The 59,048-nt window shown below is 32.8% G+C and overlaps 2 protein-coding genes and 1 long non-coding RNA gene across 3 annotated transcripts; 1 reads left to right on the top strand and 2 right to left on the bottom strand.

The window, feature by feature from the left end:
- Positions 1–14,920: 14,920 nt before the first annotated feature.
- Positions 14,921–19,035, bottom strand: LOC127728538 (uncharacterized). Its single transcript, XM_052235985.1, has 4 exons — positions 18,849–19,035; positions 18,179–18,394; positions 15,804–15,879; positions 14,921–15,589 (listed from the first exon to the last, which is right to left on the bottom strand). Exons 1-4 carry the CDS (start codon positions 18,949–18,951, stop codon positions 15,094–15,096), a joined length of 891 nt encoding a protein of 296 aa, XP_052091945.1. The 5' UTR covers positions 18,952–19,035; the 3' UTR covers positions 14,921–15,093.
- A 441-nt stretch (positions 19,036–19,476) lies between these two features.
- Positions 19,477–30,111, bottom strand: LOC127728562 (uncharacterized). The gene is made up of 3 exons (XR_007994182.1): positions 30,019–30,111; positions 24,396–24,543; positions 19,477–19,603 (listed from the first exon to the last, which is right to left on the bottom strand). It is a non-coding gene; the product is annotated as an uncharacterized LOC127728562 (long non-coding RNA).
- A 3,933-nt stretch (positions 30,112–34,044) lies between these two features.
- On the top strand, positions 34,045–55,716 carry LOC127727743 (arylsulfatase B-like). The gene is made up of 12 exons (XM_052234858.1): positions 34,045–34,125; positions 34,973–35,084; positions 38,607–38,658; positions 39,485–39,588; positions 41,946–42,052; positions 43,846–43,904; positions 47,175–47,276; positions 47,727–47,790; positions 50,550–50,645; positions 50,893–51,031; positions 55,199–55,257; positions 55,586–55,716. Exons 1-12 carry the CDS (start codon positions 34,068–34,070, stop codon positions 55,714–55,716), a joined length of 1,083 nt encoding a protein of 360 aa, XP_052090818.1. The 5' UTR covers positions 34,045–34,067.
- Positions 55,717–59,048: the final 3,332 nt, after the last annotated feature.

Below are 59,048 nucleotides of genomic sequence, written 5' to 3'. Positions count from 1 at the left end.
TTTAAAATAGTGCATACATCTTACACAGTACATTAATATATGTTTGTATGCCTTGCATATTTTTGTTACAAATAGGCAAATACGTAATTTTAGAATTACGATGTCATAACGAGATCAGTTTATTGTGTTACAAATTGTTTTAACGGTTCTATATCACTGATAAAACCGTACAGTTGATTCCAGACGTTGCTGCGTATCGAAGCGAAGTTGGTAGATATAACGTCCAAATATTTTTCTTCAAAGACTCATGGCCGTAACAGTAAGTATGTAAACATACGTTCGTTTATCATTCAGTAAGTACAGTGCGAGTTAAAATTGAAATTTTATAATTTATATTGGTGACTTAACATGCATACAACGTGAACAATACATTTTTGTATACAAATTGTGTACTTAACTCAGCATATCTTTAATTTCTCAGCTTGTTGTTGTTTATCGCTTAAGAACGCACAACGTCCGGAATCAATTATACCCCGTGTATATTGAAGTATAAAGCACGAACGATAAGTTTGGATTTTTAAATTGTAAATATCATCAATAATAAAGCCACCAAATGAATATTGTCCGTTTTTGCATGTCCAATTAACACATAAAACCACAATGAAAATTCATTGCACATCCAAAAATCTCGCATCAGAAATGATCGCACTTGCAGTGATAATGCATCGCACTCATCGATGCATGATAAGATGTGAACCAAGTCAAAAGATTAAACCAGATAACTGATGAATGCTAAAACTATGAACCAAAATCAAATATTACATTTTGGACAGGCACATAAAGAATGAAGTGGGGTTAAACATTTTTTCTATCGCATAACCTTCCCCGTTATTAGGGTCTATTGTGCAACAGTTTTATAAACTGTAAAAGTACAGAGTTTACTATAGACGACTTGTTAATTGAATCCAATCAATCCAGGGGCGGATCCAGCCATTTTTAAAGGGGGGGGGGGGGGGGGGGGGTTCCAATCCAGGATAAAAGGGGGGGGTTCAACCATATGTCCCCATTCAAAAGCATTGATCGTCAAAAAAGGGGGTTCAAACCCCGGACCCCCCCCCCCATGGATCCGCCACTGCAATCGGTCATGTATTACGCAAGATTTTGATTTAAAAAAAAAGAAAGTAAAATTCATTTGAAATAAGATATGAACAACGCCCCAAAAAGCATTAATAATGTAGATTGATCTTATAATAATTTGTCACTGCAAACAAACGACCATCGAACCAACTTAGCCAGATTTGAAATTCAATATAATAAAATAAAGAAATTTGTAGTGAGACATTCATGGACTTCAAGTCGACAACCGTCTCAATGTATTCTATGTTGTCGTAGAACCCTGCTTTATTCATAAACTGTTCTCAGAACCACACTTGCGCAGTTCACCTTCTAATATCATTTCAAAGTATTACACATACGTTATGCTTATTGTTACTCTTAACTACGAAAAACCATAATTATGATATGGTTGTGCACGTTAAACAAACAAAAATTCACTCAGTCAAATGAAGTTGATTATGTTATAAAGTTTTTTAAAATGATGTTATTCAAACACTTAACCTCGAAAAGGGAGTGTGAAAACAAGGACAAGTTCAATTGACGCCCCCTCAACACATGCATATTCATTATAACGTTGAACGTTAATGTAGCGTTAGGAAAAAATTCTAATAAAAAAAAAATAATAATCTGACCACTGAAGATTAGCATTCGCGTTACGCAATTTAAACGTTATGACTTCATTATTATAATCTATAAATTTCGTTATTTGGATAATCCGGCAGATTTTTTATTGTTTCGGTTTAACTTATTCACACACTCACATACTGTTTATTATTGGAACTTCTGTTTATAAATGTTTTGAACTCAGAAAACTCAATATAGTATAGATATGTTAATATGTAACCAAATCAAAACATTGCCTTGCTATTTTATATAATCTATTTCACTAATTCTTTTAACACATATACTTATGGCTTTGGCATGACTATAGCTTAAGATCGTAAAATAAGGTGATTATATTTATTTATATATGATTGTCAAAATTATTTTTGTCTCTCAATTATAAAAAATATTGTAATATATTACTTTGCTTATCATGGGTCTTTTAATTGGAATAAAGATATCTTTATCTTTTGCTTTATCTCTATACTCCTTACAACGAATCTTCATATCACATAGTATTGCTATATAATTTGAAAACTTTTGTGAAACGGACTTAAAAAGTTTCAGTGGGAATTATAAAGGGCAACACTTAGGTCGACTTCGATTTAATAAACTTGGTGTACGCGAGAAAGCGGTCATGAATATGATTTACGAAACTGGGCATGCACAATGCAAAGTTAAATCGAACAGTTACTCTGCTCGGTAATAAGCGTCAAATTCGATTCGCACTAACTTTATAGAATTTATACATTGAAAGCTCCAAATAAATGAAATATGTCCGCGAAATGCCTGGCTTAGAGAGTAAATACGTACAAATGTATTTATCATATACTTAGCCATAAGAAACTAATTATGGTTACAGTAGGATAATAGCTTTACATTAACGTAAATTCCATATTATCCGAAATGGTGCTAAGTGGGCTAACATAAAAAAAAATATATTAACTCTCTCCGGTTATTATCGCATGCCTTTTCGTAACCGTTATCGCATGACAATTCGTCGTCACTCGGCAAATTCCAGAAAATATGCCGCAATGGTTAGTTTTCAACGAAACAGGCAAAAAAGTAGGGTGAAAGACAAATATTAGGAGACAGGAAATATATATTATGAAAAATGCAAAACAAATAGTACAATAAACGCATTTTGTACATAGTTTAAAACCGTTTGGTATGCTCTATCAAAGTGCTGCAAGTTTACCTTGAAGGTCTCTTATTTGTTTCGATTCAGTTTGTGAGTTCAAAAACATCAGTGTAAAATCTCCAGAAAAATAAGAAAGTTTGAGAATTTTACGGTCAAATATTACTTAAATATGATAAAATATATTCAACTGCTTATGCGTTTGTGTTGCAGTACAAATTGCGTAGTTGATATTGATAATTTTAAAACAAAACATTTCTATACAAAGACATTTTTTAAAGTTGAAGTATGTGATACTGAAAAAGATAACAACATGACATTTTTCATATCAGTTGCATTATCAGCCCTCGTGCATTTGACTCTTGGGCTGATATCTTCACCTAGGGATGATAATTCATCTGATATGAAAACCGTCATGAAATAATCTGATAATGTTTTTCTTTAAATTGGTGATTCGCTGAATAGCCGAATATAATATCATCAAAATCAATGACAGCATTTCTATCTGTGATTGAACTAATAGCTATATATATATAAATAAGAAGATGTGGTATGAGTGCCAATGAGACAGCTCTCCATCCAATTCACAATGTATAAAAAGTAAACAATTATAGGTCAAAGTACGGCCTTCAACACAGAGCCTTGGCTCACACCGAACAGCAAGCTATAAAGGGACCCAAAATGACTAGTGTAAAACAATTCAAACAGGAAAACCAACGGTCTAATCTATATAAAAAAACGAGAAACGAGAAACACTTATGAACCACACCAACAAACGACAACCACTGAACAACAGGCTCCTGACTTAGGACAGGCGCATACACATGCAGCGGGTTTAAACGTTTTAACAGTCGCCAACCTTCACCCTAACCTGAAACAGTAGTGTAAAATTACAACATGAAAAGACACACTATAAAATATCAATTGAAACGACATAACTAGATCAAAAAGACACATAAACAAAAACAAGTAAACATACACTGAACGAATAAGTTTGATCTATGACACAATATAGATACAATATTAATAAAAAAAGATGTAGGAACAATGTCAAAAAGACAACCCTAACCTGGGACAAAATGGCGTTAAATAAAATAACGCACACAGGTAAATTTAAATAAAATAATTTTGTTGTTAGGAGTACGGAAACATTTTTTACAAAATAAATAAATTTGTTGTTCACAGTACGAGTACAGAAGTGAAAATTTATCGTCATACTAAATACTTATCAAAGGTGGTACATATCAAAAATAGTGAGACGAGGTGTAACACTAAATAAGTACACATTGAATAACAGAAATGCATCACAAATTGTGTCAACAGGTCAAATTAACAAGAAAGTACGATTTGAGAGTACTCGCAGTTCCTGAAAGCTAGGTAAAAGCCAAAAACAATTAATGATAAAAAATCATGCATCAGAGACTAAAATCAATTAAAACGCATCCCAGGGATTTAGTGTTTTAACGCCATGGACAGTCAAAGAAGACATGACTAGTGCAATGCCAAAATAAAATTATCGACAGGCAGAAGGATAGTAAGAATTTAACCTTACAATAAATATGTATCATGTTATATATAGATAAAGCAATCTCTAAATATAAAATTAACGTGGATGTGTATTTATACACCCCAAAAACTATTCGAAAAGAATACAAATTTAATTATGTTTTTATTTGTTGATGACAAAATCGATGTTAATGCCAATGTAAACAATATTCAAAGATCTTATTACAACATTAATAAGATAACCTTTACTAATAAGTTTGTTTAAAGGTTCGACGAGTTTACACGGATCACATAGTGATTTCCGCGCTTTTATGCCTATTTTGGGATTTTAGTATTATACACGTATTTGAAATTTGATGAAATCCATTTTACCTTTCATCTTACTACAAATTCTTCCTCATCTTTCGTCATTACTCTATTCGCTTAAACATGCCTATGAGGTGGGTTGAAATGATGTCGTTTCAGAATAGGTCATACCATTCGATTTAAAATCTAGTAACTCGAGTAACCGGAGTTATTCAAATCAATGGTCTTTTTGATCGAGTTAAGCCATTTCAATTGATATTTTATAGTGTGTCTTTCTATGTTGTAATGTTACACTACTGTTTCAGGTTAGGGTGAAGGTTGGCGCCTATTAAAAACGTTTAAACCCGCTGCATTTATTTGCACCTGTCCTAAGTCAGGAGCATGTTGTTCAGTGGTTGTCGTTTGTTGATGTGGTTCATAAGTGTTTCTCGTTTCTCGTTTTTTTTTATAGATTAGACCGTTGGTTTTCCTGTTTGAATTGTTTTACACTAATCATTTTGGGTCCCTTTATAGCTTGCTGTTCGGTGTGAGCCAAAAGACTCAAAATACTCGAAGACAATGCGACTTTGAGAGGTGTAAAAGTGATAATGACTTAAGAGGCGAAAAAGTTATTACGACTTCCTACAGTATACCTTGTCTACCTTATTACTAGGTTACCGTACTCTTTCACAACGCTTCTCATGTTTGCATTGTTCTTCGTAAATTGTACGCCGTCACCGTTATTACTAGGAACTCCTACTCAAGGCTTCGCATGTTCGCATTATATCTTCGTAAATCATATAAATATAACTTGCAAGAATTAATATAATGCATGTGCCTACACAATCTGATCAAGTAGTTAATTAACTGGTATAGGAAGATAATCGGTTTATACATGTATTTCGCTCCTCTATAAAGTTATCGAAATAAGATATTCTCTGCATTCATAACCAGAAGCTTTTTTACTGAACATAGGAAAACAATGAAGTACAGTATTTTCTTGTCTGTAATGTGTTTATTGTCCCTTTCGGTGTCAGGTAAGCGACTTTTTAATGTATATAAGAATAGTTGTGTATGGTATGATAGCCAATGAGACAATATCCGCCATAGACCAAATAACGTGGATATAAGGAACAATAGGTCATCCATCATATGTAGTTCGGCAAATCCAAACGGTAACGCAAGTCATAAAAAAAACCCGTCATGACAATATAGGAAATTCAAAAGAGGAACAAACGGCTTGTTCTATGCTGAAATAATAAACGTAAAAAAACCAACAACAGATAGGACGGCTTGCAACAAAAGACAAACACTGAATAAAAGGCTCCTGACTTTAGACTGCTCAACCCTCTCCTTAACCTGAGACGATGGTGTAACAGTACAACATAAGAACAAAATGGAAAGGATTTAATCACCAGATCGACACAATGCATATACACAACTAACAACAAGTTTGAGCGTTCTAAAAAGCTGTGGACTGCTTCACTCTATCCTAATTTAAGGTAATATGTGTGCATGTGGTTGTTGAATTAGTATTCTGGAGGTGTGCCTAGATTGGCAGAAGTTATAAAATACAGATAATGCATTTTTGTAAACATTGTATAGGAACATTGTTTAGCAAAACAAATCGTGCATATTGCAGATTAACAAAGTAAATAAACACATATTAATAATTGATATTTCAATATTGAATTTCAGTGTGCAATATATGCATAATAAATCGAACATGAATTAATGACAGTTGATCGGAACTGAAATACACATAGTTAATTTTCCGGCATTTGAAGTCTTATCCTGAGCCGAGAAAAGTCTGTAATTCTTTATCTCATTTAAGCCAATAGCTGTTGCTGTATCTCAGCCGCATCATAGAGCAACCAATCAGAATCTATATGTGATTAGTAATTATTTCAAGATGGCGTGTATATCGACTGATACTAATAGCTCCGCACCGTGATGCGAAGCAAAATGACAAAAGACACTAAGTGCCAATACAAGAGAACTGGTGCAAAAGCTAATTGTAGTTGAAGTTTTTAGCTATTTCTAGGCATTTTCAAATTTGATCATATGTTTAAAAAGGTATTATTATAAAGTAAGGCAAAGTATTATAAAAACTCCATAGACTCGAAGATGAAACTGTGATACTGTGTATTTTTAATATAGATTGAAGGAATTTTCGAAAATGTCCCTCATGTGAAATAAGTTCAGGGGAACTTAGTCCTACCTCTTTCACTGGTTTTGAAGATCAAAGTAGCACCAATTTAGTCTACATGTAATTTTAGTCAATTAAGATCAGTTGAATAAATTGAATAAATGTTATTTTAGTCTAACATGCGATAGGGTCACGGAATAAAGGGAAGATTTTAACTTTTATCTCCTCAACAAAAATCATACAAATCTGTAACACAACATTATCAGTCAGCCTTCACTATCTGATGGTTTTCAGGATTTACTTTACCTAGCAGTTTATTAGAGAAAATAGCCGATTCAAGGTCCATGAAGATTGCAGATAAAAGAGTTCAACGTAAGTAGTTTGATCTAAATAGAAAATGTTGCTGTTTTAACATAATCTTCTTTTGTTGACAAATATCTTTCTGTATGCGCAATTTCTGAATATTACGAAAGAAAATCGACAGAATCCATAAGGCAAATCAAGTATCGCACAAGTCAAAGACAGACAACGTCATGATATAAAAAGTTATCCCCGGCTTAGTATATTTCTAGGAGTTTGATTGGTTAACGCACGTCGTTACAAAACCCATAGCCCCTGGGTGTTGCTAACCCATATCCCCGGACGTTGCTACCCATTACATCGGGGAATTTCACGCGCGTTTTCCTTAGTTCCATGGTTGTTCCTTATGAAATATCGAATTCTGTAGATTTTCCATGATGTCTGTATAATTAAATACTTAATCCACTACCGATTTTATCTTATTATATCGATTATTTGCACTCATTCTGGTAAATGCATCACTATGCAGCCACATTGTCAATGAATGGTACTACTGACCTAGCTATGCAAATGACCCACGTTGACGTCACACCGTTTATGATGTAACTCTCACAACATTGCGCGCCAAATTCGACCCATTTCAGTTTCTCTGTTTCTAGTTTAAAAACGTCTTATATTTGTCTACATGTAGGGTTCTACCAAAGGTAGTACCCTACACCCCGTTAAAAATATGTCAAATTCCCAAATTTCAATAAAAGATATTTAAAAAATGAAAAAAACGTTGCTTTCACATTAAACTTTGTGGTCGAATTTCTCTAAAAATCGCCAGATTTAGACTAAGACCGGGGATAAATTCGTTATCTACGTTCATATCCGTAGATATGGATATTTTAACACCCTTCAGTACCCTATACACCATTCGGCTGCGCCTCAGGGTGTACTTGGATACTTCAGGGTGTTAAAATATCCATATCTACGGATATGAACGTAGATAACTTATAATGTAATGATAAACAACAGTCAACAAAACTTTACACAGAAAACCATGGTTGAAAATTTGAAACTCGTCAAATAAAAACAATCGAAGTAAATTCAGGTTGGAAATTGTTAGTGCGCTTGATATTTTTTGTTTTACGAGTTGACAGACTCACAAACATTTCAATTGATCATAATTTATATGAAACTAAATACAAGATTGACACGTCTTAATAAGATTTCAATTCATGCAAACCAGTAACCACTTAAAGAATCATTGGCCAAGTAACTCTATGTTAGGGGCAAGGATTTGATTTTTTGACACAAAAAATATTAAACTTCAAACACCGTCAACACGTTATAAACAGTCTATATGTTAAATTAACTTTCTATTTCCTCCGTTGCCCCTAACAAAAATTATCATTAAAGATTCATATAAAAAATGTTCTTGATTAATTTTCATTTTACTTTTTCAGAAAAAATGAACTCTGTTCGGCAATATGGAGATGAAAAGGATATTAATCAACTGGTATCTTACTTATATAATATTGGTAAAAAGTAAATCAGCTTTGTAAGAAACACAACGGCTGACTTGAAGAATTAAATTTTATTGAATGTTTAATGAAACAACGTACTTGTCGAACATTTTTAAATTAGTTTCGTAATTATTTACATCATTTCCAAACAAAATTGTGTCAATATTAATTTGTAAATTCATGCTTATTTGGTCATTTAATAGATAGATTGTAATATAATTGACATTCTAGTAGGTAATGCAGGAGAACAGCAAAAGCATTTAGGATAAATAACTACATGTATTTTATGTAAATCTAACTATACGAATCCCTGGGCAGATAAAGAAATTAATAGTTTATGTAAAAAACAAAGACGAGCATTTAATAAAGCTAAAAAAAAACGGGGAAACAAATCCACAAAGATAAATGCGAAAAGCTTAAAGCAACAGCTCAAAGAGAAATAAGGAAAGCCCAAAGTAAATATATGGAAGAAATCATGAGTCCACAACTTGAGGAAAAACCAAAATCATTTTGGCAATACATAAAAGGGAAAAAGACTGAAACACCAGGAGTCTCACCTTTGAGAGGTAAAGATGGATTACATTATAGTGATCCACAAACACAATCAAATATTTTAAATGAACAATTTAAAAGTGCATTTACTAAAGAAGATAAAACTTCAATGCCACATAAACCTAAAAGTCCCTACCCCACCATGCCAGATATAACCATTAATATCACTGGCATAATTAAACTCCTTAAAAATATAAACCCCCATAAAGCTAGTGGGCCAGGTAATATCCCTGCTATTTTCCTTAATAAAATCTCGGAAGAGATATCCCCCTTCCTTGTATTCTTTTTTCAAAAATCCATAAATGATGGAAAAATCCCAGAAGAGTGGAAACAGGCAAATGTTGTGCCAATTTTTAAAAAGGGAGATACGCATAATGCAATTAACTATAGACCGGTTTCTTTAACGGCTATATGTTGTAAGGTTTTAGAACACGTCTTAACAAGTAATATTAGAAAATATTTAGATTTAAATAATATTTTAAATGATTACCAACATAGCTTTAGGAGTAAACGTTCCTATGAAGCACAATTTGTTATCAGCATCCAGGACATAGCCAAATACTTGGCAGAAGGTAATCAAGTTGATGCAATACTTTTAGATTTTTCTAAAGCTTTTGATAAGGTCCCCCATGAAAGATTAATAACAAAACTTAATTATTATGGTATACGTGAAAATAACTTACTTTGGATAAAAGATTTTTTGTCAAACAGGCAACAGCAAGTCCTGCTTAACGGTGTTCAATCTTCCAAATTAGCTGTTGACTCTGGTGTTCCTCAGGGCACAGTATTAGGCCCAACTTTATTTTTGTTATTCATAAACGACCTACCTGAGCATATCTCCTGTAAGGTTCGTCTTTTTGCTGACGACTGTTTACTTTATGAAACATCAAATAATATAAATGAGTCTCAAGCACTCCAAAAAAATCTATCAAGCCTTGAAAATTGGGAATCTGAATGGCAAATGAAATTTAATCCTGAAAAATGCTTTGTCATAAATATTTCTAAAAAGTCGAAAACCAACTTATTTCAATATAAATTACATAACCATGTACTTGAATCTGTCAAAGACAGCAAGTATCTAGGAGTTACAATAAGCAATGATCTTGATTGGGGGCCCAATATTAATAATATAACTTCAAAGGCAAATAAAACACTAGGTTTTTTACGTAGAAACATGAAAAACTGTACACGTAAGGTTAAAGACCTTACGTACACATCACTTGTGCGTCCGACCGTCGAGTACTCCTCACCAGTTTGGGATCCGTACAAACAAAGCCAAATAAACCAAATTGAGCAGATACAGCGTAAGGCAGCAAGATATGTTTTTAATGACTATAACGATAGATCACCAGGCGCTGTCACTGGTATGTTAAACAAACTAAAATGGGAAAACTTGCAATCCCGTAGAACAAAAGCTAAGCTGGTCTTGATTTATAAGATTAATGTGGTCGAAGTCACTAATGACGTCCTGATACAATCTGTCAGGCGAACTAGAGGCCTACATAAATTTCGACAAATATATACAAATAAAGACTTTTTAAAATCATCTTTTTCCCCAAGTACTATAGCTGTCTGGAACGATCTCTTAGAAACAATTTGCATGCCACCCTCCCTAGAATCCTTCAAAGGTGGTATCTCCACCTTAACATTTGGAGGTTCTAGTCTGGCTAATTAATTAGTGTATTTAAGCCACTGTACATAATGTGAATATGTTTAACATTAAGCTACAACTAATGTTATTTTAATTGTAATTGAACTGTGGCAAATATTTTTATTTTATTATAACAAAATTTTCGACATCCATTTGCATGTACATAGCGCCACAGTTCCGGGATATTCCACACTCCGGCACCGGAGTCTTTCCCGTACCAGAAAGAAGAAGAAGAAGATGTTGGCCAGCACCAAGAGAACTGCACTGCTGCCTTAGGCTTGCATGCAATACGTTAAGTTTTGTGAACCCTTCGTCATGATATTAGGAATTCATTCGCCCTGTATTTTTCGTTTACGTAAAGAAATCGTTCGTAAATTTCTTACAGATGATTTTAGATTATTCAATACCCTTGTGGTAGATGGTATGATAGACTTTTCAGTTATTTTCAGACTACATGCATCTAGGGGGTACATAATTTTCACCATTTCCAAGGTTATAACCACTGTTATTAAACCAATTAAAGGCAGAATCAATTATGAAGTCGAAGAGCAATGAAAGCCGTTAAATTCGAAAAGTTGTGCCTATTACAGCTAAGGCAATCTATGTCTGGTAGAAGAAAAAACTTCAGTGTTTCGAATAATTCAATATTTTGTAACTGTAAAACAGAAAAGGAACATATCAATAATATTTCTCGTCAACACAAAAATGCTGACTACTGAGCTGGTGATACCCTAACGGACGAAACGTCCACCAGAAGTGGTATCGATTTAGTGGTCGTAAAAACTCATCAAAGATACCAGGCTTATAATTTGGTACGCCAGACGCGCGTTTCGTCTACATAAGGCTCACGTAAGATTCATCAGTGACGCTGTATGCACAACTGAAAACAACATGTACTTACGTGATTTCTGTCAGTTATTTCCTTGTACAATACCGAGATAACACAGATCAAGACTGTTTGTATATTTAATTAAATTAATGTTAGTAATTTTCAACTTTGAATAACTAATACCATATCAACTTAACCTAATTTTTTTTTTATCTTTTCCTAATGTTTTTCAAATAATCAATCATATGAAATTGGTATTTATCGGTATTCAAGTTTAGAAAATATAAACTAAGTGTTCTGTAAATAGTTCGTGAAGTAAATGTTGAAAAAATATGACCTTAGTACTATAAGTAAATGTTTTTTCACCTACTCACTCTGTTTTCGATACTTTTTCCTAGACTGTCTGAAAAGTGTACCACTTAATTAAGCTTGTAATTCATCTCGTTGTATTAAATTGGAATTCGAGCTTCAGATGTTTTACTTGATTAACAGAATGAAATAAACTTATGCTTACTTACGCTTTAACTTACGCGTCTTTATTTTCTAAGAAGTGTCGATACAGATTTGAACTGGCTAGCTTTATAAGTGTCGAAACCGTCTTATTGTAATATGGCTCAATTGAACAATAGTTCATTACGTTCAAGATTCACACAAGTCATGGCAAAATTACTCATCTGGTCTTACACACATTTTATAGTTTGTTCTTATCTTGTACTTATACACCAGTGTCTCATTTAAGGAGAAAGGTTGGGCGATCACAAACATGTTTAATCATTCTTTATTTGCCTTTACCAAGACAAGAGCTTGTAGTCCAGTGATTGTCGGCCATAAAATAATTACGATGTTAAAATTTTAAGTGTCAATTAAATTTGTTGGGTTTGTCTCTGCTATTGATCTCGTTGGCTCACATTCTTGTGATGGATAGCTGTATCACATGCAATCATGCAACATCTCCCAATGTTTATATACTGACTGTGATTTGAATTGGAGGATTTGGATCCAAAAACAACTAGTCTAACCCCTTTGACAAGTTAATACAGCCGGCATAAGTCAGTAACCTCGTCAGTTGTTGTCATTTGAAATATCTTGAGTGTTTTTTATTTGGATAATTTTGTGTTGCTGAGAGTTCTACGATAGTCTTTGACTGCAACATTTATTAACAGCTTTTAAAAATCATGGCGATTTAGAGCTTGATACGATGCGAGAAAGGTTGAAGACTGTATGTTGACACCTAGGGGATATTTTAGCTATTTGTGTCGTTATGTTGCTGTCTCGTTGTCATTTACTACTCACCCATCCATTTACTCATACAAAAATTGATAGCGCATATGAGATTAAATCTTTTGTTCAATTCATTGTATTAATAAAGTATCGAAAAAATAGCTGAATATCTGAGAAATGTATAAAAGTTGTCAGACCAACATTGCTGTTCAATATCACCTTAATTATATTCCTTTCAAGAAACATGTTCAAAATAGAGACAAATGATGGAGCACGAATCATGTTTTTGTATTGAAAGTTTAACATTAAAATAAAATTATAGAGATGGAAAAATCAAATATAGTACGTGTATTTTTTTTCTTCACCTTGATAGTACATGTAGTTTTAAATACCATTAAAATGAGATGATAAAAACGTAAAATTCGTCGAACACAGCTATATTTACACAAATAATCAAACGCCAGTAAAATTGCTCTTAACTATTTCTCTAACTATCTACGGATCCAATTTATCTTATACTGCTAATTTTGTTTCAACTGATGTGAAAGACTCATAAAAACAATCCGAATCAGCCAATCTATTATATATAATAAGACCCTCCTGTAAGGAATCATTTTAAAAGAGAGGCGGACGATATCAAAAGGGTCTTCACACTCACAAGTCGAAAACAACAGCATACAAAGCACCACATAGAAAACTAAAGACTGAGCAACACGAACGTCACCAAAGACAGGGTGATATCAGGTGCTCCGGAAGGGTATACAGATCCTGCTCCACATGTGGCACCCGTTGTATTGCTAATGTAAGTACAAACTCGTTGATAAGTCTATTTCGGGGATGTCACATTCGAAGAAAAAGAGGACTTGTTAAATAAATAAAAGGAGGTGTAGGGTATCTGTAAACAAGACAAATATAATTCAACGTATTCAAGAATATACTAGTTAAATTACTCACTTAAACTGTATTTGTATTAATTGACACAATAGAATAAACGTTGATTTTTGATATTTTTTGTTACATCTACTATATAAAGACGTATGCAGTAATCAATTCATATTCGTACAGTTCATTACACTGTACCTATTTCACATGATCCATATACTTGTTTCGAACACTGTTATTTGTAACTCAACAACTGTTAAAAAAGTCCCATCACACATAAAACTGATAATATATACCACATGCAAGACGCGAGTTAAGTCTAAATAAAATTTATCAGTTGCACTCTAATTAAAACAGTTGGGCGATAAATTCAAATGTGAAATTGAAAAGCATTGATTAAAAATTTCCAAATTGTTTTGCCTAATACGGCTAGGCATCTATGTTTGGTGGTATATCTATTTGCACACTAACATGACTATGTATGGAGATGCCTTATGGTGTGGAAGTTTAGTATGAGTATGATACCTTACGGTGTGAAGGTTTAGTCTGATGCCTTATGGTGTGGAAGTTTAGTATGAGTATGATACCTTACGGTGTGAAGGTTTAGTTTTGATGTCTTATGGTGTGAAGGTTAAGTCTGACACCTTATGGAGTGAATGTTTAGTCTTGATACTTTAATGTGTGAAGGTTTAGTCTGATGCCTTATGGTGTGAAGGTTCAGTCTGATGCCTTATGAAGTGAAGGTTTAGTCTGATGCCTTATGGTGTGAAGGTTTAGTCTTGGTGCCTTATGGTGTGAAGGTTTAGTCTGATGCATTATGGTATTAAGGTTTAGTCTTGATACTTATGGTGTGAAGGTTTAGTCTGATGCCTTATAGTGTGAAGGTTTAGTCTGAAGCCTTATGGTGTGAAGTTTTAGTTCTGATATATATCTGAGAGAATATGTAAACACTCATCAATACTACCAGACTTATATCTTTGTGCGCCAGGCGCTCGTTTCCTATACACAAGACTCACTAATTGCCTTCGATTCTAATCAGTAAGAAGCTGGAGAGCATTAAAAGTAAATGTTCTTCTTTGATGATCTAGATTCTAAAATATTTAGATCCCACCAAGTTTGACCAGCTGCTTAACCTTGATTCAGTGATTGAAACACAATCAGGTTAAACTTGACATACCTTTCACTACCTTAATCTCGGACATTATTTTCAAACAGTAATCAGTCTTTAGAGTGGGTGTTTACTGTGTTAATCTAAAAATAATGTCCAACATACATCGATCTGAATCTGAATCTATTCATTCATATATGATTTGATTTAAATAGTACAAGACGATATGTAAATATTCATACAAAATATCGACTATTTGTTGATATAGTCCGGAAAGTCGATAATGACGATAAAGTTATTGATTATTGATCAGATTCATTGCTATCAATATAATCGATATCATAATAAGTGTCCTCGTTGTATTCATCAGAAGGTACTGTATTATAGACATTGGATGAGGTTTGTTCTTCCAAACAGCCGCCAGGTTGCTCCACTATAAGTGTAGACATTCTGTCATAGTCTTTATTTAGTGCACGATCTTTAGAAAAATGATTTATGGAATGATAACCGTCCACGATCATCTTGTCTTCATTGGAAACCATGACATGATATTTACTCGACGTTAAAGATTCTTTTATTTCGTGGTGTCGTGTATGATCTATATGATTATATCGATCCTCGTTATCTATACAATCGATTGGTTCAGAGTACGCAATATCTGTCATTTCATAGCCACTAGAAACTTCATGTTCGGTTGTAGTAGTTGTAGTTGGAAAATCACCCGACGACTCATAATAGGATATTTCCCTTGGCAAATTATTTAGTCCGTTCATATTCTGTGCTTTCTTATGAAACCATCTAAAATGATACAAGATACAACTGTTCATGAAAGTTAATTCGTATTTCAAATCATTCAAGTGTAATAAATGATGAATTGTTAAAAACTCAATATCCGATGAAATAAAGTTACATATGAATGTTTTAATATAAAGTTACATATGAATGACATTGTAAATGAATGTCACACACCCAATCTTAGAGTTTACTATGTCAAAATATTAGACATGGTTACCTGTAAGTGAACCCACCAGTGACTGCAGCGACAACAACAACTAAACAAGGTACTGACACAACAACAGCTAATACCCCTACAATATATGAATTTACAATATAATTGAATATAAACATATCCATGGTACGTCAAAAACTATGATATTCAAAGACGAACAAATACGAACAATATTTAACACATGAGCGATCACCCGAGCCTTGTATCGCATTGGCAGTGGCGTAGCTTGCCTTCTGTTATTACTGAGGCAGGGGGTTTGGGTGGCGCAGCCCCCCAGAAGCTATCGAGGTTTTTACAATTTGAAAAAGAAAAATCTATTCAAAATAATAGCTGTTGTTTAATTTATTCCATCATAATAATGTTAATATGCTTTAAACTAAGTTAAACTACCAGTTGATTTCTGGTACGTGCATCATTTTAAATATTCAGATGAATACATAAATCTCCTCAAAAGCATTTATCACCTTTTCAAATCGAATCCTTTCAGTGAACTTCCCAGATTTAAAATTCTTTAGAAATAAAGGTGATGGATATGTCAATTTCAAAATTGTCCTGACTGAGTCTATATAAAGTATAACGTTGTGTATGATTTAAACCGATACTATCTACTCGACGGTCAACTCAAAGTTATAAAAATAACAAAACACGTAAAGATATCACATAAAACAACCACTGACAAGTTTCCCGAATTGCAGTAACTGAAAGCCAGCTCAAATGCCTAATCTGCCGATATATTTCCAAGCCGTCGTACACTCTAATATAGGTGGCTGTACCTCACTGTGACATAAGATTTAACGTCATATCAGAAGGAAAACAAGACCTTGTTCGATGGTCAGAAGAAACTTGTACAGAATTTTCAATGCAGAAAAACAAACGCAATGATTAAGGTCGATTCAAAATAATGTTTGTGATGATCATTTACTCGCTTGGTCGTGAGTCACGAATCAACGAATAGATAATCATCACAAAACGACGGAAGGATTGAACAGCAGAATTTCTTGATAAACTAGGAAATAAACCGTGGCACATATGCTACATGTAAAGTGCACCACGGCACTTTTATTGGTTGTGTTTCGTCCTGATATTTCTTGGAAGGTCTTCAAATTCTTAAATGATTTTTAACTTTTTCTCATTGTGAAAATGACAACCGGCGAAGTTATAACATTTACGTTAATAATATTCTGAAGTCGTCATGAAAAATGAAAACAGTATATTTGGTTGAAATTTTTGACATTATTAAATATTTCTCTGGAATTAGTGACTCCTTTGAATATTTTAAATTCCCTGCTAGTGAAAAACTATAGATTTAAAATAGCGAGAATAAAACTTGAGAACCGCAACATATAAATTACTTTCTGTGCATGTTGATTGATGTATATTTTATTTTGATTGATACCAAAGTCAATGAAACTCTGTGTATTTGAAGTACTACACGTAGGAGAAAATGTCAACACACAACGATGTTTCAATTTTAGACGTTACCGGTTATATATGAGGGTTTGAATGGGGGTCTTCAAATATTTATTTTTAATTCATTTCGCCCATAATTTGATTTTCCTTTCTTTTATATTTTAGCACCATTTTAAATCTCTTAGACTACTCTTTAAAATTAATTTCAGGGCATTTTTCTGTTTTTTATAAACCACATATACTAGAAATTATTCTCACACAAACTTAAATAATTTACCTGATTCAATGGTCAAGTGATTCGATCGGGGAAGACTCGTGAGTTGGATTATCATCTATTCTACTGATTTTCCTTGCAATGGGGTAGGATTAGATAAATCTGTCGACTTCAATTGTGTCGATTTTTTTTACTCCGACATATTCAGACTACAGAAAACTACCGCAAAGGGATTTCCAACTAGGGAAGGGAAATGTTACCATAAGTCTTGAATTCGCAAAGGGTATGAATCAATAACGGCAACAAGACGATACAGTCGGTAAATTAGCGTTTAGTAGTGAGTCTGTTGCAATAGGTGGAAAATCGTTTAAAAGATTATTTAAAGGATTTTTTTTTACCGAGGCAATTGCCTCGGTTAATTGCCTCGGTTGCCTCAACGTAAGCTACGCCCAATTTGGTTACATGTCACTGTTGATCGTTGATCGTTGCAAGTTGATATCATATAGTTTAATTATATATACTAATTATTTGGCATTTTTCATTTTATATTCTTTGAGCTAGCACGTTTAAACACGACTCGGGAAGTCGGCCTAATTCTTTATGCAGTGTTTATTATATCACATCAAGATGTTGTCGTAAGGAATAGTAAATTCACGTTTTCCAACATAGAAGGGAAGGTACATTGCTGTACGTCACCATTATAGTGCACCAAATTGTTTGATTCTGTTAAATACTTAATCTTCTTTATGCATACCATCCGATACAGGTTGACGTGATGGTCCATCTTTACCTCCAGTTGGAGTGGCAAATCTATTTGTTCCGTTTTGTGTAGTACCTGGTAGCTGAGGCGAAATATTAAGATAGTATAATGCAGGTAACAGTTGGTCACATGACCTAAGTAAAATGTCAAGATGTCCATTCGGTTTTACTCGTGCAGCAAGGCAGTAGTTCTCAGTTCCGGGTACAAAGTCTATAATAGTTTAACATGTATTATTACAACAAACAGAGACTTATTATACTAACGAACACGAATTCTGCATTTTTCTATAATCTTTTGTTTGGCTTATATGTTAAGATAGAATAATAAAGAATAATCAAATTATTGCTGCATCTATTTGAAAAATAAATCAAAATGTATTGAAAATTAATAATTTTGGATTAAAAACAACAGGATTAATATGTGTGATTATCATGGATTAAAATTACTATTCGTGAATTATTTTACGCTTTTTCCTGTATATACTAGTATAAATATAAAACATGAGTGGATGGCCATATTCTCTTTATAAACAGCATCGACTTGCAAATGTATGATATGGTTGTGCTGACAAGTCTACAAATGTAAAATATTACAAGCCTTTTAAATTAAAAACTTCTTGTTCTAACCAGATATGAGTGACTGTCCTTCACATGAAGTTACTGACCTTTGGATAAATAGTACTGAACTTTTCTAATTTGCGCTAACCAGTATGATCCTGGTTGTTGTGTACCTCTCGATGAATTAGCTATGCGATTTGGCGATGACATTTCAGCATTGATGGTTTGGCAGAGTTGTGAGGCACCATTCCATGTGGTTTTTACAAGATATATTGTAAAAGTGTCCTGTGGTTTAAAAAAAAATGATAGCTTCACTAATGAAATTGCAATAAACACACGCACACATAAATATACATATATAATACAATAACATTTTAATTGGGAACTTGCCGCACCCATAGTACCGCATTTTCATTAAATATGATTTCAAAGATATTTTTTAAAGTTGTTTTGAAATTGCAAGCTAAATAAAATATTATTTGCAAGTAATTTATTTAACCGATTGTTTTAATTGTACCATGCTTATGGTGCTTCTTTAGAGCATTATATCTGCAGTGAGATGAAATATCATCATAGAGCTATAACAGTCCTTTAGATAGATGATAACATCATTTTTTTGGGAGAAACTCTTGATAAGGTAAAGTTTAAGTTTTTGATATTGTTAACAATTTTTAGATAACATTTTTAAAATGTTCACTGCTTAAACATTCATATAAATTAAGAATTACCGTTTTGAAACAATGAGGATTAAGATATGTACCACATGGAGCGGGTTCGAAATAAACGGAAGGAATTGAAAATTTGTTAATTGTCATAACCAGACAGTCTCCGATCCCATTATTTATAGAACGTGCAGCAGGACCTAAAACGATAAAAATGTTTGAAATTATATTTTGATACATATTGATTTCCAATATCTTGTGTGATGGTAATGCGTGTTTACTTCAAATCACCGAAAGTATAACCGGTCTAGTGGTCAGTGCTTTTATGCTGGCATAATAACTGCACTATTTTGATGTTTACCAATTTTTTTTTAATTTATCCAAAAGATTAAAATTTGGTTATATTCTAAAGTTATCCTACTGATGCAACTAGCACTGGTGAACATGTGTTGGTTAATGAGTACTAATCCCGCCTTTTTCGTTTATTTCTTTTGATTAATTTTGATTGAAGATAATTGATTTCAAGCATCACTAACGATATATAAATATTTCGAAAATTACATATTAGGCAAGTGATATATTTCAAAAAGACTTTTAGTTAACGACTTTATTCGCCCATACAAAATACGGCTTTATCATATACCATTTACAAGCTTATTAACTGTACATTCTGTTTTGAACGGCCGTCAAAAAGTCGAATGGTGCAATTGCCGATGAATCACCGTCAAAGGTCAAGAATGAAAATTTCGAAAATTTGTAAGAACTAAACAAAATGACATTTTCTGATTCTTGTATGACAAAATATCTAAAAATTGCATATCAACCTTTTAATAAAGAAGAAAGTAATTCAAAATTAAAGGCAAATTAAGAGGGCAATTATTTATGTTTGGAAGAAACACGAGGTCATCCTTTGCATTATATCAACGAACCAGAAATAATGTTACTGTTGTTTTTTGGTTTAAAAAGTGAAGGACATATTAAGTAGCTTTATCTTGCGTCCCCCCACCCCACCACCCCTAGAAAAAAAGACATCGCAGATACCAAGTGGACATTTGAAAGTCGAAGATTAAATTACAACGTCATGGGAAAAATAAAAACGAAAAACGAAAAAAATCAAAAAAAAAAAATCCACAAAACACTACTCGAAAAGTACACCTGGGCAACACGGACCCCACCAAAACCTGGGCAACACGGACCCAACCAAAACCTGGGCAACACGGACCCCACCAAAACCTGGGCAACACGGACCCCATCAAAACCTGGGCAACACGGACCCAACCAAAACCTGGGCAACACGGACCCCACCAAAACCTAGGCAATGCGGACCCCACCCAAAACCTGGGCAACACGGACCCAACCAAAACCTGGGCAACACGGACCCACCAAAACCTGGGCAACACGGACCCCATCAAAACCTGGGCAACACGGACCCCACCAAAACCTGGGCAACACGGACCCCACCAAAACCTAGGCAATGCGGACCCCACCCAAAACCTGGGCAACACGGACCCCACCAAAACCTTGGCAACACGGACCCCATCAAAACCTGGGCAACACGGACCCAACCAAAACCTGGGCAACACGGATCCCATCAAAACCCTTGGGCAATACGGACCCAACCAAAACCTGGCAGTGTTCTCATGTGGTCGGGAAAGGTTAGCACATCGTATTCTGCTCCACATGCGACACCCGTCGGGTTACTACTACAAAATACGTTGTGATTAGACATTACCCAATAGGGTAATGTTAAGTGACTCTTATCTAACCCTAAGACATCACCAAATTCGTAAACCATCGGTCATGTAAATTTCTGAACCTGAAACCGAATCTTGAATTTGAAATTGAATTGAAATGCATTTTTTCATGACAAAGGATAGACAATATAAAAATAAGAGATGTGGTGTTATTGCCAATGAGACAACTATCCACCAAAGTTCAATTGAAGTGGATGTAAACAATTATAGGCAACCGTATGGCCTTCAACAATAAGAAAAACCTATACCGTATTGTCGGCTATAAAAGGCCCCGACATGAAAAATATGAAACAATTCAATTGAGAAAACTAACAGCCTAATTTATAACAAAACAATTTACGAAAAACAAATATGACAGACATGAACCAACGACAACCACTGAACTACAGGCTCCTGACTTGGGACAGGCACATACAGAATGTGGCGGGTTTAAACATGTTTGTGAGCGCTCAACCCTCCCCGAACCTGGGACAGTGGTGTAACAGCACAAAACAAGAATTAACTATAAAAATCAGTTGAAAAAGGCTGAACTCATCAGATCGATACAAAGAAAAACATCAGACAAAATCACAGACCAGACGTGGCAGGGTATATATATCCATCCCTCATTCCTATATGTACATATGTGTAATATTTGGTATAGTTATAATTTACTGATAACAAAATCAATGTTTTAATTATACCAATAAAAAACAATATTCAAAGATTTACAGTGTTGAATAGGTAACCTTTTAGAATAAGTTTAATTAAAGGATTGCTAAGTTTACCCGGATCGTATCTAAATTTCCGGGCTCGGTTAACAATATCAAAATTTAGGATGTGCTATTCCGTTTGAAATTAGTTTTCTACAGGTACAGCTAAACTTACAAACCAAATCTTTGTATCTATGGAAGAATTTAGTATAGGTTTTAAGTAATTTGTGGTAACGAAATCCCTGACTTAATAATTTACTAGTAATACATAGATTACGCTCATTGAAATCCAAAACGTAACTACAGACACGAGCATAGCGAACGCGTTGGGATATATAAACACCTTAAGACGGTGATAAAGAAACATAACCGTCCAAAAAAGGAAAATTAACAATAGGGAAAGAAAAATCATCCCTTCTGTCGTAAATTTTTCAGCAGTATATTTAGAGAATTCTTGATCATTTAATAAAAAAATATCATCAAGATGACGGTATGTGTTGTTGAATTGATCAATTAAATGGAATTTAGACGGTTCTTTACTAAGTTTGGCCATAAACTGTGATTCATAGCAGTATAGGAACAAGTCTGCTATTAAAGGGGCACAATTGGTACCCATAGGAATACCTAAAACCTGTCAATAAACTTTATTGCCGAAACGTACATAAATGTTGTCAAGAAGAAAATTTAGGGCTTTAATCATCACACCTCCAGTAAGTATATTTTTACTTTTCTCATTTGAGAAAAAGGCTTTATATGAGTTGCAGCAAATAAATTTGAATTCAGATTTATCAAACCATTTAATTAGATAGGAAATATTTTGTTTGATAAGAATTGTGTGGAAGTGTAGTATAAAGAGTGGAAAAGTCAAAACTGTCAACCGAATCAAAAGGACCATCAACAGCACGTAATTTATCTAAAACATCCAAAGAATTTTTTACACTTCAAAAATGGACAATTCCACTATTTTCATGTTTTATTACAAAAATTAATGATAATTTCTTTGATAGTAGTTAAGAAATTCGTTAAAAACACCGCCGAAATATTAGTAGTAGAACACTTACTAGAGGCCGAGATGAAGTGATATTTTACTTTTTTTTGTGAAGTTTAGGTAAACAATACATGATGGGGACCTTCAAATGTTCAGAGGAGGCCTTAAGCTAAGATGTGGTAGTGACATGATTATTTACTATATGACTTTCTGTGAAGCGTACGGCCTTGAATGTAGTTGAATGTATAATTTCATTCTTAACTCAACGCTTTGCGAGTACTTGAATTTTGTTTTTAGTCCTGGAAATGGGCGTATTACTTACTCTTTTATTTATTTCTAAATTATTTTCGAAATGTGATATGCGAGTATCAACAATAGGAACCAAGTGACTTTTTGTCAGATTTCTCCCGTTTACACCATTTTTACAATGGATGAAAGATCATCTTTAATAACCTGACGACACTCTTCCCAAATTATTTTCGACGGTGGACGATATTTTCGTCCTTTTTTCGGAAAGTTTATAACCTCTCGGTCTTAAACGATGTTGAGGTCCCCTGTAATTACATGGCCATAGGGATCATATCTAAACTTCGATGTTTCACAATCTCAGGTTGAAGGAGCATTATTTTCTATACTGACGTCTGATGTAACTGAAGTATAATTAAAAATCAAACTTCTACTGGTTTTTTTGTACGAATAAGAAATTATAGGGGGCGCAATGTTATCAAAATATGGAGGTATAAAGTTTTGAACGGTAGAGTCATGAAAAATACAAGACAAATTAATAAAATCAATACCTCTATTAATGTATTTTATTTTTCGAAAATACTTTTTATGATCTTCAGGTTTTTCAATTTGAGGGAACAGTCTATGGTGACATAAAGCTGTAATAATCCGTGTACACTCATATTTTGGACTGAAAAACGATATTGTATCTCACTCGTTATAAATATTATGTAATTTACTAATTGGCATTTGACCCAGTTTGCATAATAATTGATGTCTACTATTGTTTTTAGATATAGATAAAAAAAATCATCAAGTGTAAAATCAGAACGATGTTTATTTCGTTGATTGCGGTTAATGAAACAAATTTTGTTGAACAGATTTTCATAACTGTGCAGGATGACCATCGACCACCAAAGTAAGGAATATTGGATGTTCTTAAAAGGCAAAATCACATGCAGTGGCAATAGGGTTTATCAGATAATGAGACAACAGTGTCCTGCAAATACTTTACGGCCTCACAGACATAACTTGTGAATCTTCTGTACTAGTAAATGGAAACAGTTTACTGATTAAGTCAGTATAGTCAAAATCACACTTAGTTAATGGTACATACTTATTTGAGACATTTGGTTCTGTTTGCTGAATTCATATATGGTATCATTTTATTGCTAAGTTTATCTTATCTAAATGAAATACATTTTAGTAGTTTATTCTAAGCTAACTTTCTGTATGGTTGTATGAACAAAAAAGACGAACAAAAATGAGTTTTAATTTCGCTTTTTTCCCTTAATATAATTTAATATCAATACATTAACATAAATGTACTTACTTCTTGAATACAAAGCGTATTGATATACTCCAGCTTGATCGGAAACACAGAATGCATTTTCGTCACCATTACAGAAACTTCTGGTAGCTGCACCAGTGACATCAGAGTTTGCCAATGACATTGTACTTAAACAAACACATTTACTTTGCTACAACATTGATAATTCAATTCACATAAACCAACTGGATAGCCATATACTGTATAATAGATAATTATAATAATTGTACTAGGTGACTAAATTTTCCTAGTTTCATTGTCTGGTATTTTTGAGTTACTGTATGACGAAATAGATAGAAGATATTTTTAAATGGATATCTTTTAATGATTTGCATTGTTTTGGGAAAATTTTCCACAAATTTCTATAAAAAAAGTCTATATAGGTCAAGTTTGGGGTGATACCCTCAATTGTTAATTCTAAATACCACATTTAAAAAAAGATATAAACCACAGGTGTCATTCGGTATAACGAGAAAAATTATCGTGAAAGAATACTTAACGGTGGTCAAGTATTGCGATTGGATCGTGAAAGCTCTGGTATAGGATCGTTAATGAAATCTTATCGAGAAGACATTTGCAAGGTCAATTACTAATCTAATTTAATGAATTATACGGAAAATTTACAAAAGAATAAAACTGTCTGTCAAAATGATTCAACATTATAATCAGTATCTGAGAAATATCAAGGTTTAAAAGTACACCGTTTTTACAAAACTACAAAAGGCAGATTGCTCCTCGACATTTCAATGACATTGAATATGTAAACAAACAAGATTTTTTTTATAATTCCAATGACTAAACAACTTTTCGTTTTAAAATGGCATTCCATTTTAATTATTCAAATGGTTCTTAAAGTTAATTTGTGTCAGCATAATCAGAAATTTTGCAAAAAATAAAATATTTACAGAAAATTGATTTTTTGGATCTCGAAAGATCGCGTAACGCTTTTTGAAGATCGTGAAAAGGATCGTGAAAGATCTGATGCTACGAAAACGTTCAAATAATTATTTATATTTTCATTGGTATAGTAAATACTGGATTTGCATGACTCATTCCGGTTCTCTTTTGTTGGATAATAGGGCTATAATCGTTCAATGCCATTGGATCTGATTATCTTAATATGTATAATACCACACCGAGCGGTACCTTATAGCAATAACACTCTATTTGTCCGTTCTTCATAAGTTTTGATTTCTTATACTAAAGATTGAGAATAGAAATTAATCGGCTTAATAACAGTTTAAGTTGGGCATCATGCACAATCGAGGTACGTTGATTGATAATTTCCCTACTAAGTTGAATACAATAAGGTATAGCTATCGTGAACAGACTGATCAAACAATCAAATAAAATAACGTTATCTTGGTACCTTTTTAGTTTATGTCAGCGCAGCCACGAAATACTATGTACGCATCAAAGACATTCTATATGAGAAAGTAACAACCCTTACAAACACACACACACAAAAACCAATGCGTACAAATGCATATATTTTCATGGCGGATGCATAAAGCATTATAGATACATATATACTTTTACTTTACGACAATTTACGCTCCTGAAGATCCTTTTATCTTGTATATTTACTTATCTAGACTCGTTTTTAGTTAATTTTTTTTGTTAACTTTTAAGAAAAAGTGTTGAAACTAAAAAAAGAAAAATGAAAGAAAAATGAAAGCATTAATGTTCGTACTTACACAATAATTACACGCTTCAACTAGTTGCAAGTATATCAATTGGTAAAATAAATATTGTTTTATGAATATTAAGCCTGGTCCGGCGCGGGACGTTTGCGTGGTTTAAAAATAAAGTTTTGGTCTTCACAAATTTAAACAAGCTTAGATAATCTATGATGGTACAGTTCTTCGGACTATTTATGCAACAGAATGGACACAGAGGAATACAGTTTCCAATTTTAAATCCACTAATTAAAAAGCTAATTGAATTCACTCAAAATTTAAATGTTCCATCCGTAAAAGGTTCGTTTTCTCTATCGTTTACCTAGAAACGTTTACTATATTTTTTTATAATATGTCTTGTTTACCCGAATATTTTTTTCTGATTTTGTCGTTTGTTCGGAAGAACTTTCAAAGAAAACATGTACATCTTTCCATGACTTTGGTAAATTTTCTAAGATTACAGGTAAACTGTTATAGGTAAAAAGCGCAAATGTCTTGTCAGTTTTTGTACAGGTGTATCAAAGGTTAAAGCGCAAATGTCATTCAGTGGTACAGGTAAAAAAGCGTAAATGTCCTGCGCCCGTCTGGTCACGCCTTGTCTTTCACGATCAAGAAAATGCCTTGCCCGATCTTTCACGATCAATTTTGATGAAAAATCAACAAACTTCAATGTTTTCAAATACAAAATAAACGATTTCAAGGAAAAAAAACCTTTTATTTTACTGTACTATCTGACACACCAAAGATTCAGTTTCAAATATATCATTATATATTGGCATGTGACCATTATAGGTACAAAACGTGTGTTTTTATAATGAATCTCATATACTTGTGTTGCGCCTTTTGTATTTTCTCATAAAGTACTGCATATTTTCTTTATCTTATTGCACAGTTAATGAGAAAGTTGTCTCATTTTGACAGACACAATTTTTTTTTCGAATTTGTTCCGCGTTTTGAAAATACAGCAGATTTTTCACAGATTTTGAAGTAGAAATACAAATAATTGCATTCACGATCCGATACCAGATCTTTCACGATCCGATCGCAATGCTTGACCACCGTTAGGTATTCTTTCACGATAATTTTTCTCGATATACCGAATGACAGCCGTGTAAACGGGGTAATTAAACACAAAAGTCCGTGAAATACAACACAACACAATGAATAAAAGAAAAGAAAAACACGGCAAGACAAAAACAAGTACACAGAAGCCTGATGAACATCGGTACGTATATATATGTAGGACTCTAAAGTGCGATGGTACTCTAAAGTGCGATGGTCACGCTAAAGTACGATGGTCTACGCTAAAGTGCGATGGTGTCAGACGCTAAAGTGCGATGGTTGTTTTTTTTTTAAGTGCGATCAGATATCACGCTAAAGTGCGATGGTATGACACGCTAAAGTCCGATGGTGAAACGGGAATGTGGTTCAGGCAATGGTTTTCGTTTGTTGCTGAGTTCCTATTACATTTTCGTTTATTGTTTTATTTATATATCAAGCTGTAGTCTTTCTCTTTTGAATTGTTTTACACTGGTCATTTTATAACCCTATATAGCTTGTTATGCGGCATGGGCCAAGGCTTTACGTTGACGGCCGTATGATTATTAGTTGCGTACATGAACGACATTTGGGGTTGGATTGATAGTTTATACTACATCTTCTTATTTTTATTTAAAGTACGATAGTTGTCCAAAAAGTGTAATGGTTAAACTGCAGTATAGTTAGTATATCCGGAATTTAGTAGAAGTCGTTTTTTAATAAAAATAATATGTTGTGTAAGACAATGCTCCGCGTTAAAGTTCATACCTAAAGTTGCATACATCAATGACATTAGGTCGTGAATAGAGAGTTGTCGTATTGGCAGTCATATTTTATAATGATACTACACATCTGTTCGTCAGGTTGCTGTCTAGTTGAAGTATATTCATTATTTAACAGAAATAACAAACCATATTGTAATTTTTTTTTATAGAATTATTCAATTAGAAAGTAACTGTTTTGGTTAAAGCTCTTTTTACAATTTTACAAATTAAGTTAACCTCTTCCAGCAACGACCAAAATAGTTCCAGATTGTGATCATTTGTTTCTCTCTTCTTTCTTTTCTTGTGTAATAAAAATCCTTAATCTGGACAAACAATCTCGTCATAATGCTGTCGAACGTTGCTAACGTCGATACTTTTGCGGAAAAACGCACTTTAGCGTGTTCAAATGATTAGCACAGACCATCGCACTTTAGCGTATCAAACCATCGCACTTTAGCGTAGGCCATCGCACTTTAGCGTGACCATCGCGTTTTAGCGTCCCCATCGCACTTTAGAGTCCTACATATATATATGTATATTCTCGAGTGTACCCAAAAGGAACGCTTTGAAATGAAAATGCAGACAGCTTTAGCATTCATTTCTCCTGTCTTTATTTTCAAAATCGTTCAAGATATTGTTGATGTTAACTTTAACTTTACTACGATGAGAACGTATTTCTAAAAGTGCTTTCAATGCTCATTTTGCATATTAATTGCAGTTCAGAAGGCATAACCCCCCCCTAAAATTTAAAATTAAAAATAAAAACATATTCGATGAAATCTGATTTTCAAACTGGTCCTACTTATTGTTTATATATACCGTTGACATAAATCTATTTTACTCCGATGATCATTAGAAAATAAAAGGATATGGAGTAAATGTACATAGGACAAAATCGCACACAATACATAGAAAAAATAAAAAAATATCAATGAACAGGGCTTTTATTCCTGTTCTTCATCTCGACAGTTGATGTAGGGTCTTCAACAAAGAACGAATCATTCATACCCTACAACAAGGTCAAGACGACCCCTAGCGTCGACATAAGCGGTACTATTGATAAAAATAAACCACAGTTCACCTTCTTGCTCCCCACCCGCCTATTGTAGGTTTGCGAGTGGTTACAATTTTAGTTTTCCCATATCAATGACATTTCAAATGGCCATAACTGACATCAAAATATTCGATGAACTCTTATTTTCAAACTGGTCCGAATGACTGCTGAAGTAAATCTTTGACATACATTTTATTTATATACATGTATGACGAGAAATGAAGGCGAAAGAGCGCTTACAATGTCATATTCCATGTTATTTATATTTCCATAATTGCATTTAGTTCCGCTGTAATGAATGTCATACATTATAACGATTCTATCAAATTATCCACTGCAAAGAATGAATTCATTAAAACAAATGTTCAAATTTGAAATTATAAGTTCCACCAAAAACAGTCCGAATTTCAACTTAATGATGGAAAGGAATAACAAAATTCCCAATAGAAAAGTCATCAGAAATCGTTGGTTTTTCATTATGACTGATGTTGTGCATATCTGGTTCATGTTACAGGAAAATCGTAACCAGGATAAATATATTCTGTTGCAGATTGGATTTTTATAACTAATTTAAAAATATGTGTGAAAGCTGTTGAAACAAGGTCAACATTAAATACGTTATTTGCAAAATTGAAAAAAAGGAATGTGTAATGAAGACAGTTAGGCAGAAAGCGACCACTGAATAAACGAGCATTATAAATTTCAAAATAAGTAATTACAGCGAAATCAAGTCTTACTTCACACGGGTCCTAACTATTGAAATACATTGTTACATTTTTATAATCCGAGGATGATCGGGGTATAGAAATATGGTCATCTGTATTAATTTTGTCCATGCAATAAAACTCCTTCTTATGAGGAAAGTGTTCCTTTGTGTGGAATGTATAAATACAATGACATGTCCGATCGGATTGGGACTTTGAATTGAACCCCATGTTACGAAACTGTTATGAACATTCACGGAAAGTCAAATTTATTTATTATCATCAGTAGCATTTCTAATTTTACACTGACCTCAACCGAAACTACTGTATATTGATCCATAGCGAATTTGAAAGATAACGAATTCCTTACAACCGTAGAACACTTACCTGCAGACCAATATCTGACGATGTAGGACATGAATTAACACACTGTAACAGTTGTGTACTAGCGTTTACAGCCACCTCTTTTTGGATTTTTGACGGATTAATAACGAAACAACCTAAAAAATGTTTTCAATTAAAAATAAATATTAAAAACACACAAATAAACAAGTATATTCTTCTCAACTCACACACTTCTAATTTCATAATAATCAAGTTTTGTGAATTCTGAGAAGACAACAAAAGTTTAATATGCAAAATACTATCTATCCAATCGCAGAATCCTATATTTATCAAAATTGTTGACTTTCAATAAAAGAAATTAAATCCTTAAAATTACAATGTTAATGTCTTCCTTACCTAAAAATTCCATCCACGGCTGGTATGCAGCTTTTGCGTCTATCCATCCATATGTGGATCCTTGAACAACACTACCGTTTGTTTCCAATGTTAATTGAATATTAGATATATCTTCATTGATTCCGTCTCCAATAAGACGGTGACTTGACCTTGCTCCATCCCAGCTGTAGAGAGTACTAGATAAATTGGCATCGTATCCTGCAATTACATGAACACACATATATTTAGAACAAGAAGATGATGAATGAGAAAGACAGATCTAAAGTAATCAAGTAAGATTGCTGTAACCTAAAATATCAACACTAAAAACCACCAAATGGCATCCTACATCTGAATCTAATTCTTATTTTTTCTTTTCCAAAAGCTGGATTCAAAATTAAGTTTTAAACGTAAATACTCCTTAACTCCTTGTAAGAGTTCGATTAAACTTTTAGAATATCTTAAGTATTGAATGACATTGTTCGCCTATTATTTTACTCATTAACCTGATGATTTTTTTTCACTTTCCAGAAGCAAAATGTCGACTTTTTAACATTATAAGGGGTTATGATCTATTTATCCGCACCTCGAGTTCCACATACTTAATTTTAAAGAAACTTCTCAAGGAATCTCAACTTCAAGTCACTGATAGCACTGTGTACTTTTTCTTTACTTTGACATTTGAATGAGTTTGGAGAGGGTTCCATAACAATACTAGAATTTATCGTTAATACAGTGATGTTTCACATTTATTTTTATTTCTGACTATACGGTATGGGTTTTTCTCATTATTAAAGATCGTACATCTTCGCTAGACAAGGGTTACGATCCACTTCCCTCCTCTCCACCCTTGGCAGATTAAGCCAACATTTGTGATAACAATGTTGCGCCGTCTATCGGTAGATTAAAGTCACGCCTATTCCGAATACATTATTCTTGACCAATGGTAGCACTTGAACTCTTCAATTTGGAGGTAAAACACGGTAGCGTCTAGATTCTACACACTTGGTAAAGCAGGAAACGAAAATATACGTTGACATTCATGCATTTGTGCAAGAAACATACACAGGAACTTATATTAGTTGATTAAACACATTCAAATTGTCACTAAATATAGTCGTATGTTTAGGGATGTAAAGACTTGTTGCACAATAAGCACGTGGCAATTGTTTACATACACTTTCTACATTTACACGTGATCATGTTATAGGCGCTTTTTGATTGGATGCAGCGAGTTTCGACTGCAACCAATGAAAATCATTACCTTGTGTCTACGAAATTCTATCTCAATCCACAAAGGGTGGAGAGGAGGGAAGTGGATCGTAACCCTTGGCTAGCGAAGATGAAGATCGTACGGTGACCTAAAATTACATTTTTTTGTACTTACATCTTTGTCATTTGAACTCTGTTGGATAGTTGTCACCTTGGCAATCATACCATATCTCCCTACTTTTATAAGCATCTTGTAATGCCCTCTTCCTTATCAATAGACTAGATTCAAGGACAGTTTAACGCATTTTCTCATACCGATCTTAATTTTGGTTAGAAGGATTTTTGTGGTTTAGTTAGCAAAAAACATGGACTTTCAGTAGTTGTCGTTGGTTACTGTCTGTCATATTTGTTTTTCGTTTATTATTTTGTCATAAATCAGGCCGATGATTTTTTTCGTTTGAATTGATTCACATTTTGTCATATCGGAACCTTTTATAGATGACCACGTGCATATTGACAGCGTAGAGTAGACAAATGGCGATTTTCATTTGAACTTCAACTTAACTAATTTTTACCAAACATATTGTTAACGCGACTCTATATGATCCAATTTTCATGCTTTTTATTCGTAAGAAGTATAGTAATATTGACCGATTATTTGTATTAATATAAAATCAGATAAAACGTGTATGCTATCAGGATGTAATAATTTGATTACTAAGAAGCTTGGATTACTAAAAATTGATAGATAATGGAGAGTTTTACTAGCATAATCATTTAAGTAATTCACCATTGGTTTCGAGAACGTGTTATAGTGACAAGAACACTAATTATGAACAAGAAAAAACTATAAACTAGCAATTGAACATCAAATGAAAACCAAACACGCATTTTTTGTTGATAATCGTTAATTCAATGTGATGTTTTATACAGAATGATGGCATTTACTTGACTGCTTAATTCGTTAAAATGTTATAATTATTCAGAATAAGACCAAAACTTACTTTTACCGTTTACAAAACAAATAAATCCAAAGAATATGAAGTAAAATATAAAACATTGCAATAGAGTGTACTCCATTTTGATATGTTATGGATTAATTTGTTACATATTGTTTACATCCTTCTACAGTCAGAAAAAGAAGATTAAACATTAATCCATGACCTAGCATAAAATGACCGTCACTAAATGATGCATTCTTAATGTCTATGTCATGTTTTTTTTACTTACAACACAGCACAAAAATAGGATGCTGAAGTCTTGGTTGAGTTATTCTTATACGAAAAAAATGAACATTTCTTTTAATTAGCAAAGGAAGCGTTTAATTTCACCCAATGAATTGCTTACTATTATCTATTAATTATTTCCATAATTTCCAAATATTATATATATGATAATATTGTTAAACAGAAAAGGGCACATTGAATACAGTAAGGACATGATTATTAGTTTCAAGAATAAGGATTACAAATGCACGATAAGGTCCAATGTATTATTAAACAATTAAAATTTCAATAAATTTGGTAGTTTTGTAGGAAATCTCTCCAAACGATCATCAAGGGAACAATTGGCGATTGATTGGTTTATCGTCCTTCCCTTATGTCAACCTGCTCAGTCGCTCCGCTAGAGTTGTAACACAGTACACACATTCAAGTCGATATCCAATCCCTCGGTGCCAGTAGCTGTATAGGTACACTACTTAATATTACAAATCAGTAGTAAGCACTATTCGTTGATTCTCATTAATGCAAATGGAAATATTTCTTTCGAGATCTTAAAATAAAAAGTATAATGTTCGTACACCAATGTTGTATTCAAAGCATATACATGTCATTATCCAGACGTACGATTGACACAACAGCAATGAGTGAACTCAACAAATAAGTGATCATGACAATTATTTACCATGCTTCAAACCTGGTTAGATTCATACTTTTGCATGTGAGGTCCTCAAAATAGTTTGACCAGATAAAGACAATATTTGTTTGCTCTCCATACAGCTTTTTTGAATACGATCAAACGGAGCAAAATCGTATCGTACGGTTTTGTTGCAACGGCACTAGAATGAATACTACGTGAAGAATGATTAAAGAACAACATCACATTTTTACAATGCAGGGGCTCTTTTTACAAAAAAATCTTACGACAAAAAATGATCGTAAGTTTAACTGAAATGTTCATGGCTTACGAGTATTTTTTTCTCGTGTGATGTTTTTAGAAATGAGTCGCATTATCATAAAGATAAAAGCAATAAATAATATATATATCAACATTTGTTATCCGTTAAGGAGCTTCGCTTCTTTCAATTGAACAGTATTGTTAGGGAAAGGAATATGTTCTGTTATACTGTAATAGTTTTAATACTAGATAATAATGTCCATTTGTTATCATTTATATGTCATAACATTTTATAATTTTAATCAATAAGATAAATACCCATCGATTTCCATATCACAGGGTGAAGAATGTATTCTAAATGGGTGACATCTGTTTTGCTGTTATGGATGATTCACGTTCAGGCCAAGCCACCTCACATTGTCTTTATAGTTGCAGATGATTTAGGTAAGACTTCATCTGATGGTCTTGTTTTATAGGTCTTAGATACGAAGATACAAATTGAAACGAATTGTTCTTTATTAATGAAAATAATTAACACATTCAAATTTTATCATATAATTACATAACTAAAATTGCACTGTCATTCACATTGGACAAATGGTATGCCATTGTTGACATACTCTTTTCAGTAATTTTCAAGTTTTTCATCAAGTACCCCTAAAAAAACATTCATTTTAAATTGAACTTTACATACGTTTTTTTCATGAATGCAAGTATTCTATTTTTACAATATTACCACACATATTGTGGTCGTTATATTTATTCATAATTTTCTTTGTAGCCTAAATATAAGTGGATTAAAAAATGGATGAAATCATCAAGTGATAACAATTCTAAGATAAAGAATTGCCCATATTTTGAACTACAAATATAGTTTATCTATATTTAATGTTTAAAGTTAAATGGATACTTTGTATTCATGTAATGGAGTTAATCAAACTAAAGACATTTAAATGAATGACCCCTGCAGAAAATTTAGATGTAAGCTTTTTAGACAAAAACAAGGGCTACAAAAAATAGGTTAAGTTTTGTTCAAATAACTTATAAAAGTTACCATTTCTTCAAAGTATGATGAATGTTGAGAATTTTGTAAAATCCTCTTTTTATTTCCTTGTTCTGTATTAGTGGTTGTATTGATGTTGATCTATAAAGGTTTTAGCCAACTCAAGGAACAATTAGATTTTAATGTAAGTATGAAATTGAAAATGATACACCCTTAGAAAATAATAGTATCTTCCAGTTTCTTTAGAAACTCCGTTAATGACTAAAAGCTATATTTATATGTCAACAGGTTGGAATGATATCGGTTTTCACAACCCAGATATCATATCCCCAAATATAGACAAGCTAGCATATGGTGGAATGATTCTGAACCAGTCATATGTACAACCTGTTTGTTCTCCGTAGGTATTTAAACCAATATCTGAGATTCATACCAACTGAACTGCTTCTTCATTTGTGTTTTTACTAACTTAGATATTGTTTAATATTCTTGGTCCGATAACTTCGCTTAGCTGCCATGCATGTCATATAGATAAGCAAAGTTTACGCTCTCCAGTTTATAGACAATTGACCTTGCAAGCTGGTTGAAAAACAATTTGAAAATTTAATTCCGCAGATTTTATACTGTTGAATTACGACAAACCATCAGATTGTTTGCGCACTATTTATGAAAAAATGATGTCTATATAAAAAAATACTTGTTTATGGCATATGTATGCAAATCATTCAGTATTTTAAAGGTATATTACGAAATTATTTTTGAAAGACAACACAGGAAAGTTTTTTACACGTTTCCCATCGTGACATTAAATATCGTTATCGTCGAGTGTTACAGAAATATTATAAAATATATACAGGAAGCAATAAAAAACAAAAGTCGAGTAGAAACAGACAACACCAAGACCAAATAAAAAGTAGAAAAGAAACAAAAAAGGACCAGTTCAAATCATACTATAGATTTCCGCACAAGCAACTGGGGGCGAACAGTCAAATTGTAATCCATCTCTAGTAAATCACTATTTGTCAAAAAGGTCTGAGTTAAGGTAGCAAGCATTTCCCTTAATCACGGTAGGTATAGTGTCCGACTGGGATCGTGGTTTTTCGAGTCATTTGATAGGTTTTTTTTCGAGTGTGACCCGTTTTTTTTTGAGTGAATATGATAAAAAATGTAAACAAACAGTCTTCCTTTCTGGTAAAACGCGAAAGAAGATGATAGAACCTTATATACAAGATCATAGAAGGTAAATTGGTATTTTTGATAAATAGATATTATCAACCCTACATTATTTTGTTTTACAAACGTTTAATTTAGCCTTACAATGCTTTATTCCAAACTATAGATTAAAGCCATGTCTATACACAAAAAGTCATACCAATGCAAATGTCAACAGAAATGTACGCATGGAATCTATATATAAAACTTAGCTTACAGGCACATTACAAAAATGCTTGTTTTTGCACTGAAAAAGGACATTTTGGAGAGTAAATTCATTTTCATATGTCCGTGTTTTTTCGAGAGCAGTCCGTGTTTTTTCGAGTGTGTCCTTGATTTATCGAGTGAAAAAACAAAATTCCTATGGCTTAAAATGTAATATGTCAGTGCATTTACGTTTAAAAAACAATGAAAAAGTTAAAATAAAGTACTTTTCAAAGCACGAAACAATCATTACACCAGTTTGATAATGCTGTATTAACACGTACATTTTTATAAAAAGTCATCGTTCATTTGGATTCATTAAATCTTCATGTTAGTGTACCGATATGGATTTCATACTAACAGTAAACATTTCGTGATGTAAACAATCTTTATGTGAACTCAGACATGTTGGACTGAGACTTACGTACACATAGTGTGTAAAGCGGGTAAATGTGTTTTTTTACAGAAAATATATTCTTAATGTTTCATTTACTGTTTGTCTTTATGGTAAGTTTAGCTATCTTGGTGTATTCAGGAGTGTACAGAGTTTTACACCGGTGTTGAAAATCTATACACCCTGAGGCACAGCCGAAGGTCGTATGCATTTTCAACTCCGGTGTAAAATTCCGTACACCTCTGATTGCACCAAGATAACGAATTTATTTCTTATTTATCGTTTGTTTACTATTTTTATTCCCGGGAATAAAATAAAAAAAAAAAAAAAATCTTATGACGAACTTCCACTACACATTTTTTCAACACCGACGTTGCTGCGCTGTGCATTGTCAAATATTATCTTTTTTTTTTTATTTGTGGAAAATTTGAAAATTTTATTATTTGGGGAATACTCGAGAATATTTTTATTCTTCACTTGGAATTTTTTTTAATTAATTTTTTTTTTCATTATTATTTGTTCCAAAAGTTAAATTGTCACAATTTAGGCAAAAAATTTATTTTTTGGAAATGTTGGCATATTTTCATATCCCCTGTTGAACTAGGGTGGGGTGTATTTACACCCAGGTAATTTACCAATCAGATTGCAAGATTCTTGCTTCATAAGAAACAGAGTGTTATCGTTCTAGAAACAATATTCAATAGCTCCTACTGTGCGGGGTGTTCAAGTACGCATCCACATCCGGTCAGAATGGGGCATGTAGAGAGAGTGCTACGCTCATTGCACGTTAAGAACCCTTGCGACAGCTCTTTGAAGGGTCAGTAGGTGGCCTGTTGCAAGGCAAACTTTCTGTCCATATCACATACACTCTCATTTTCAGTGGCAGTCATAGTTTCCCGACCTTTATCCCATACGTCCTCTGTTACAGGACCTACTTATTTGATTTATTGTTAATTTGTTCTCGTCCTGAACATGCATGACACATTTGCCACTGGACGTTAAGCAACCAACAATCAATCATTTAGAATTGTCCGTTTATAAATTTAAAAGTTATAAAGAGGCTAAGGTTTCAACTCCATCAGGAAAAGTTGACCTTAGATGGAATTGGCTATTTTTTAGGTCCTTTTGGTCATATAGCATAAAATTATAAAGTGTTGTTTTCATTTTTTCATTAGATATTCCATTCAATTCAAATGTTACTGTAATTCATTTTTTTGGGGGGGGGGGGGGGGGGGCTCTTTTAGTAGAATATTTTGGTTAATATTAAATTTTTCTGATTGTTTACTCCTTTTCCCTAGTTTTCTTGCTCCTATGTATTTTCAACACTGTAATATATATCAATCATGCAATATTATTGACTGTAAAACAAAGGTAGTAGCATGCAATGAAATTAAAAAGATTACGAGTCCATGTAATCGGTTCTTAAGACCGTTTTAAAAAGGAACCATTGATTTCTTATATATCCTAATACTGCAAGGTTATGGTAAAATGTTTTCAGAACAGAAAATTGTCATTAAATTGAAAATGGTTAAATTTGATAAACATAGTAATCTGTTTTGTGACTTATTAAGAATATATAATATGGTTCTTCGCTAAACTAGAAAAAGTCAGTTTTCAAGCCAAATAATGTCTTCTTTCTTATTCACATTTTCTTAAAATAAAAACCGAACCATTTGTTGAAAAACCCGGACGTCTAAAAATGTTGCTCTCGAAAAAACACAGACAATATAAAACCCTATATTATAAGTGAACTGCAAGGAAATTCTGCCTCGTTTGTGTTCAAAACATGTATAGCATTTAGAATAAGATGAACAGTCACGAATAAACTATTATACTTGCAAAATAGCAGTAAAATCACTCGAAAAAACCTGATCAACACTGAAACTCTTCGATAGTTAGCCGGTATATAATTCCAGAAAAAAACGAAGGTAAGAACGAAGAGTCCATCGAATTACTCGATAGAGAAATGTGCATAAATAAGGCTTAAGTGAAAATAAAGTTTATACAATGAACAATTATGGCAATCAATAATGTCACATTTAGCAATTCAAATTTTTAGATTTCTAAAGGATTTTTGCACATTGTGTTAATCATACAAATGTTGTATTTCAGATCAAGGAACTCCTTTATGACAGGCGTTTATCCTTTTAAATCAGGTTTGCAGGTAATGTTTCCCATTTTTGATATATAATATATATTCATATATATAAGTGTTATATATGCACTCCAGAGCAGCTACCAACATGATGACCACTAACTTGAACAAGAAAGAAGGGTAATACTGTGCTCACCACTACAGGAATCCAGCTACAGTTGTTGTTTGGATAATTAATGCCACTCAAGTCGGAAAATATAACTATTTTTACTGTATTGTTGAAAGATTAAAGAAATTTCCCGAGTTTGATTGTATAATTTTTTGTTTCTTTGTTATATTTTCGACAGTAAATGTTTAAGTATTCAAAACTGTGATCTCTGTAACCCTGTAAAAGTAACTTTTGTGCTAATGCATGTTTACGTCTATTTAAGTCAGCATCATCAGAACATGGCAAACGGTATAAATCGTGAAATTTACATCCCTTATGATAGGTTAGAGGCAATATTAGTTTACCGATGTCAAAATCGTATAAAGCAACAAGAATATACAAATCAAGGAAAAGAACAAGAGAAAAAAAGGTAAGTTTCTGATGGCAAAGCTAAAATTGTCTCTTTTGATGTATATTTTAGTATCTATTTTTTCAGTTTGTACCAATACGGTAATGTCTAAAAATGGAAAATGTTAACTGTTATAAGCTTTATTAAGCTGAATTTCTTTTGGATTATTAAAATTAGCATGTTTGATAAACTTTTGATTATCAACAGTATGTACAGCATAAAGGTATCTGTTATTGTACTTGCAACACTAAATTAAATTTTGAAAGCCGCCATATTCACTAAAAAGTTGTGTAGAAAATGTGATAATATACAAAATGATTTTCTATTTACAATTTAAGCATTTTGTAATAATGCCACAACAGCCAGCCTGTGCTCCATTGAATCAGACATTTCTTCCTATGGAATTGAAGAAAATGGGTTATGCAACACATATAATTGGAAAGTAAGTGTAAGATGTCCTTTGAATTTATCTGATAAATATTAATAGTCATTAACCAATTAATATTAATATTATTCTGCGATGAAAAATACTGATAAATTCCTTAGACTTATTGGTCCAGATTAGGTACGGTAATAATGGAATGCACTTCAATTTTTTTTAAAACAAAACAAAGGTTAGGAATAAAATTGAGAATGGAAGTAGGGAATGTGTCAAAGAGACAACAACCCGACCAAATAGCAGAAAACAGCCCAAGGCCACCAATGGGTCTTCAACACAGCGAGAACTTCAGCTGGGCCCGAAACAAAAATGTGTACTAGTTCAGTGAAAATGGACGTCACACTAAACTCCGAAACATATAATAGAACTAAAATTAAAAAAAAACATACAAGACTAACAAAGGCCAGAGGCTCCTGACTTGGGACAGGTGCAAAAATGCGGCGGGATTCAACATGTTTTGTGAGATCTCAACCCTTCCCCTATACAGTGGAGATCACTTCTAACCTCTCATTAGAACTGTCAGAATAAACTGTCCTAGAACAGTTCTACCTAGAACAGTTCTACCCTAGAATTGTTCTAAGTAGAACTGTCAGAATCAGTTCTAGGTAGAACTGTCAGGATCAGTTCTAGGGTAGAAATGTCTAAAACTGTTCTAGCCGTAGAACTGTCCAAATCAGTTCTAACCGTAGAATTGACAGCAGAACTGACTATCATTTCTAACCGTAGAACTGTCAACAGAACTGTCTAAAACTGTTCTAGCCGTAGAACTGACCAAACCTGTCAGGATTGAAGAACAGTTCTAAATGACGTCACTGCAGTTTGGGCATCTCACTGGTCACCATTCAGTGTTATTATTATCGTTGATAAAGCCACACGCAAAATGCCTCCTGAGACAGCGAAAAGTTAATCTTCGCCAAAGTGGAAAATCGTATGTGAAGATTTCCAGTATTTTATCCGACACAGAGGGAGTTGTGATATAAGTCTTTAAATTTTATCAACGTTTTCCGTGATGAAGTTTTTAAATCGTCGTTTTTCATAAACAGTGATAAAGGTGGTGTTCAACTATTGTTTTTCGTGAACAGTTTTGTTGTATTTCCTGTGAACTGGGATCAGCTAATTTAACATTTCGTAAACTCTGATGAAACATCCCTCTTTCCTACATTACCCCCCTCACAGATAGTTTGGGTGGGATGGGGCTGAGATTACTATAACACATAGTATATTATTGTTATAGTAATCTCAGACCTGATAAAATAACAAACTCTACACAAGAAACGGTTAAAAAATAAAATAATTATGAAGAATGTAAACAAACTGTGACCTCGATCAAAACGGTAGCAAACTTATTGTCAAAAAGCATGTTCCATCCACAAAAAAAAAAAAAACGTGTCACCCCTTTCCCGTCAGCATATCGCCAGTCGTTCATTATAAATTCTAGATAATGAAGTTTGGTATTTTCTTTACCTGTAAATACAAATATTTCATAAAATTATTTGTTTTGCCACTCTCCTCCATCGACATCCATCGTAACAAAATTTCCGCTATAAAAGCGACCGAGGAAATGTTTATTGACATTTTCCGTAACGAGAAATGTTAAAACAGTGCTGTGATGAGAATTTTTTAATATATATTATATTCTTTTGACTTATTTATATTTAAGACAAAGAGTTCTTAAAACTGTTCTATAGTTAGAACTGACTAAATCAATTCTAGCCGTAGAACTGACCAAATCTGTTCTAATCGTAGAACTGTTCTACAGATTTCGTCAAAGATTTGGTCAGTTCTAGGTAGAACTGTCCAAAACTGTTCTAGGATAGAACTGTCATGATCAGTTCTAGGCAGACCTGTCTAAATCAGTTCTAGGGTAGAACTGACCAAATCAGTTCTAGGTTAGAACTGTTCTAGCTAGAACTGTCTAAAATGTGTCAGGATGACAGTTCTACATACTGTCCTAGAACAGTTCTCCTGACAGATTCTGACAGATTTGATGAGAGGTTAGAAGTGATCTCCACTGTACCTCTAGCCAATGTAGAGATGTAAATCTTATTAACCTGGTTAGAATAAAAGTTTGTTTGCTGCATAGATTTGAAGCAGTAAACAGGAAATTTAATGGTATTTTGAAAAATCTTTTTTTAAGTCTCCATTAAATGTTTCACAAATGGTTCTATATTTGGGCCGAATATGAGCTTGACTTACGAACAATATGTCTATTGTTGAAGACCATTTGTTTACTATGATGACTTTTGGTTTTGCCGGGTTTTGCTGCAATCTTATTGATATATATCCAACCAGAGACATACAATTCAATAATTGTATTATAATTCTCTGATTTAACACATTCATTGACTATACTTTTATAGATGGCATTTAGGATTCTGTAAATGGGAATGTACACCGACATATCGTGGATTTGATTCGTTTTATGGTTATTACAATGCGAATGAAGATTATTACAATTATGAAGTTGGTAAGTTTAATAAAGAAAAAAGAATTCAAAACATCACTTACCTTATGATGAGATGTTTCAGTGAAATAAATCATTTTCTAGTGATAAGTTCTGTCTTGGCTGCACTATGAGTAGGTTTTAAAGACCCCGATATATCGTAAAAAAGCGGAATAATTCAATAGACAATGTCCTCCGGCGAAACTAAATTATGTAATATTTAAAAATAATGAAAGGTACTTTGGCGAACGTTTCGATTTTTAAGTCTCCCAAACAATGTTTGGAGACTTATTGTTTTGCTCAGTTCTTACTTATTATTCTTTTTCTACTTCTTCCTCCTCCGCTTTTTCAAATGAACTTGTCTTGAATGTCAGCATCCGTTCTCCAAAACCGCTAGTCAGATTTACTTAAGGTTCCACGATATGTTAGACTAACATGTTTAGTGCTGCAATCAGGATTTTGTTTGTGCATTGGGGTCTATAAAGAGGTACTTTGAGGGGCCAAAAGAAGGGAAGGGTTTACTATAGAACCCTATAGGATTTTAAGATTTTTTATTTTCAAATGCTTATAACTTGAGAAAAGTTAGTGATAGACACGTGGGGTCTATAATATGACCATGGGAACATATGGCCTACCAAGAGGTCAAAAGGTCAATGGTCAATTATGACCTGACCTTTGACCTTGAACTATTTTTACAATTTATTCAATCGGGAGAGTCCTTAGGGGATTATACTTATGGGGACTTTTTTGGGAGACTTTGTATAACAGCATTCTGTTATAATCATTACTTGTTAATATTTGATAAGGAGATAAAAAAAACTTAAACATTTAAACAAACAAAGGTAAAATAGAAATACTAGAAATAATAAATCCATTCTAGATATAATCTGTTTTAGTATTTCTGTCTTGTTCTGATATCTTCAACAACAAAAAGGGAATTTTCACAATACTATTTTTTTTTGTATATAACTCTTTTATAGGAATTTAAGCTATAATTTCTTAATAATATAAAGCCCAAAGTTTAATCGTAACTACACAAATGTGCTGTGCAAATAAAACAATTGTGTGCAGTTTTAAAGATTGCTTAAAAATGACTCAATTTGCATTCTCTCTTTAAAAAAAACCAATATTTTTCTTTTCGCTTTGAATGATCATATAATTTTAAGTTAAGAAGTAATAACTTTCAACCAGCAACAATACGTAAAAATAAAAGTTTTTTTTGTGAATTTTCTGCAAATATCATTAATGCCATTCAATATGAAATAGATTTTACCTATTATAATGCATTACTACTTTTGTGTTCATTATTATGTACATAATACTTGTGCAATATTCTATTTTATAAAAACTAAATCACGGTTTTATTGTTAGGTTCGTGCTGTAATATCTGTCAAAATTCACATTCGCGTAAATCTAGGTCGGTCAAACATTGTAGATTGAACGCATCAATTTCCTAATTGATTGGGAATAACATGACAGCCATATGATAAATTTTTGCAAGCTTACATTATATTTAGTTGGCACTTGTTACTTTAGAATAGACTCAGAGTTCGTTCAGTACAAAATTCAGTAAACATTATTAGTCCCGGACATTGCAATTAGTAAAAGAAAGATAATACCTTTTAAAGCTAACTTAATTTGTTTTATCATTCTAAAAATCATAACAGCTTTAAATAACGTTTGTTTATTTGTGTAATTGCAATATTCATAAAATACCTTAATTACAAACTTGTAAATTGTTCACATATTTGTCCTTTGTCTGTATGGGAATCATACCACATCACCATATTTTGATTTTGTTCAATTTTGTTTTATAGATAAGGGTTCAGACTTCCGAGTTGATAAAAAAGCTGAAAAACCCAATGTATACTCGACAGTAAGTTTAAGTAATGTTTTTGATAAAAGTCATTCTTTTTTTTCTCTCATGTTTTTGATAAAAAGTCATTCTTTTTTTTTTTTTATAGGAATCAATGTTTTCTCTTAGATTCATCCTAGATAATTGACCAGCCTTTCATGTGATAGTAACTCTCATCTTGTTATACAATTCGTAAATATTCAATAAATCCCATACTCTATGAACAATAATTCATGCTATATTATAAAAAGTTCAATGTCTGTATATTCTGTCTAGTTTTTGGGAACATCCCTTAAATATCCCTTCCGAGGCACCTGAGTAAACTCCTGGTTTTTGTTGGGGTTTGTGTTGCTCAATCGTCAGCGTTCTTTGTGGTGTTTTCTGGCTTTGTTTGTATTTTTTTCATTTATTTCGATGAGATTATCAGTTTTTCTTCGACTTACACGAGTTGTAAATGTCCTATTGGATACCGCGTTTTGTTTAAACGATCTAAATAGGATCAAGATTGAACCAGATTTACAGCGATTGATAGATTGGCAAACGCTCTTCCTTTCAATTCTTGGCTGTTAATTCTGTTCCAATTAGTTGCGTTTCTTGGAAAAATAGATTCCATCACTGCAACAAGTGTGTTACGATATTTCTCCACTCGAGACAGTTAAATTTTAATATTTAAAGGGCGAGGCTTGCCGAGCTTTTTAAATAGTTAAAATTTAACTGTTAAGAGTGGAGAAATATCGTAATACACGAGTTATAGTGTGGAATCTGATTCTCTAATGATTTTTATCCTTCCTTTTCAAAGATTTTTCAAAGTTGTGTTCTTTATACGTGACGTCATCAGACATGGTCGCATTTTTTCATGACGTCACAATAGGAAATTCAGAAGAAAAAAAAATTAACGTCGTAATTGAATTTCGACCAATCATTTGCTGAGAACAGATATTTCACTTGTGATAATAAATATTTTTCTCACACCACTCAAGAAATGTGAAAATAGCACAAAAATTAGAGAATCGCTGTCTTATTATGTGAGGCCGTGTATTTATACATCACAAAGACTTAAATGGCACCTCTCAGCAAGAGTAGATGTTTGGCTTTGTTCGCATAGAGAGTATAGCAAAGCCTTGTTTAGAAACACGCATAAAATATGCTTATTTCTTCAATGGAAAATACAAACGGGTTTTACATCTTTAAAGGCCTTTATGAAAATTGATCTTCTTAACAGTATAATCAGCATAGATACAAGGATTAAATTTTTTTACGCCAGACGCAGGTTTCTTCTACAAAAGACTCATCAGTGACGCTTGAATCAAAAAAGTTAAAAAGGCTAAATAAAGTACGAAGTTGAAGAGCTTTGAGAACCAGGGATGGGGTAATCGTAATCTGTAATCGTAATCTGTAATCGTAATCGATTGTAATTGATTACATTTTTTCAAGTAATCACCAGTAATCTGTAATCGATAACATTTTCGATTACATGTAATCGTAATTTAATCGATTACAGCAACCATTATGATGTAATCATCGATTACTTTTTGATTACATTTCGATTACTTCAGTAAAATAGGTTGACGAAATATGACCTAGTTTGAATGAAAATGTATTCATTATTTTATAGTACAGATAAAATAGAATGTATTAATAATACATAAAAGTTTATCAAATACCTTATTTAGATCTGTTGTCTCAAGTTGCATTATGATTAACCAGACCTCCTAATAAATTTTAATGTATTTCAAGCTTTTGAAACAAATGACTTTCAATGCTTGTCAATAATTTAAGACCTTTATATTAAAAATAAGAAAATACATTAAGAATAAGAAAATAGTCCTAAGTTAAGTTCTGTACTACATTGATGTAGTAAGCTTATTTGTAATGAAATTCCTTAAAGCTTAATTTTCAATAAGAGTTAGAATTTTAGCTTAGAATAGATAAATTGTTGATTCTTCATAATGTTATGATATAAAAATTAAGAAAGTATACAAGTTTTTTTTACGATGAACCAATGCATTGAAATTCTTGTTCGGTAATTGATACATGTTTCCCATTTTGACACTAAAATATATATTGATTGTGATTTTGAATAGAAAATAAAGAATTCTAAACAACCTCCTTGTCTTTACTAATCAGATGATCATAGACTTGTAATTAATGAGATGCAGACTTTGTTTTGATTTCAATTATGTCTTATTAAGTGAGAGATTTACATTATATTGCCCAAGGTTATAAATTGTTCTCCATTGGCCGTTTTATAAGCTGTAATTAGGGAGGTTATCCAAACAAAAGGATAAACTCATTAGTGTAATTATGAATTAATAATTCAATCTTTAGAATTAGCTGAACTAATCATTCTACTTTTTTATACATATTTTTCAGAGGAAACCTCCAAAATTGAAATGAATTATATTCAAATATACCTGTTTAATAATGAGTAAAAACAAAAAAATAAAGGTAAGTCAGTATGACAGAAAAATTTCCAAAATATGTAGAAAATAACATACAATATACAGAAGCAATTGATGCAATAGTCGATTTAATTTCAAGAATGTTCTCATGTTTATAATAACTCACTCAAGAATTTTAAAATAGGTCAGGCCCTCTGTAAGAGTTTAAGCTTCAATCTAGAAAACAACTGTCAACATGATATTTTGAAACAATGCTTTAAAAGCTGTTTTTGAAAAGTTCTTAATTTTCACTATAAATACGTTGAGCAATATAATTGTGTTTAACTTTCTTTGTTATTTTTTTATATTATTGTGAAGCATGTAATTGACAGTAATCAAATTAATGTAATTACTTTTGATGAAGTAATCGATTACATACAAAATTCAGAGTAATCAATTATTAATCGATTGCACAAAAATACTTCAAGTAACGATTACATTTGTCAGTAATCGTGCCCATCCCTGTTGAGAACCCAAAATTCCGAAAAGTTTTGCCAAATACAGGTTAGGTAATCTATTCCTGGAGTAGAAAATCCTTAGTATTTCGAAAAATTCAAACAACTTATTCTAAATGAATGATGTCTCTACGAAGTTCAGTTCCTTCGTTATATTTTTTGGGGGGATAATAAAGTCCTTAATAGACAACATTTTATGAACATTTGATGAATCGTCCAATCGATATGTAATTGCATTTATTTAAAGGTTTTAACTTAGTCTTAAATCAGTTTAAAGACAATATTTTCTCCGGTCGTCCTCATCGAGCGAAAAGATTGACAGCATTTTTTATATCTTATCATAGTATCAAGTATATTTTTGAAATGATCGATTTCTTGTGGGTGTTTTTTTTCAGTATGCCTACTCCCAACGTGCTGACGAAGTTATCGGAGGTCATAACAAAAATCAGCCCTTATTCCTATACTTACCCTTCCAGTCTGTCCATGAACCTATAGAGGTCAGTAACAAGTAGCATTTTTTAAAGTATCTTTTTTTTTGACAATAAAAATTTGTTATCAAAGCATTGTTTAATCTAGCACAATGTTTTAAAACATCACTGATAAAAATTATTCTTCACATCTATTGTCTTTTAAGTTGTTTACGTAGAAATCGAAGTTTGATATAATATAAAGATAAACGTAGTTGCTGTTTTCCCTTATAATTTTACACTGTAAAAAATTGTAACTATTTTGAGCTATTGACTACTGAGTTAACCCCTTAAAACTGCAGCAATGGGTTAACACCAAACCGACCATCAAACCAAGAAAACATTATCTCACTTTCTTTATATGACATGGTAAATGCTAAACTATATGAAATGATGTTTTCAATGCACCAAACAACGAAGCCCATTATAATGATAGCAACACGAATTATAAATATATAAACATGTTACTTTTTATTGAAGGTACCACAAATTTACGAGAACATGTACAGCAATATCAAAAACAAAGGTCGACGACAGTTTTCTGGTAAAATAGTATTAACGGCACTAATTTTACTGTACCAGATACACATTTCGACAATCAATGTCTTTTCAGTGACCCTCGAGAACTTAATATTAAAAAATCTAAAACTTATACTAACATTTAAGAGCAGATCGAAGCAAGAATGACTTTAAATATTGCCCAATTCAGGCTAGGAATCAGAGCTTTGCATCAGGGAGATATATTTAGAACAGTACCATACACTGGAAAAATTGGTCTAGTATTCTAGTACGTCAGTTTTATTTATTGTGAGGCCAAAACAAATATTTAACAGAGTTTTACTATTTAAGTTACTTGTGCCAATTTTTATGTTATATGCATTATTTGAAATCATGACCTAGTAACGATGTTTAAAATGAAGATTAAGATTATATTTCAAAATAATGTAATTAAAACAAAGATTTTGCTATATACATCACTTGTTTCTTACATAGCTAATATCTGGATTAGCTAGTTTTTTGAAGTTTGATTTGAAAAAGACACAAAAATCATTTGAAATATAAATCAAATCAGCTGATTAAACAATGACAAAAACAAATACAAACTTTTCGCAATTACTCGCTATTCAATGTCTTAAGTTGTAAATTAAAGATTCAAAATTTAAACTCTCAGTTGGAAATTCAAGATTGAAGAAATTCATTCGCAAAACGATACTTAAATTTTACATCAAAATTTATCATCAATCAGATGAAAGCTGCATAATGTGAAACTATATTAAGTATAAGTTTACACTTTGTTTCATAAAAAAGAATGGCCAACGTAGATACAAGTATCTTGTCTTAGGGAGGGATAAATCATACCATGTAAAAAAAACACTTTGATTCAGACAAAAAATTCTCTGAAAGTGACATTATCAAGATGCTTGATTTCTTGAATGACAACATATTTGTTACGTTTGGAGGACGAGTTTTTCAACAACAATCGGCATTCCCATGGGAACCAACTGTGCTTCTCTTTTTGCCGACTTGTTCCTTTATTCATATGAGGCTGAATTCAAAAGAAACATCTGAGGAAGAAAGAAATGAAGTTAGCAGTATCCTTTAACTTCACTCTCCGCTATATTGATGATGTTCTCTCACTAAATAATTCAAAATTTGGTGACTATGTTGAACGCATCTATCCCATCGAACTTGAGATAAAGGATACAACATATACAGTCAAGTCTGTCTCATATCTTGACTTACATCTAGAAAATGACAATGAAGGTCGGTTGAAAACAAAACTTTACGAAAAAAGAGATAATTTCAGCTTCCCAATTGTGAACTTTCCATTGTATGTAACAACATTCCAACAGCGACTGCATACAGAGTATATATCTCCCAGTTGATACGATATTCCAGGTCTTGTATTTCCTATTATGATTTCCTTGATTGAGGGCTAATGCTCACAAGGAAGCTATTAAACCAAGAGTTAAAAGTGGTTAAGTTAAAATCCATCACGAGTTGGTTGACAGATGACAACTGGATATATGTTCCAATCGTCGTTACTACAATCCCGTCCCCTTTTCCCCGAATGTGACATATCGAATTAAGCTTATCACCGGGTTTGTTCCAACATGAGCAACACGACGGGTGCCACATGTGGTGCCGGATCTTATTACCCTTCCGGAGTACATGAGACCACTCCCAGTTTTTGGTGGGATTCGTGTTGCTCAGTCTTTAATTTTCTATGTTGTGTTTTGTGTACTGTTGTTTATCTGTTGGTCATTTTCTTTTTTTTGTCAGTTTATTTTCGACTTTATGAGTTTAAATGTTTCTTTGGTACCTTTCCTCTCTTAAGCAGCGTAGATTTTGAATTTGAAACTGATAGAATTTCAAAAAAATAATGTAAATGATTTACAAATTAATATGATTCGAAGGAAATAAAAAATCTCTCTTTTGCATTTAGCATTTTTTTTAATGAAAAGGTGGATCCAGCAACCTTTTAAAGACACGAATTCAATGAAAAATATATCGGCTAGTCTCATTCTAGGCGATTTTTGTGAATTTTAAGAGGCGAAAAAGGGGAAAAACTTCCGCCCTATGGATCAACTATTTTCTCGAAATTATGAATGCCCCGTCCACCCCCCCCCCCCCCCCCCCGTAATGTTAAACTTCAAAGGAATGTACAACTGATTACCAATGCAGATACCTATACGAATATTTTTTTGAAAGGACCAAGACTAGTGATGTGCCTTTAAACATCTTATAATATCTTTTAAAAGTTATCAATTTATAAAAGCGCTTTTCTAGATCAACCACCATATATAATTCAAAAATACATTGAATACAGATATACAGGAAACTAAAAGCTTTCATGTGATTTGTGTTTTTGAGGATGGCATTTTGAGGCTTGAATTTCAAATTCAATATTAAATTGAGTTTCGGTATCTGAAGGTTGTAACTCCAGATGAGAAATTCAATATCTAATTGTGAAGTTCTAGATTCGATTTTACATATAGTCAAATCCACGATATTAGTAAGCATCCGAAGCGCTTTTCTAGATTTATCAGAAAGTAAAAACAATAGGAAATACTTTGTGTTTATATAGAGTAATTAGTTTGAAAAACAGAACTTTTGACTTCTAATCACAAGAAAGTACATCACAAAAGATACTTTGTTACACTTAAAATGCAGCACCAGGTGCATTTAATTGCACAAAATTAATCTGTTATTGTTTGAACGTCCAAACGTTTGCTATTTAGATTCTTATAGTAACGAAACATAAAAATTAACACAGCTTAAATTGTAAATTGTAAATTGTAGGCATGGTAACAGCACTAGATGATGCGATAGGAAATGTAACACAATCACTTATGAAATATGGATTGTACAATGAAACGCTTATAATATTCACAGCTGATGTATTTTTTTACTTTTTGCATTTTCCCCCCAAGTTGAATGATATAATTAGCTTTAAAAAAGCATGACATACCTTTGAATATCAGATTTAATAATCCTGCAAAATAGCCAAAATACCTTTTAAAATCATATATAATTACTTCACATTGGAATTATCGACGTAACCATGTAGGTTTCCCCTTTTCTGATTATTTTCTTTCATGTATCATTATTTTCCTTGTCGTATATAGCTTTCATTCTTTACATTATAATGGTGGATGGACAGCATTTTCTGGAAATAACTACCCCCTTCGTGGTGGCAAATTAACTGTTTACGAAGGTGGTACCAGAGCAGTCCAGTTTGTTCATGGAGCAGGAATATCCAAGTCAAACTACACATTCAATGGGTAATTGTGGTCCAATTATGTAACACAATGTGTGAAAGATTACGGAGAAAGACATTTTTTTTTGCAACAAGGTGTTGTTGTCAAATATGAAATATAGAGTGAGTTAAACCATGGAAGTATTATATTATATATATATTAATTGATTTCACAATTATCCTCTATAATCTTTTTGAGTTCATTTAATCTCCCTTTGATCTTCAATATCTAATTTTGCTTAAAATTCTTTTCTCATTATACACCTTAAAGTATAGTGAACAATACAACTACAATACTGGTATATCAGTAATGTACCAGTATTGTTGTTTTTTTAAAAAAAGTTACAATACTGGTACAAAATTTTTATACCAGTATTGTAGACAATACTGGTATACCAGTATTGCGATCACCAACTACAGGAGATCCATAAGCTGAATGGCCGAGTGTGTTCAATTTGAAAATAAAAGAGTTAAAATGCAGGAATCGCAAAAACAGATGTTGGACATCAGAGTAATCTCGGCCTATGAGTATGAGTTTTAGGCAATTTGTAGGGGGGAGTGTTCAAGGGAAGCAAATACTCTTTAAATTATGCATGTTTCAAAAATTGGGGAAAAATTACACAGAGCGTTGAGTCATTTTTTTCAGACAATTTAAATAATGACTAATGTAGACTTACCTTCTAATTCTATAAAAAAAATCACAACTACTGAACAGGAACAATCATGGTACTTTTTTGTCTATGAAACTACACTATGACATCTGATCTTCAAAACCTACAAACAGACACAGAAATATCATCAAATAGTGAAATATAAGATTGATTGCACCGTGTATGGATAGTTCCGACACGTGTTACATGGGGAGCCCGTTTGTTTACAAATAATAATGTCACGTGATCACGCACTGACCGTCACAAATTTTTATCCTCCGCCATTATTCGTATTACACAATATTACTGTACTTGCACAATTCACAAATGCATAACCCATTAATCTTGCGGACATGCAATGGGAATGTGCACGGTTATCAAAAACTACAAAAATATTGCATGTACAGTTAATGAAGAAGTTATTTCATCAAATAGATATTTAGATAAGATTTTCACTCATGACACAAATTGACTGGGTGTCATCGCCATCGGGGATAATTGATAAATGGGATTAAATTGACCGCCAAGAAGGTGAAGAGAACCACCTCTGGAGAACCTTAACATTAATAAGTAATACTCACCAAAATTTCTCTATAATTAACGCTATTTTCTGTTGGAAAATTTCAGAAAGATGCTGATAAACTTATTTGGTGACACAGATTATTTTCTTGTTTAAGCGCGAAATATATTCTTACTCTTAATGCTTGACGTAACAAAATTTGTATATAATTATATTTTACTAAAGCTCAGCGTAAATATGCAGAAGCATGACAATACATTAATGATAAAATGTGTAAATATTTCTGTAAAAGAATATAATTTTACTTTCCCAGTATACTTCACTTAGAATTACATTTGAGCGCAAGAAAGTCTCCTTGTGAATAGGCCCGGGGTCGAAGTTCAACATATCAACGGGAATTTTTGCGTGTGCTTGATTTGCTTTACATCGAGGCTACAGCTTTTCAACCAATCGGGGAATGTTTACCTAGGGCATACATCTATTATTACTGAAGGTTTTGACATGTTTAAACCGGGTTTATAGATAAATGGAATGTTGTTGGTAAATACAAAACAGAAAAAGATGAACACTTTTAGCAAAAGATAAATTGGATCGGGGGTCTGTGAATTCACATTATTTGTACAACTCTCCTTACTCTTGGGAAGCGTGTGCTTTACATCGAGGCTTGCGTTGCTTTACATCGAGGCTTACATTGACGCCATAGTAGTTCAACCAATCGGGGAATGTTTATTTGGGGCATACATCTATTTTTACTGCAGGTTTTGGCATATTTTAATCGAAATTAGAGAAAAATGGAATGATGTTAGGAGATATAAAACAGAAAATGATAAATATTTTTAGCAAAAGATGAATTGGATCGGGGTTCTGTGTATTCACATTATTTGTACAACTCTCCTTACTGATGGCAAAAAATGGAATTTCCGTGACCTAAATGGTTCGCGAAAATTAATATTTTTATATATATATAGTAATAATACTTCCATGGTTAAACAAATTGCGCAAGATGTAGTTAAAAATTTATCAATGGAATCTTAAATGTTTTTTAAGAGTGATGAGAATTAATCTGTGGTCTATATTTAGCGTTACGATTAATTAATGAGAAACTGAAGTTAAAGAAGTAAAAGTATTACAATTGGTAACAAAGTAACACATATAATTTTTAGTAATTTTTTTTATAGGTATCGTGTAGGTGTAGGGGTTATATAAAAGGATCGAATTGAACTTATTTGATTGTAAATTTATTAATATATTTCTTATGTCTTGTGTAAATAAACATCTCTTTGCTTTTATTATGTAGGATTCTCAAAATTGTAGAAGTTTTCCCCCCTTTTGTTTTTTGTTTTAACCAGATAATTCGATATTTAAGAGAACGTATTGATTATACCTAGAAATTGTTTTATTAAATTTTGCTAGTCTTGAATAACCCAGTGAACTAAAGGCGATTAAACAAACCATCGTAATACTTTAATTGATAAATTAAAGCAATTCAAGGGGAATTGAAAACGATATTGAATTTCCAAATTGGGGTTTATCCGTGGGCTTAAGTGCGATCATCATTGGAATAGCCATATTTTGTACTGTTAAATTATTAAGAATATATCTTGGTTAGCTAAAAAGAAAAGTGTGAGTTCTGGTTATAATGCCATGAACGATGGGTATAAAATGGTGTCAACGCAATTGGTTGGAACAGATGTTACTGCTTCCAGAGAGATGTCTTCCTCTGCGCCATTGATCAGGGACGAAACTTAACCGAAGACCAATGTTAAAAGTCTCTTGAGAAAAAATTGTTAAACGGGAAAGAGAAAGATGTACCTAGAGCTAGATACGTCAACAACTTAGTAATTGGACTAGAGTGTAAACCTTACAACGTTGATGACCGACACTTGTACAAAGAATTGCGCACTTTCAAGTAGTTGAGGAACAATATGCTATTATGGTGACGGGAAAAATATGAACAATATATACCCAAATATTAAACTTTATAAATCATATGAACTATATATATATATATCCAGATATTGAACGTTATGAATTTTATGAACTCTTGACCAAAAACTTAACAAGGAACTACAGAATTTATATTAGCATCAATAAAGAAGGACTATCGTATTTTACCGAACTTTCGTTCTTATTGCGATGGGAGGAATTATTATGTAACACAATGTGTGAAAGAACAATATTTACCAAGGTGTATTCAAATGTAACTTAATTGATACAAGTATATGTATCCTGCAGACACTTATTAACAATGTGCACGAATATTATAGTACACATACCCTGCAGACAATTAATGACAATGTCCACGGCTTAATTAACATGTATCCTGCAGATGTTAATTGCATTGTCCGATGCTTGACCTAGTACAAGTATTATTCAACAGCTAGACTACTTTATAAACTATACCGACAGTTATTGGCTATTGTTGAAAGCTGATTGATGACCCCTCTGAACTATATAAAATCCAGCTTTGGACTAGAACGGAGATTTCCGACAGGAGATTCCACCAAGGTCTCCCCCCTCGTGGGTAGGCTGGAATTAATCAGGACCGAACAGTTATATCGCTATACGATCACGTGTTCATGTGAGAATTCGCTAACACCAGAATTCGTCAGATATCGACCAATGTCACAGTGAAAAACAATTATTGAACTTTCGAACTATCTTTAGAAACTTTGTAAATTACGTAATAAATTATTATTCTTTCTTAGACTTCTTTACATGAGAAGCGGTCGTAGTTAATTCACCATATTTGGTGTCAATTAAAGAGTATATGATATAAAAATCAAGATTCCAGTACTTTTGATCTCACAATTCGATTTAATTAATGTGTTCCTACTTTTCAATTTTTTCAATTTTTAAAAATTATAATAAAATGTACGGTTATTTCCACAAAATATAAGATATACGATTTTAACCTTGGGTATTTGTTTTTTTCTTCTTCTTTAATATGAAACAAATGAGTACAGAGTTTCTAATGTCCATAGATAAAGCATCATTAGTAACAGATAAACTTATGTTTTAGAATGATGCACGCAGTTGATTGGATGCCTACAATACTGGCAGCAGCAGGAGGTGGTTCAGGTATGGTTACAATAACTCAATTGACAAATAAATCAGGAAAGTTACAAGGAATACAATGTTGTAGAATATAAATGTATGCTCCCTGACTTAGCTTCAGTGCAGATCTCGTTATCTACCTTTCCATAAATAATCCATATATGCATGCTGATTTCTCACAATTAACCATAACTCGATGCAGGTTTCATAAGTTACCTTGAAGTATAAAATATGTTGGTGAAATGCAGTTTCGATTTAAAGTATCAGAAAAGCCATAGTCATTTAAACAAAATAAATAACACTGATATTTTAATGATATTTCTTTGGTAATGGTCTTTTCTCTTTAATTTAGTTCCAGGAATAGATGGGATAAACCATTGGCCAGATCTTCAAGATGGGATACCACGACATACCAGGACTGAATTTATATATAACTTAGATGATTCCACTGTCCCCGTAAATGGAAAAGCAGCAATAAGGTGAGAGCTCAGATAATCATATGAACTGAATAAGTATTTATATAAAGTTATAAACTCAACATTTCACTCTACACATGTTTTGAATATTGGGGGCAATAAACCGAAAAAAAGGCATGTTTCATGACCAATACAAGAAACAGTAAAAGATTGCATTATATATTTAGGTAGCTCGGGTGTCTTATTCTGAGCATCCCTTCTGTGCATGTTGCAAAAATACTTTTTTGATTTGAAATATTCTAAAAAGTATCATTCAATATAAACAGTAACACCTAAAACTGAAATTTAAAGATTAAACTATAAAAAAAAAGTTTCGTTAAGTGTATTTAAATATGACAGTTGTTATCCATTCGTTTGATGTGTTTGAGCTTTTGATTTTGCCATTTGATAAAGGACTTTTCGTTTTGAATTTCCCTTGGAGTTCAGTATTTTCGTTATTTTATTTTTGAAATTAAGAGCAGATAATTATATTGAATATGTTAGGACAATTTGTGTTTTTTTTTAATTTTTCAAGAAAATAATGCCCGTGACTCCCTATTTTTATTTAGATTTCGAAAGTATTTATGGAAAGCAATTCTCTCATTGAATTTGACCAAATTCTATCGTTTAATGTTTCCTCAATAAGGAAAAATTAAGTTTCCTCTATATTACCCAGATAAATTAACCTGTATTTCGTTAATTATAATGTATTTTAACGAAAAACAAGGTCCAAATTTGAAAGTATATGACCAGAGGTCTTTTGCAGAAGTTTAAGAAAAATCTATCGTCGAATATTTAGACACCCCAGCTACCTTAAAATGTATCAATGTAAGATATTATATCGATATTTAGATCGTCTGAAGACATCCCTGGGAGATATATCGACAAGAAAACATTTTTACTAGGATACCCTTGTTTTCAGTCCATTCTATGAATGTAATAGATGTTCAGTCGTCGACTGATTTTAAACTATTAAATATATTTCATACTAATAAACTTAAGGCGACAGTAGTTAACCGATGTTCAAATCTTGTAAAACAATTAGGAAATGTAGTGACAAAATATTACCTCCCCTGTAAACACAGAAATCTTTATCTTTTCAATGTTTGTCTCGTTTTGGTTTTGACGAAACTGAACGAGTACTGAATTACGAAATTCGAGTCCCCTGCACCCGAAAAGACAATATATTGAAGCTTATAGAAATTATTCTAAAATATAACATATTTACTTTACAGTCAAACAATTAAAATCCCAGTCGGCGGAATTACTCGACCTACGAATTTAAACTAAATACTGGAAAATGTTTTACAAAGATTGACACATCAAAACAAAATACTGATATGTTCAAGATTTAAATACGATGGCTGGATGATATATTCCGGTTCACTGGCGTAATACACGATCTTTTCGTCTTATATATCTAATACAATACACACCCACCTTAACTGTATATACCAATTTTCTCAAAATGAAGGTAACTTTCTTGACAGTCGTTTTAATATAAAGACAAACGCTTCCAAAATGAATGTATTTTGATATAAACACGTACATCAAACCTTCTGAAACTTCACAGAAAAGGCTCATATCAAATAAACGTATTTAAAGGATTTATGCAAGGCGCGGTATATAAGAAATACTACCAGAGTAAAGCAGACTTTCAAAAAACGTCTCTTAAAAGACGAATAGACGAAGTATTTGAAATAATACGACATGCATTTTTTTTTATTATAAAAAAGAAGATGTGGTATGAGTGCCAATGAGACAACTATTCATCCAAGTCACAATGTGTAAAAAGTAAACAATTATAGTTCAAAGTACGGCATTCAACACGGAGCCTTGGCTCACACCGAACAGCAAGCTATAAATGGCCCCAACATGACTAGTTTAAAACAATTCAAACAGGAAAACCAAAGGTCTAATCTATATAAAAAAACTAGAAACACTTATGAATCACACGAACAAACGACATCCACTGAACAACAGGCTTCTGACTTAGGACAGGTGCATACAAATGCAGGGGGTTTAAACGTTTTAACAGGCGCCAGCCTTTACCATAACCTGAAACATTATTAGTTGTTATTGGCTGTGAACTAGCTGTCAGTATCTGCAAGTACTTTCAGATCTGTACTTTGTGTCTTTTTGTTGTTGTTACGGATGTAGGAATACCCTGCCACGTCCGGACTGTGTTTTTGTTAGATGTTTTTCTTCTTTGTATCGATCTGATGAGTTGAGCCCTTTTCAACTCGTTTTTATAGTTTGTTCTTATGTTGTTCTGTAACACCAGCGTCCAAGGTTAGGGGAGGGTTGAGCGCTCAACCATGTTTAACCCCGCCACATTCTTTATGTGCCTGTCCCAAGTCAGGAGCCTGTTATTCAGTGGTTGTCGTTGGTTCTTGTCAGTCATATTTGTTAAATGTTTTTCGTAAATTGTTTTGTTATAAACTAAGCTGTTAGTTTTCTCAACTGAATTGTTCATATTTTTCATTTTTTTACAGCCGACGATACGGTATGGGGTTTTCTCATTGTTGAAGGCCGTACGGTTGCCTATAATTGCTTACATTCACTTCATTTAAACATAAACAACGGAAAAGAAACTAAAAACAAGATTACCACGCTGTGGCTTAATTTCATAAAATCCTGGCTGCACAATCTGTTTCGGAGGAAACTAATAATTGCTTATAACTTCCCAATTGTGAACTTTCCATTTCTATGTAGCAACATTCCAGCAGCGCCTGCATACGGAGTATATATCTCCCAATTGATAGGATATTCCCGGGCTTGTGTTTCCTATCATGATTTCCTTGATAGAGGATTGCTGCTCACAAGGAAGCTATTAAACCAAGAGTTCCAAATGGTGAAGTTGAAGTCATCCCTTCGTAAATTTTACGGACGCCATCACGAGTTGGTTGACCGTTATGGAATAACCGTTTCACAGATGATATCGGATATGTTCCTTATGTCGTAACTACAATACCCTTCCCTTTTCACGAATGTGACTTACCGAATTAGACTATTTTCCGGATTTGTAATAACATAAGCAACACGACGGGTGCCACATGTGGAGCAGGATCTGCTTACCCTTCCGGAGCACCTGAGATCAACCCCAGTTTTTGGTGGGGTTCGTGTTGCTTAGTCTTTAGTTGTCTATGTTGTGTCATCTGTACTATTATTTGTCTGTTTGTCTTTTAATTTTTGGCCATGACGTTGTCAGTTTGTTTTCGATCTATGAGTTTGACTGTCCCTCTGGTATCTTTCGTCCCTCTTTTATAAAAGAAAAGGGAAATTACAAGAATTATTGACCTTAAAATAACTAATATGCGAAACACAAAAATTCTTATGAATGATGATATTCTTTCCTTA

This window comes from Mytilus californianus, unplaced genomic scaffold (assembly GCF_021869535.1).
Source record: "Mytilus californianus isolate M0D057914Y unplaced genomic scaffold, xbMytCali1.0.p SCAF_2, whole genome shotgun sequence".
Lineage (NCBI taxonomy): Eukaryota > Metazoa > Mollusca > Bivalvia > Mytilida > Mytilidae > Mytilus > Mytilus californianus.
Note: the sequence above shows the minus strand (reverse complement) of the source record. Positions and strands in the feature narration are given on the sequence as shown.

Bases quoted from the DNA above. Each gene is read 5' to 3' on its own strand.
- LOC127728538 (XM_052235985.1), bottom strand. From the start codon at position 18,951: ATGTCATCGCCAAATCGCATAGCTAATTCATCGAGAGGTACACAACAA. The intron at 18,395-18,848 runs GTCAGTAACTTC...AAACTATTATAG, and splicing joins TCAGTACTATTTATCCAAAG to ACTTTGTACCCGGAACTGAG. The intron at 15,590-15,803 runs GTAACCATGTCT...GTATCATTTTAG, and splicing joins ACTGGTGGGTTCACTTACAG to ATGGTTTCATAAGAAAGCAC.
- LOC127727743 (XM_052234858.1), top strand. From the start codon at position 34,068: ATGATTCACGTTCAGGCCAAGCCACCTCACATTGTCTTTATAGTTGCA. The intron at 38,659-39,484 runs GTAATGTTTCCC...TTACAATTTAAG, and splicing joins CTTTTAAATCAGGTTTGCAG to CATTTTGTAATAATGCCACA. The intron at 50,646-50,892 runs ATGTATTTTTTT...ATTCTTTACATT, and splicing joins GCTTATAATATTCACAGCTG to ATAATGGTGGATGGACAGCA.